This window comes from Solanum lycopersicum, chromosome 3 (genome assembly GCF_036512215.1).
Source record: "Solanum lycopersicum chromosome 3, SLM_r2.1".
In the NCBI taxonomy this organism is placed as follows: domain Eukaryota; kingdom Viridiplantae; phylum Streptophyta; class Magnoliopsida; order Solanales; family Solanaceae; genus Solanum; species Solanum lycopersicum.
The window spans coordinates 48,624,641-48,695,124 of NC_090802.1; the positions used below are offsets into that span (position 1 = coordinate 48,624,641).

The following is a 70,484-nucleotide window of genomic DNA, read 5'->3' on the forward strand; positions in this document are numbered from 1 at the left end:
GCATTTTGCATTGGCTTGAACTTGATATGAATATCCGATGCGAATAAGTTTTTTCCTATTCAATTTTCTACACGAAACTTCAATTACTAATTTTACGGATATTATTACCAATATTTAATATTTTCTTTGTCTCAAATTATCTATTCCTATTATTACAGTGATCATTAGAATGACGAGATATTATAAAGCAATTAAATACGTCTTTTAGTTAGTTTCAGATGGAGGAATTATTAGCTATACAGATTAGTTGTTTGTTAACAGTTAACACTCGTTGAATTTAATATGTGTTTGAGAGCCCTCTAATATCATATTTTTTGTTACTTTTTTAAAAATAAACGTAATTGATATAATTTTGTATCGTTTTTCGAAATTGTACATAAGTGTAATTGTTATAGTTCTTTGGGATAACTCAATTGATTTGGATGCTGGTTATTCACATGATTCAATATTGGTCCCTATTTAATACCTTCTGAGTCGAGCTTGTTGCATAGATTTTGTCTAGTTTGAATTACTTCTTCCGTGTGGTTTGAAGGCTACACAATGATGGGTTTATCTAGTGCTCACCCAAGGCAGAGATATGGTGTGTTGTTGATATGTATTAAACTTTTTTTTATTTTTGATAATTTCAATGTCGATATTTAAAATATTATATTACCATATCAAATTGTATGATTTGATAACAATAACTATAACTTGTTCAACTTTGTTAAATACTACTTCTTATTCAAAAAAAAAGATTTATTTTCTTTGTTAATAATATTATTTTAACTTTTACATGACGTGTTTTAGATAATAAAGTTAAATGATATTTTTTAAAATATCATGTTAAATTAAACTCTTTCTTTTTTTTTTTCAAAGGAAATTATCACCCAATGAGTTTAAAACGCACACAAATTTAATACAGAAATAAGTCTAAGCAAGTCGAACTTCTTGTAGTAAAATGTATGGAGAAAAATAATCGACAAAATATATAGTAGTACTTTATAGTCCCCAATATATTCATTGAGTGTACGTAAATAGATATCCAAGAATGTTCTTTTTCTCCGTTTTTCTTGGCCCACAAGTACATGTCTATTTTTGAAAAATAGATCTAGCAAAAAGTAACTTTTTTCTTGTTGAACAAAATTTTCTTCCATCAGTAGGAGGCTTCCTACCCCTCCATTTTATCAATATAATATAAAAGTGAAATTTCTTAACCCTCCTTCTCTTTATCTAATGTTTTTTGGTTATTTTTATTTGATCACCTTCTTCTTATTCTTATTATTATTATTAAAAATAGATGAATTATTTTACTTGTTCAGTTTCAAAAATTACAAATTAATCTATATTATATAGCTATTTCACCTTATTGTTAAGTACGGAGTACTACTTATTTTTCAATAACTTTTCTCAAAATTTTGAATTTATTATAATATTATAAATCTTAATAGATTTTGATATGTTCAGATACATGTATCTAAGAATATATGAACTCAAAATTAGGTTAATCTATTTTAAATACACTCTATTCAAATAAATTTACATGTATCTAGCATACATAGACACTATTCTAGTAAGATTCACAAGTAGATTTTCACATTAAAATTTTTCTCCCATCTTGTCTGTCACTCATATGTAAGATGCACATAAATTTCATTAGATTTTTTGCTAGTGTTATTGAAATAACATCATTCTTTGTCATATTTAATTTGAAAATTTTCTCATTTTCTTAATGTTATAAATTTACAAGTTTAAAAAGAAAAAAGAATAAAAAGGACTAGTCCGTCTCAGTCCTTGACCCTTCTAAGGTCAGGTTAGGTTGAACATTTTTAAGCCCTTCCAAATGTGCCCGCCTTAACTCTTCAAATTTCTTTGCTCGCAAGATCTAGCCTCGTTGAAATTGTCCCGACCCTTCTTAACATATCTAATTTTCTTAATAAATAAATCAATTCAAAGTGAACAAGTAATATATCAAAAGTCAAATATAAATGTAAATTACGAGACACCGGTTCACCACCGAACTACTCGACCCGAGGAAGGACTCGTGTCACAATTGTGCTCTCCTTCTTCCTGCATTTAAGGGCACAAGACAAGCTGTGTAAATTCAGAACACACCAATTTTCCCCAAATCTAATTCACTTTTGCAGTTGTGCTACAAAATTGAAAATGGAGAAACAAGTTTTGGATTATGTGTTGGTACCAGTAGGCCTCCTCTTAATGCTTGCTTATCACTTATGGCTTCTTCATCGCATCCTTAAACACCCTTCCCATACCGTCATCGGCATCAATTCAATCAATCGTCAATTCTGGATTCGCGCTATGATGGAGGTAATTCTGTCACCTACTACGGATTATCAATTTAACGACAAATTTCATTATTAGTAATTAATTATTTGTTGCATGCGATCGATGAATGTAAACAGGACCCGTCTAAAAATGGAGTTCTAGCGGTACAGACTTTAAGGAACAATATAATGGCTTCAACGCTTTTAGCGTCTACAGCGATTATGCTCAGTTCGCTCATCGGCGTTTTAATGAGCAGTGGAAGCAGGGGCGGCGGATCTATAAGTAGTCATATTTATGGAAACAGGACGGAGTTTTGCTTGTCAATTAAGTTTTTTTCGATATTGGTATGTTTTATGGTGGCGTTTTTGTTTAATGTGCAATCGATCAGATATTACAGTCATGCTAGCATACTCATCAACGTGCCTTACAAGAAATTGGACTCTTCAAATTCGAGGCATTGTGTTACGGCGGAGTATGTAGGGAGGATAGTGAACAGAGGCAGCTATTTCTGGTCACTTGGATTGCGTGCTTTTTACTTTTCATTTCCACTATTTTTGTGGATCTTTGGTCCTATACCCATGTTCCTCTCCTCTGTTTTTCTGGTTTTTATGCTCTACTTTTTGGATGTTAGTTCTGATTTTGGGTGGGTTACACCAACTGATGAGGAGACTGCTTAGCGAGTGAGAGTGAGAGCAGTTTTGGTTCAATCTAAGTTGAATTAAACTGCTTGATTTTTCTAAAATGATCTCAAATTTATATTAATATATTTTTATATTTCAGTAACATGCGTTCTTAAAATAAGAAAAAATGGGGAGAATCGAATCTTAAAATTCTACTGTGCTTTTTATGTCTGTAAATACCGCGGGTGAGTTTTTTCCCACATTCAGTATAGATTTATGAGAATGTGTCCGAAAACATTTCGTTGAAAATTAGTAAATGACATAAAAGATCAAATACCTTGACTCAAACTTATTTAATACCTATATAAAAGTGACGAATATTATGAGAGTATTAATTTATCCATGGCTGGTAAATCTGGTTATTGTTATAAGAATCTTAATATTTTTTCATTATTACCTCCAACATTAAATACTTTTTCTCTTTAACTCATTTTTCAAAGACTTGGTACAAAATATTGTTTAATAGGGAATAGTTTGGCTACAAATCAAACAGCAACGAGTAGGAGTTGTTGCAATAGTTAGTTATTTTGAATATGAATTGTGTTCGGCAATTACAATAATGTATAAAAACTTTTGTAAAAGGTGATGCTGTTGGGGTTTTGATTTATATATATATATATATATATATGGTTGAACTAATATTCTAATTTTTACATTTTGCCGACATTATAATAATATCCAAAATTTAGCTACCCAAAAAAATAAAAAATATCCAAAACAATAATCTCTTAAAATCATTGCCTCAGTATATTAAAGATGCAAGAAATCAGAATATACTCCCGAAGTTGAAGTCAATTTCGTAAGTACTCCTTAATTTTAGTTATTTACCTTTTTTTTTTTACTTATTCAAAATTTGTACATGTGTTCTGTTTATTTTTTTTCCATATATTTTGATGAAATAATCGATTTTTTGTTCTTGATAGATCTAAAATTGGTCACACAATGAATGAATCATCTTCATCTTTGAGGATTACCAGAGGTATTCCTTTGCATGTCAATGTTGTTGACATTTTACCATCGTTTTCAATGGGGTTAACTCAAGATTTTGGGTTTGATGTAGGGTCATTGGGAAAATCAAATCAAGTTATACAAGAACAAACAATGGAAGAGCTTAGATCAAAGGAAAAAAACGACCCTACGGCAGTTCAACAAGCTATTAACAATGCCAAAGCTAGAGGCATTAAAATAGTACAAGGAAGAAGAAAGAGGAAAGCTGTAAACATTGAATCAGAGGAAAATGCTTCTGAAGTTGTCAGATCTGAAGAACATAATATTTATGAGGTACTGTATTAAAACACAAAGTTAGATATAATTTTTTGGTTAATTAGATGTCAATATACAAAAAATATTACTTAAGTATTGTATATAGTATAATTGCATGTTTAGTAATTGTATATAGTATATTACATATTTATGTTATTTTTGTTTTTTGTATATATATACAAAAAAGTAATTGGACTTAGTTATACAGATGAATTTTTTTATATATATGATTAGAATTTGTATATTCTATTAGTTATATACAAATTATCGAAGTTAGTATATATTAAGTTTATATACATATACAAAAATTGATATGTACATGTCTGTTTTAATAGCTGGTAGCTGGTAGTATATGAAAGACTCATTATTTTTTTTATATACATATGTACACAAAGTAATTAGATTTAGTTATATAGATGGGAAAATATCATATGCGATTATAATTTGTATATTGTAGTAGTTATATACAAATTATTGAAGTTAGTATATATTAACTTTATATATTATTGGAGTATATAAAAAGTCATTTAGAAACTTGTATATAATGTCACGTTTAACTATATATTCATGTACATATATAATATACAAAAAAGGTAAGTCCATATATATATACAGATTTTTTTTTTGAATTTGAACGTTTAGCTTAAAAAAAGGGACGTTTCACTAAAATTGTGGCATTATCTAAATTTATTGTTAGCATATTTAACGCTTCAGTTACAAACCACTTTTTAAAATATAATTGTATAAATAAAAAAAATATTATATATAAAATTAAAGATATCTAAAATAACTAAACTATACCCATATAAAGTAATTAGGTAACTATACCCATATAATGTTATTTAATCTAATAAGTTTGCCTGAAATTTTCCCTTTCTTTTTTTCACCTCAACGTTCTCTTGTGCCTTTATATAGGCTTAATACATGGATAACTATTTAAATAAATTTTTTAATTGTCTTCTTTAATTAAGGACTTGAACATATACATGATAAAACATTTTTATTAGATACTTTCAAATCAAATTTTGGACATTTTTTGTGCATGCTCTAAAGTAGTCATTCAGAATGCCATATGAGAACGTACCATTTCTTTTCAAAATTCTAATAACAAAATACTTTTATCATGTGCTCATAAAGTCATATATTTAATTAAAATAAATTACTCTTTCTCCGTTTCCATTTATATTTCACCATTTTAGATTTTATGTCTCTTAAGAAATTATATAAATTTTTCATAATATCCTTATTTAGTATTCTTTTGAAGTCAAATCTCGATAAATGAACATAAATTAATTTATTTAGTTCGGAAAAGGGCCTAAAAATACCCTTAAAGTATTAGAAATGGTACAAAATTATCCTTCATCTACCTAGTGGCTCCAAAATATACTTCCCACCCACCTATTGGGTCCAAAATACCCTTGTCATCCACCTTTTGGTTCAAAATTGACCACTTATTTGACGGTTTTATATTTAAACTATTCAAATATTTTTTAAAATACGTGGCGCTCAACTATTTCTTATAATTAAACTTATAAGTATAATTTATAAATTAATCCACTACCCACCCATTACTAATTAAATTCCTCTAAATTAATAAAATAGTCACATTATTAATGCAAGCTACTGCCAATTGAATGTTTTTAAAAGTTATAGAAGTAAATTATCATACATTCAAGTGGCTAAATAAAAATCACCAATAAACTTAAAAGTCTGACTATGTTCATCTTAATTATTCTTACGTCTCAATTATTTGATGTTACTTCACAGGTAACTTTTTTTCAAAATAATATATTAAAGGTTTTAAAACAAATCATAAATATTTATAAAATTATATTTAAAAAAAGTTCATGAATTAATTCGGGATGTATTACTTCTTTACCTTTAATCATAAATTTCTAATTCAATTTTGAAAGAAAGTGTCCTCCTAAATAAGCGGCTCAACCTAAATTTAATTGGGCTTCGATTCAGACTCGAATAATTTTGGATGTCATTTTCAGGAATTTATAATTTCATCGTGTTTTAGTAGTGTTTATGACGATTTTGATATTTATAATTGAATTATTAATTGGGTGAGGTTTAGTTAGTAATGAGTGGGTAGTGTGTTGATTTATAAATTGTATTAATAAATTAAAATTATAACCAATAGTTTAACGCCAAGTATTTTTAAAAATATTTAAAGAGTTTAATTTTAAAACAATTAAAAAAGTGGTCAATTTTGATCTCAAAAGTGGATGACAAGAGTATTTTGGAGCCAATAGGTGGATGAAAAGGGCATTTTGGAGCCAATAGGTGGATGAAGGGTAATTTTGTATCATTTTCAACACTTCAAGGGTATTTTAGGCCCTTTTCCGTATTTAGTTTTCTTATGTTGGTCAAAATCATATTGTCAAAGGCTACTACATAAGATGAAGAATAATGTCATTTTATGGATTAATTTTGTAAAATAACGGATATTTCCTCCGCCCACTTTTATTTGTCATGTTGCACTTTTCGAAAGTTGATTTGACTAATTTTCAAGGTTAAATTAGATTTTATTAATTTGATAATTTAAATAAAAAAACATAGATATTCAAAAATTGTACGAAAAGTAATATAAATTGCAACTTTTTGAACATCAATATGATGAGAAAATACATCATAAAATGTTAGTCCAAGTTTTATAGTTTGACTCTAAAAAAATTTATACAATACAAGTGAAAGAGGTTGTATTAAGTGCCATTTATTTTTAATAAGGACGACATTTAAATAAAATCGAAAGGAGTGTAACTCAAGTATCTAAATAAAATTTAGTGACAAATTAATTATTCCCTCTATTCAACAATAGTTATCGAATATTGACTTGACACATCACTTAAGAAACAACAAATAATAGGATAATGTTTCTATATAATTCTTTGAATATATTAAATATATAAAATTTTGAAAAATGTATTAGATATTGAAAGCAAGGAAAAATAGATACAAAAATATAAAATTATCTGTCGAATTTTCTAAACTAAACAAGTATTGCTTGACGATGTATCAAGCTATTAATATACATATACGATTAGCTGACGATGTCTTTAATTTTTACTGGGATTACGAGGCACCACCGAATTCCCCTTCTCCCTGCCTTGAAAGCCGGAGTGGGGAGCAATAGAATTATAAACCCAATACACATTTGGAGTTTTTGACCATTAACTTCAACTCGTCACTCTTTTTCCAAAAAAAATGGAGAAAGAAATTCTGGATTACGTGTTGGTACCATTAGGCCTACTTATCATGGCTGCTTATCACTTATGGCTTCTTCAACGCATTCTTAAACATCCTACTCACACAGTCATTGGCATCAATTCCATCAATCGACGCTTGTGGGTTCTTGCTATGATGGAGGTAACTAATTAATTTGTTTTCAATTCGTCCACTAGGATCATTGGACTAGTTTTCATATTAACTAAATAAGTAATGAATTGAATGAAACAGGAGTCGCCCCAGAATGGAGTTCTAGCAGTACAAACGCTAAGGAACAACATAATGGCGTCAACACTTTTGGCATCTACAGCTATTATGCTTAGTTCTCTCATTGCCGTCTTAATGACGGGCGGAAGCAGTGGTCGTTCAGTTAGTTTTCATGTTTATGGGGATAAGAGCGAGTTTTGCTTGTCAATTAAGTTTTTTTCAATATTGGTATGTTTTATGGTGGCGTTCTTGTTTAATGTCCAATCGATCAGATATTATAGTCATGCTAGCATACTCATCAACGTGCCTTACAAGAAATTGGACTCTTCAAATTCGAAGCATTGTGTTACGGTGGAGTATGTAGGGAGGACAGTGAATAGAGGCAGCTATTTCTGGTCACTTGGATTACGTGCTTTTTATTTTTCGTTTCCACTATTTTTGTGGATCTTTGGACCTATTCCTATGTTCCTCTGCTGCATTTTCCTGGTTGTAATGCTTTATTTCCTGGATGCAAGTTCTGATTTTGGATGGGTTGCACCAGCTGATGAAAACAGCCAGCAGACTGCTTGACGACGAGGTAGTTTAGGTACTGTAGGCTTAGGTATCTTCGTGTCAAATCATAGTACAGTATTTAGTATGATCCTATTAATGGGTGTGGGATGGGGTGGTACTATTAGCTTGATGAAGTAAAAAGAGTGAGAGCAGTTTAGATTCAATCCAAGTTGCATTGAACTGCTTTCGTGCCTTGTAACGACATCTTCAATAATGTTTTGATCTTTTAAGAACCAAGAAGAATAAGACTGAATTTCTCAACACTTGCCGATTTCTAATAAGGAAGCAGCCTTGGTCCATCTCTTCTGTATTCCAGTCAACAACGCAGCCTCCGCATGTTTAAGTTTATTGATGTAATGTCACAATCTTGGAAATAATATGTGCTCCACATCTCATATTATGGAAGATGCAGGACAGGGGCATAAATTATGGTCCATATTCTTAAAATTTGGTGTCTGGCGGATCGCAATCCTAAATCCTAATAATGACAGTCGTATATCAGGCATTTACATGAAGCTTAAAAAAAACGTAAGGTATTGCATGTGAGGACTTCACACTGTTAGGCTGCAGTCGAATATTAAAGGTGGAACTAGGGAAGAGCGATTAATTAATTAGCTAGATCTGAATTTCATTTAGAAGTATAAAATCTGTACGTTTTTGTACACAACGAAGCTATTTAATAAGTACACTCCAATCAAGGCATCAACCTAGTTCAAATAAACTGATGTCATCCAGAATCTAGTAGTTGACTTTAATCAAATCCAGCAAGCTCAAATAAATACAAGTGTACCTGAACGAGGGCAATCAAAAGTTTCCCATAATTTTAGTATAGCCCGCAGGACAAAGAGGTCTCATGTTTGGACTGATACACTCCCTTGCATATGACCCCATGCACTTCACTGAAAATTATAGCTAGCTGGTCAACATTGTGCATATTTTCTGATGGAACCTTCTCTTCGAGGCATCCTTTTAAAAAAACCCATAACATCGTGAAAGCGGTGTAGCTTAAAACTGAGTACAATTCCTTATGGGCAAGCTAGATGTCAGTTGTGAGAGTACCTAGTCAAATAGCATGAGATGCATCCCGGGTAACTGGATATATGCTCAGGCTATACGATATATCCCGAGCTCATTGCACTAATTTATTATAAAACGTGATAGTAAGGAAATATACCAACGACCATTCTTACTTCATGTTTAGCAAGTTTAACTGTCCCGTCATACCAATTGCAGGTGGCGAGAGGCGGTTTCAAATGCGTCCCAGATTCCCAAGGGCACCTTCTCACTGCAGGACGGAGATAATGAAAAACCTACCTGGCGCAGGCACCTTTCAGGTCAATACATCTGTTAATTTAAGCTTAAGCTTCATGTTACCAGCTTGTACCAAAAGCTCTTCTCTAGAAGGATCGACTTTCAGGACTAAAGCTTGCTTGTTAAGCGAAGGAACGTGGACTGAGTCACCAACATTGGGAAGTTTCCTCCTCTTGGCTGTATATAGGCAAAACAGATCATTGCAACCAATAGTGGATATTTTGATTCATGTAAAACAAGAAAATATAATAGATGGTAGCAAACCATTGTCCGTTGACAAGCAATAATGATCATCACATAAAAGAAAGAAGAAAGAAATTATGTTACCTGAAAGAGGCAACCTGGATGTACTGGAGTAGTACACAGCAGGAGTTGCTTCTGAAATTTTACTTTTTTCCTCTTTAGCTTCAGTTTTCATAGTTGATGTGGGTCCATTACTTCCCAATATTTTCTGGGATGGTTGACTAGAAATTGCACGATATTGTCGTGCTCTCCTTTGAATGGAAGATCGTGCTACTGCAGCTGCTTCAAATATTTCCTGTTCCTTTCTGAATCTTTGATTAATGCTGTGTTCTTTCACATTTTTTCTGGCAATAAGCAACTTATGATGGAGGCCTTTAGTGAGCCTAAATCAAAAGGCACAGAACAAATGCACACGACGTGAGATTTTTGATAGTTAGTTTACTGCAAGAAAAAAAAGCAAAAGGCTGCCTAGGGAAAAAGAATCCCTAATGAAATGTGAAATCTTCTGGTAATTTCTTTTATGAACAGCATTTCTGGTAATAGTATTCATTAGAACTGCTTTCACAAAATTTTTTCAGCCACCATCAGCATATATAACATAGATCAAAAGTCAAGCTCAACTTGAAATCTTTTCTATCAAACAGCCACCAGTCTGAACATTCCAATTACTACTGCTCCCTCTCACTACCATAACTTTCATGTTTTGCTCTCTGCTTCTGCAGACCAGCCAGACTTGTCACTACTTCTCTGCTTTTGCAGCTGAGAGTTACTTTAGTTACCATATTTCAACAACCATCTGCTACCCCATATCTTTCCTTTTCTTTTCTTTTCTTTTTCTCTATCCATACACACACTCTCACTCTAGGTTCTTAGGTTCAGATAGAGGCCAACTAGTATTAGGCTATCTCAGTAACTAGGATGAGGCATCTGATAGCCATAGAGCGCCGTTATTTATTTCCATTTTTAACTTGTTGCTTCTTGATTTGGTTTGATCAGATCCCTTTGCTAAACAACTATCAACAACGAGAAGATTGAGATCTATAATGCAACAAAATCAATTTTGAAACAGTTTCAACGACCAAAACTACTGCATAAGGGAAAATAGATCTATTTTGGTGATTACTGAGGGTATATGGAATCAGCAAAGGTAACACAGGATCCTCACTTAAGAAGACGCTGTGACTCACGAACTTGCTCATGATAGTTCTGCTTAAATCTCTCCATGTCAAGTATGACCTGCATTAAAATGTTGGCAAAAAGTCTTAGAAAAGCAACTGCTAATTAATAAAAATTAAAATGCTTAAGAAAATCAGATTCGTGCAATGTTCAGATGCACAAATTTGTTGTCATAATGACTTATTATTGTGTTTGAAGTAAATACTTTTCTTGCGCATTATTCTAACAAGAGCATATGATGAGAAAGGAACTTCTGTTTTCGAGAACCAATTGAAATTACTCATGAAACTACAATCAACAGAAGCTAATTACAGGTCAGCAAACTTCTTGGTGTATATGTTTCTATGAAGTGGCAATAAATCCAGGGATTTGGTAAGCAATCTATTCAATAAAAATAGGAATTATATCCATCTTGTCTAGAAAAATCATTTACCCACTTCAACTTTACGGGCGACCTATCACAGCGCTATTCTTGTTCAAAGTATTACGTATTAACCACCCCCTGAGAATCGACGTGGCAAAAAATTGTTTTTCTTTCCTATATGCACGCGAAAGGAAAAAGAACATTAAAAACAGACTAAAAATGTACTTGTGTTTCTTTTCAATTGGATATTATACAAATTTATTATTTTTTTAAAAATCATGACTTATTCTTTACTGTCTTATTTTTTTCCATCTCCTTGTACCAGCTTTCTTTAAAAATAAAACTCGAAATGACCACCATTTCAAAATTACAGCCACTACCTTGCCTCTTCATTCTCTTCACTACGTCACACGTTTCACTTCCACCTTCAGTCATATATATCTCCTTTTTAAACTCTGGCCAGCAGCAAATCTTTTTTGCTGGGTGGCATTTTTTCCGACAAGATGGGTTCTGTATCCTTTTTGGATCAGAAGTATCAGGTTTTATGGTGCCAAGAAAAATGACAGCTGTTTTGGGTCCCAATATCAGGACATTGAGTACGTTTCGGAACCCCAAGCAGGAGCTTTTTCCAGTCCCTGGTTCTAGTATTACAGTCAGTTATGCTGGTATTTGTGACTCTGGTTCCGTCAAGGCTTTACTCTGACGATACGAAATAACTACTCAATAAGCAAGATAAGGAAATGATCGACTGGGGTTTGATCTTTACGCTAATCTGCTTTTGAAATCATATGATAATCCAAATAACTAAATGTTGTTTTCAATTTGAGTGGTGAATAATTTGGCAGTGGCGAAAGGTTTGGCAGTAAAAGAGAAGATCACTTACTTTGGACTCATTTTGTAATAAGCTGCTCAAAAAAGAAGGAAACAAAAGAAGGAAAAGCAGTGAAAAAATAAAATGAAGCAGCAACTGACATGTGGTTCACGTGCAAAACATGACCCAACACATGACTTGTTCTTTATATTCAAGGAGGTATTAGAATCACTTTAGACAATAGTAAGGGGTAAGAGGCTTCCCGTAAAGTTAAGGTGTGTAAATGACTTTTTAGGACAAAGCAAATTATGTATTTCTCAATAAAAATTAAAGGATGCACAGTAGCAATATAGGGTTAACTATAAACATGCCATGCAAACCTTTCATCAATTACAAGTATCTACATCCTGAATACCGAAGTTAATGGTATGATATGGAAGTACCTCATTGATTTCTGCACTAGCAGCTCCATAAAGTTCACGAGCCTTATGCACAATGGCATCAGGCATCCCGAGCCTTTCGGCTATATTGATTGCATTAGACCGTCCTGCAGTTGTAGAAGTCTGTAAATCAGAGATGCTACCGAAAAAATCAATGATACGATCACCTCATGATAATTAGACATCAAAGAATCAAAAACTATCTAAAGTAAGTTTGAATTGTGCCATCTTTAGAGAATATCCTCTGAAATTTGTCAATGGATTATAATATACAATTATCCTTGATTTCTCGTCATTGGACCCCAGCCCCTTTTGCCCGGTCAAGTAAGAAGGTCACCGAATAATGAGTACATCCGCTTGACCCAATCCCGGTTCAAATATCTATTAAATTGAATTATGCAGATGAGGAAACTGCATAAGAAGAAATCTCGAACACATATGGTAGAGGCCAAAATACAAGAAACAATTAAAAAATTAACACTGAAACAAGAAAGCTCTCGACTCCGCAACTACTAAGTAGGTCCAGTTTTTAAAAACGGAATGAGAATTTGCGTATCTGATAATGCAAGGTAAACTTGAACCAGAATAAACAACTTATTATAGACAGACTGCACTTAGAACAGAATTGTGCAATCCCAAAACTCATGGTAATTTACTAAATCATAGTGTACACCATGGTTTTACACTTTTACTTGGTACTATCTCAATGATGAGCTAAAAAAGGTTATCTGAGGAATATCTGGTAATGATTGAAAGTGTAAAGGTCTTGAGAAGTATGATAAATAGGAAAACTGCATTTCAAAAATATTTTGTGACATTGAGATTGTGCCCTGAAATATTTGATCTGGGAGTAAAGAGGTTATTTTTTTCTTTTTAAGACAAAGTAAGAAGTATCATTTCTTCTCTTCTTCTTGCCACAAGAAGGAACATGACATCCTATGATCAGTCATATAAGAAATTCCAAGCTAATCAAGAAACTACCACATGGATACAAGGACAACCTGGTATTCCCCAAAGAATCCTAAAAGTTGGTTTCAACTTCATTTCATCGAACTCCATACATGCATTTTCAAATGCATGATTGCTGTAAAGTACATTGTAGCACCATGATGTTAGAGAAGGTAAGCCTTTTGTCTCATATAAAAGTTCCATCTTAGCATTGAGCACCTGTATTTAAGGGTTTTAAGTTCTCCATGATGTGTTGTAGCTATAGTCAACAAAGTCCCAGATTCTGCAAAAGATTCCAGTAATGACATCCCAAGTGCAGCTCCTTCTAGAGGATTTGTCCCTGCCCCTACCTACAAGATGAAGAATACACACTATGGTTTTTATGAAGGAAACTGTCCATTCATGTCATGCATAATTTCACTTGTTCATAGCATGTGTCTCTGGAAGAACAAATGAACAACTGCTGAATTACATACTTCATCTAATAGCACGAGTGACATGTCTGTTGAGTGAGACCGGATTTTCTGCAGATTTGGACAAGAAATCTTATTAAATTTCTGCATTTGGATCTTAAAGAAACACCTTAAGCCATATACATTAACTGTAGCTGGAGAATAACTGTCAATGATATCATTAGAGAAACATACAAGAGTTCAACTAATTGATAAATGCACTGCATTGGATTTGTCTTTGATCAAGAACGGTAACAATAAGTTCAAGCTTATGCTACATTTTACATAAAACAGTCAACCTCAAAATTCACAAGGTTGGTTAGGATATCAACCTTGGGAAAAGGAAGATCTTAGGAAAAGAAAAGCCAATAGAGCATTTGAAAAATGAGTTGAGCATTTCCTGTAAATATTTTCAAAATCGTCAAGCATCATGGACAACAAATAACCTAATTTTGGGCAGAGATCTAGCAATTCATAAAACAATTCAAGTACTGATGAGCCAAATTCCGCTAAATCAGTCCATCAAGATGGTTGATAGCCTGTACAACAGGTCTAATGTGCAGGATGCTAAAGAATTCCTAGGAAGCAGATACAAACATTATCTTCTTTATGGCGTCAAAGTATAATCTGTTTTCTCCGGTAGCTCTATCCAGGGAAGTTCACTATTTAGCAGAAGTTATTACCAAATATTTTCACCTTTTGTCCCAGTTCATCCAATCTAGATAACTTTCATGGACTAACATGCCCATACGTCATCAAACACTTCTCAGTATTTTGAATTCTGATACTAACAGTTTGATCATTTATAACTTTCTGAAGTGTTCTTTATCTTAAAAAAGAGAAGTCCTTGAACAACCATATTGGAAATGATGACAAGTTTAATCAACTTGAAATTCAAAATACAGATGTGTAAGGTAAATTCAAAACAGATGGAGTACAGTTATATCTGTTGTAACTTTGTACCCTCCTCTTTGTTTCTTCCTATTCATTTCTTTAACATCCGTTTTCTAAAAGGAGGACTAATACACCTTCCTCGATTAAGCTTATACCATTTAGAATATGAATCTACCTTCCAGACATACTATCTTGACTAGGTCTTCACTTTCTTTATTGTCAATTCTGACTCTTAAATCAGCATATTCATCATGTCAAAAATTTTTGCTCTCAAAATACTAAGCATCTCTGCCAGAATCAATGTAATATAGCAGGCATATTATTCATATATGGAATAATTTAGCACATATTGATCCTATAAAGTTTTGCTTTGATCCAATCACACCATCCTATGACTAGCAATATTAACTGTCCCTCTCTCATATCCGTAATTTGGCCCGGAAGGCCTATTATGCTACTTCTTGGTACAACGTAATCTTCAATACCTAAAATGTCTTTTGTCCCATTTTCTTCACTTGATAACAACTTAGCCTCTCAATTTTCTTTCATATAGCACCTAATAGACCATATGAAATGTAGCACACACGCAAAAGTTTAATTTCTCCATTCATGTTCAAAAGTGAATTTGACATATGTTAACATAATGCAGAAGCCTCCTCAGTTATCCACACTTGGGACTGTCTATAACTAACAATTACATGAGGTTCAAACAAACAAAATAAATCCTTGCTCTTTCCCCCTAGATTTGACAAAAAGTACCATGATAAGATATAGCAGGTTGATGTAATGTAACATGTGTACATAAGCTAATGTTGACACTTCCTTTGCATTATTAGTATTATGTGCTTTACTCCTGGAGAGCTGCAATATAGATCCTACAGTAGAGGAACCATATACCAGGATGATGGTCGATTTTTAAAATAAGCAAGAGCCTTTATACTATAATCTAGATAATTTCTTGATTATAAATAGCTTCAAATGTTCATCATCAAGCAAAAGTGTAAGAAGTGAAAAGTCGACTTGGCCACAGCATGTCAGGCTAGTAAAAAGGCCCAGAAATTTCAGAGGGAACTTCATTTGACTTACACTAATTTGTTTCAGATGGCCCGAGAAGGTAGACAGTGATTGGGATAAGGACTGTTCATCACCAATATCAGCAAATACAAAATCAAACCAAGGGATTTTCACTGATTCTGATGCTAACACATAAAGACCTGCAAATCTAGTCTAACATTAAAAGTTATACACTTCAATATAAGATAACACAAATATAAGTGCTTTTGTGCACAACCAAGAGTTTGTGCTCTTAGAAAGCGTACTACCTACTAATATGCTTGTTGGGGAAAACACAGAGATTAACAAAATGTACGAAAGGGTGGCAGTGGAAGAATACCAAGACTAAATTTCCTCGATCTATTTGAACCAAGAGGAGACCTCAAACACAATTTTAAATAGGTCTGAGCAGCACCTAGTTACCAACAAAATATAAATACGGCCGAGGCTTAGGTGAAGATCATGGAAAACCAAGGCTCGGAACCCAATAGCATATGTGATTTTCTTCCTATCTGCGTAAGCCTTTTGTTAGCATGGTAACCAAAACTTGTACTAGTGGAAGGATGCATGTACCTAGTGGAAAGGCTGAGGCGTGTTAGTTGGCCTTGACACCATCTTCACGAAAAAAATTTCAAAAAACTTGTGAAGTTGCAGGTCGTAATGGAGGATGAGTTTGTGTTTGTATAAGTAGCATATGATTTATGAAGGAACAAGAAACATGACCAGGAAAAACCGATTTAATAATTTGGCGGGAATCCTAATTCAACAATAGATGATATCAAGGCATAGAAATGAAAATGGATGTGAATGTCAGGAAAGTAAATTTCAGCACGTTTCAACTTATTGATAGGTTCTCAATTGCCTCTTTGCATAGGATAGTGGTAACTGATGACTTTTGATGTTTTAATATATAATGTCTAGTAGATATATTGAGGTACAAGGAAAGTTTTCATTTGTGAGTTGACTTGATGAACAAAGTATAATGTATAAATATATAGTACTTGTGCTGACCGGATTTTGCCATCAAAGCAGCCAAACCCACAGTCTTCAAGCAAATGGTTTTACCCCCAGTATTAGGACCAGTTATAACCAAAACTCGAGTGTTGTGCGCAACATATAGGTCAACAGGAACAGGTGGTTCCTCTTTCAACTTAGCAACCTGAAGTCAACAGGTTAAAAGTACTTCATTCATTTACAATGGAAATTTTGCATAAACCATCAAATGCCAGCGATCAAATTCAAAAAATTACCTTTGCTTCCAAGGACTGTAAAGTCAAATCAGTTTCTTTTCTCAGAGTAAAGTTTCCTCCCTGCTGCTTCCTCCTCCTAATTTCCTATACACAAAAGACCAACTGAATTTTTAAGAGAACTCAAAGTGATTCAATTAGGTGCATATCACCCCAAAGTTATCATGATGATGAGAATCCACAAAATTGTTATGAGAATATAACCAATGGAGCCAGCATCTGATAGAATAGAGAAGAAAGGCTATTCAAACATAGCATGGAATCTAGAAGCTGTTATGATCAGATGCATTGTCACAGTATCTCTAGAGTTACGATTCTACTGAGGCCTATAAAAACTTATTCCCAGATGTTAACAGCAGCAGTAACTGTTTCACCAAAAGAGAGCAGTAACGTGTTTCTAACAACTTATTGTCCCAACAAAACTTTCTTAAAGTTCTCTATCAAAACAATATTTAAGGAATAAAACGAAGAGGAATCAGAAATGTTTCCACTTGCCACTTCTATTCTCACAAGAACCTCACCCTCAGATAGTATCGACTTCACAGGTTGCAATTATTGGTCAAGGAAGGTATTAAGGTGGCTCTATAAGATAATAATTGGAATAGATACTGAGCAAGCTTACTAAAAAGCCATATCCCACCCTTAAAGAATCCACAACCACACCTGACCCATACATAGTAGTAATTTAGCTTCCATGCATATGAGCTGACCAGGTATATGAAACCCACAAAACCTTTTGTGAAGATTACAAAATAAAAAAGAGGAAACACTTACAACAGGATCTTACCCACTCATACAAGTAACTAATTTTATCCAAAAAGAGCTCCAACAGAACAAAAACAATTATGATAAATTACTGAATCTTTTCATAGAAAGCTTTATATATTTCATGGAACTCGGCTATAGTCTCGGCACTCTCATAGATTCCAACTCAAACGACAGGAGATTCATAGTTATGGATAATCTTTTTTCTTTGATAAAATAAAAACCATCCTGAAGAGAGATTGCTTGGTGCAAGTACCCACCAGATTATGTTGCAATCTGTCCATATCTCAAAGACAGGCTATAAGAGGGAACTTTTGAAATGCTAGGAGAATCTAACAGCTTTCCGTGTTCCATTTGCATAATTATATGGAGAGTGACTTACCGCATTGGCATTCTTGACATCTTTTATGGCCTTCTGTAGAGCCTGCTGATGCTTTTGAAGTAATAAAGGATGATAAGCTTTTGGCAGATACATTGTCCATTTCTTCCGTGTAGGATGCAATGCCACTGAGGTTCTTGCGTCCAGTGAAGCATCAGTAGCTACAAAGCTATCCTGTTCTTGTTGCAAAAATAAATCAGGACAAGCACCTCCAAATGCAAGACCATATCGTGCTCTAGCGTTGATCTGTAGATATGGGAATGACAATGAAAAATGAATAACATCAGTAACAAAATAAATTAAACACTTAATATACGTGACATCAAATAAATCCCACTAAATGGTCAACTTGTGAACAATGTTCTACTTGACATAATAGACCAAAGAGCATTAAACTGTAGTAGGCCTCAGATTGTAAGGCCAAACAAATTTTGAAATTGTTAAGGCTCTGAGTTGGAGAAACAATAAACACGTGAACAAAGCGGAACATAAATGTTTTATTGATAAAGAGAGTGAAACGATAAATATTTGCAGAAACTTTTAATTATTCAGATGTTAGCAGTCAATTATGACATTCGCAACAGTCACAATTGGCATGGCACAGCTGCTCCAATAATTAGTACTCCAATCAATAAGGTATAACAGGATCATTCTGGAGTGCCCCAACGCTAGCCACTAAACAACTTATAGTATTCCATACTTGTTCACCCAACTAGATCTCATTCTCGCTAAACAAACACACTTAAGCTGAAGTTGTTAGTAGTGTAGGATCCAGAGCCTTATAAACCCATTTCAAAATCTATTCCCGCCAATGTGAAGCTCATTTTGGTTATCATCTATTGTAAAAATGAACACATGGATCCTGTCTTTTAAATAACATACAAATATTAGAAGAAACAAAATTAGAAAAGAAATAATCAGAGGTACAAGAAAGTTATAATTTAAAATAATAGAACCTACCACATCCAGCCTAACCATCATGCTGAAAATGCTTTCAATATAATCAATTTCTTCTTGCATCTGCGTAGAAATAAAAAACAACTGGTTAGTTTCCGTTTATGACAACACAAGGGGGGGAGGGGGCATAAGTTAAACAAACCTTCTGTGTTATCTTCAGGAGCACATCAACCTCAGCCTTTGACACAGATGCCTTAGCTTGCTGGAGTGCATCATTCAACGGAACTGCTGAGAGAGGTTCGAGAACACTTCCAGTACCTGAAGCACTGAAATTGACTATCACTGCTCAGAGATGATGAATAATACTATAAAGCATTAATGACCTGAATAATGTCAAGCTTATTCATGGTGATCTAGCAGCATTTTTTTTCACCAAACTTGTATAACATTAGGCTTAACTAAGGGGAACAATAGCTTATTTACAGTCCCACATTAGTTGGGAAATGCGCTAGTAGTCTCCTTAAATAGACTTGGGAATTCTCCCTCATGAGCTAGCTTCTGGGGTTCAGTTAAGCCCAAGGGCCACGTCTTACGGAAATCCTACAACAATTTTGGATATAATCACCACACTTTTTTAAGCTGTTTGTTTTTACATCAATGAGGTTCTGAAGCCCTGTTATGGTTCATAGGACCTCTTGTAAAGAAAGTCAGGGCTAAGTCAACTTTCTCCCCTTTTACTAGTAGTTGTGTCAGCTCTATGTTGCTTAATCTTTTTTTTACATCAATAGCATTAACTTTTGAAAAAGAGTAAGCCCACAACTATTGGGAGTGGAAGAAATGGATCATGACAAAGTAGTATCACATCCCCTACTGGAAATATCACGCTATTTTTGGTGCACTTGTGGAGAATGTAAGACAATCAAATTTGTGAACTTTTTTTAACAGCATCATATTTTATATAGCTGATTGAATGCCATTCCAAGAGTTCCCTAATTGTTTGTCTTCAACTTGTAAAAGGGATTTATTCAGTTTTTGTGCGACAAAATCTTACAAGTTATCAAACAGTAGTTCAGAAGATTAGAACTATTCACTAATGCCATACCAGAGGGTTTTGAGAAGTCTTGTTTATAAGCACCTGTATTAATTTTTCAAAAAATCAACCTCAAAAGTAGAATTACTGAACCAATATCTGAGGAATTCCAATTCCAGGAAAGAAATGAACAATTCCAACTCAATTTCAGCAGCAGAGCATTACTCAAAACAGTATTCTTGTCATTTCCTAATTTATGATGTCACAAACTTCTGCTTAGCAAGTTCATTACCTATACAGAGCTTTCGAGATGGAGACAGCAAATGACATAAAACAAAATGTACAAACATTATACAAAGTTATTTACATAAGCCCCAATAAGTTAAAGACTTTAAGATATTAACAAACCTGGATAACAGTAGCCCCTCAAAGCTCGTTCGCTGATTAAATCCTGATATAATGCACCATCTGCCATCAATTTCACTCACTTCCTGAGTAAGAATATCAGGTTCACAAGGTGCTATGGTAAAGCCAGAAAGGTAGAGAATTGTTTTATTTCATTACCACATTCAGGGCTTAAGATTCTTAATAATATTATTAATATGTGGAAAACCTGTTGGTTATCAAAGTGACTTAAGGTTGTACAGATGGAAACTAAAGATTAGGACTAAGGACAGATTACCACAGCAGATGCTTCTTCCATGCCGTTCCTGATTATGTTTTCCATCAACTGGTATAACTGAAGATACAAGAGAATGCAATGCGTTAATGTCCAAGCAGGGAGTGTGGTGCAGGACACATCAAAAGCATAGTCATTCTCACACCCAGCCAGCAATGTGGGAATTCCCCTAACAGAAATATAACAAAGAGGCAAATGGTTCCTGACATTTGTAAGAAGTGCTGCTTTAATTAAAGATATCCAAATAGATAATTCCTGCAGTCCTTGTATCATTTTCTAAAAGTTCTCGTGCCAAAGAACAATCAAACTTTATTAATGTGCCTACTGCATGCGCAGAGACAATAGATTAAAACCTAGGAAGTATTAAGCTAGTGTTCAGTCACAAATTTCCAAATATTCTTGGCAAGTTATTTTTGAGTGAAGTTCTGGTGAAGTTTTACCATGCGTTTGGTCACAAATTTTCCCAAGAATATTTGACAATTTCAAAAAAATATGATTTATACCCATAAGTTTGTATTATAATTTTATAATGAACATGTTCCATTAAAAATAACCTTATAACATAATTGATAACTATGAACAACAACAAAATAACAATATGGGCGAGAGCAATACATTAATTGCATAATCAAACTCGTCACTGATTCAATTGGAATTATAACTCATTAAAAACAAGTTGTTCTTTTTTCTCAATCTTGTCCCTCAACTTATAAGTCAAACTTTTCCGGAGGAGGTAGATAAATATTATTTGGACTTAACAAATGATGGGTGTTCCGTACAAAATATAAAAGTTTGGGGTAATTTTAAAATTTATAAAAAAATTCCAAATGCTAGTTTTTTCTAGTAGTTGGGAACTTGGGATGTTTGCCAAATATATTTGCCAAGTTGTATGAATTTGATAACAATTCAAACTGAAATCTAGATTTTAAAAGGTATAAGCCTTGGTAACAACCTACAGGCTGTTGATAAAATGGATTTATGACCTTCAGTGTCCATTGTCTGTCAAATATTAAGGCAGTCAGCTCAGACATAACTACATGATCTGCTGACTTTCTTTCATAACAGTTAAAGAATTAACAACATAACAGTGTCCGGCCCATCATTTCAAGAGGATGCACACAACATGATAATAAAGTAAAAAACTAGCCTTTGATTTTATCAAACTTATGAACAGACAAATAACAGATGAAGGAAAGAGCATAAATATACACCAGCAAATAAAAAATTACAAATTATTATATTGAAGATATTTTCTAGGGAAAGAAGTTTCTGAAAAGTAATAACCGCCAAATTTGCTGAAGTACAGTCAATTAGGAAGAAGAATGAAGTCTACCTTTCTTTCAAGAAGGCGAACTTGATCACGAGATTGTTTCAAAGCAGAGCTCTAAAACCATAAAGTAATATTAATAAGACTCATAAAGTCGAATATAACCACAGCAAATAGTAGAGTCAATGCATGTGTACAGAAGATGCAGAAGAAAATGTCAAGGAAGTGACTTGTGTTACGACCTATGAGAAGCTTGAAAAAAAAAGTTAGAACTGCAGAAATATCAAAGCTGTTCATAAAAAATGAGGACAGAATATAACCACAGCAAATAGTAGAGTTAATGCACGTGTATAGAAGATGCAGAAGAAAATGTCAAGGAAGTGACATGTGTCATGACCTCTGAGAAGCTTGAAAGAAAAGTTAGAACTGCAGAAATATCAAAGCTGTTCATAAAAAATGAGGACAGACCGCAGAATCCTTGACAGAACCATCTTCATCAACTAGTTGTTGTATGAACCTCACTAGTGATTTGCTTATGGTTAGTTCCATAATCTGCAGTAAAAATAGAAAATGATTGGAGACAAACGCACCATATATGATTGCTGAAAAGTTCATTGTCGCCAGAATTTTATTACCATTTCTGTGAGAGGCATAAAACGCTGATACCATTCTGCGTCTTGCTTGACTGCAGCTTTGACATTTGCCTGCAGCATTTCCACAAACTGCAGTAGTGCTACAACATTCAATGCTTCAGTCCCACTGACAGGAAAACCATGGCGTGCAACCCGTATGGCCGTTTTAACCTTCAACAATAGAGGAACAGACAACATCATTCTGCACCACTCGCAATTTAAGCAGGAACTTGAACAACAATGAGTTTACCCAAATTGTTCAATTTCCAAAGAACCAAACTAAAGTTTCAAACAAAACCAGTACACCACAGGATAAACAAACGAAGTTGAGGACCTACCAGCTCAATATCAATGCCATTAAAATCCACCATGGCACCGTACTTATTCATCTCCACAGCCGCATTGGTTTCCTCTAAGAGTCCAAGACTCTCTTCAAATGTTTGATTCAGATAACCTAGTTGTTCCTGCACCAAACAATTCCTTTGATAATCCTGTATTTTTAAGTATATACACATAAATACACAAGCCTATACATATACTATACACATGCATATGCAAACACACATTCACATACACTGAGCTAAAGTAATTAGTTCATTCTTCAATCAAACAGAAGGAAAAGTGAAAAAAGGTAAGTACACGAAGAGTTAACCTTGAGAGCTTCTTTGCCTAAGGAAGTACCGGCGAAGGCAGCGACCGAATCGCATAATTTGTCCCATTCGAGGACCCTGAGACTGTCTAGAATCACCGATGGTTGATCGGAGCTCGATTCCAGTGGTTTGTTTAGGAAGGCATGGACCTTGATTCGAATGGACTGCCTGAAACCGCCGGGAACTTTTGGGAAAGCAAATGCTACGGTGGCGAATGACGATGATGAATTGGGAAGCAGTGAGACTGAGAGGAGCATCATGCATTTGAAAATGGATAATTGGAACAGATGATTTGCAGAGAGAGTGACAAAAGCACCAGTGGCGGGGAGAGAGATTGCGGGAAACGGGATAGACTTCAGTAAGATTGAGACACGCCAATTGGGCCTTGGTAGATCATTGTTTCAGCCCACGGCCCATCGCATTATTAGCCCATCAAATCCACATGATTCCAAATGGGCAACTTTCACATATAGCAAAAAATATATATATATTTGTATGCTATAGTAAACTTTGCATAATTGCGCTCCATAGCAAACATAAAACTGTATAATTTGCTATACATATACAATTGTATAATTCGCTGACCTAAATTGTATAATTCACTGGCCTATTTCGCTGCAATTGTATAATTTGTTTTGCATACAGTTGAATCGAATTAAAATGTATGTATATTGCATAATTATAAGTTTATAGCAAGAAAATATATGTTTTTCTCGCTTTATACAAAAATAGAAACACAATATATACACCTCTGTTGTATAAAGCTAGAGAAAATTGTATTTCACTGCAATTGTATAATTCGCAATTGTATAATTCGTTGGCCTTTTTCTCTGCAATATTTGAAGTAAAATGTTTGTAAATTGTATAATTAAGTGTATAACACGAAGATATACATTTTTGCATGTGTATATACAATTTTCTCTTGCTTTATACAAAACAGATACAGAATTATACACTTTTGTGTATAAAGCGAGAGAGGCGAGCGAGAATGGAGAGTGGAGAGCGAGATTTTTGGGAGAGAGACGTTGGGAAATTTTAGCTAATGTTTGCTATGGAGCACAATTAAATCAAACCCTAGCTATTCCATTTAATTTAGGTTATTAATTTGCTATTATATACAATTTTCCCATTTCAAAGTTATGATTTGAAATCATATCCAAACAAGTCGTTGATATAATAAGCTAACATTTTAAATATTTTCTTATTTAAGAAGTATTCATTTTATTTTTATTTGCATTTTATTGCTCTGCTTTGAATTTTCATTTATTTATTTAGTTGGATGATCTTTTACTTTAGGGTTGAATCTCCATTATAATATGGGCTTTTCAATACTTTCTTACAAAGCATATATTGTAGACATTGAAATTTTATAAGACTCTACAAGATGCGTTCAATTCGAGTTGGGACTCTACAAATTGTGTTCAACTCAGATAAGGATTCTTGGAGGCTACTCAACCTTAAACCCTAGTTTATGTCTATATAAAGGGTACTAAATTCCCGAAATATTCACAAAGAGATCAAGATCTCGAATACTCCACAAATTGATGGATTATTCATATAGAGAGGTCAAATCTAAATCATTCGAGTTCGAGAAATACGCCACTAACGGCCCTCGAATCATGGATAAATCATCTTAGAGAGTAGAATCAAGGGAGGAACAAAACAGATTTGTACTCACAATTTTGATAAATAAAATCATGTTTCTTCATATTTATTTGTATGATTTATTTTCCATCTGTTTAAAATTTGTTGCAAAACATATATATATATATATAGGAGATAGTATGCTCATTGGTACAGGGAATCACATAATTTATTTGCGTAGGATTTTCATAGTAGTATATGAGTCAAAATGTTTGCTTTTTCTAATATAGAAGGGCTGAATTATTATTTTTTATTAACATAATGACACTTAGCCCGCATGGCATGTCAAATTAAATTTAAAATCTTTTATCAAACTTGAAAATGACACTTAGCCCGCATGGCATGTCAAATTAAATTAAAAATCTTTTATCAAAACTTGAAATTTGTGATTGGTAGTAAAATTTTGGTTCCCTGGTTATTACACAATTTAACTTTCGTAAAGTTATTTTTTTACGAAATTTTGTTATACCGTTTATAATCATTTTTAATAATAAAAATTTATCGTTCTAATTAAACACAATATATTGTGTGTGGGTTTCTTTACTTTCCATCTAGCGGCCGGCCGGCCGGCCGGCTTGCCTGCGGGCTGTCAGTTGGCTTTTTCAGTTTCGGCCTAATACGGCCACTAGCAAAATGTTCAAAACCTGCTCTCGAAGATTTCTCTCGTGGATCACAATAATATATATATCCCCTTGTCGATATAATGACGTGATGACTTTTCTCTTGTATACTAAATTCAATTTGCCAATTGTGGCAATTAAAAATGATAACAACGTTTACCAGACCTATAGGGAAATTGCATAGTTCTGAATGTGACGTGAAATCATAGTATAAAATTAGATTAAGCTATATTTTAATATGTCATTGAGATTTTTTAAGTTGTATTTTTTTCTTCCTAATTTCTCTGATTCTTATACAATCTTATTAGTTAAATGATATCATAGTTGATTAATAAAATGTTGGAATATTCTAAGGTGTCGCTTGATAAATTGCGTAGCTCGCATATTCTTTTCATAAATAAATATTTGCGATTACAAGCTTTCAGATACATATTTAATATTTTATTAAAAATTTATTAGTCAACCGTGATAGATACTAGTTATTTTTTAATACTATAATTTTTTTATATGGTATAAACAATCTCTTTTCATGTCAAACATAAGTCATTTTTTTTGCTTAATTTAAAATGATAAGTTAATTTTTTTTACAAAATATAAACTTATGAATCAAATTTTATATTTCTAATTTTTTGAAATCATGATTTAAAACTTCAAATCATATTTTTCTTAGAAGAATTTGGGATATGAAATAATGATTTCACATTATAATATGGAATATATCCGAATACAAGCTTAACGTCCTGATTAGCCATACCTTCAATTCCCTCAATTTCCTCCTGTCTAATTTATTTTATTTATTTCAAATGTTTGAACGTCGAAACTCAAAATAGCTCAATTTATCACTAGTTATTTAAAATTTTATTTTATTGATAAAATTCGATTCTCTCTTATTATATCCCCATGTAGTAACAAACTATTTTTATAAACAAACATTTGGTAGCCAAGTTTATGACTATAATGAGTTTAATCATTACAGTAATTCCTTTCTTCATTTTAGTAGTGTAATAATTTTGACAACTAAAAAGGAAAAAAGGAATAACGTGAACGACTTTGAAGCTTGATAAATTTACCTACAAGTCAATACAACAATTAATATTAGTGTATGTATCTATTGACTTTTTTTTGTCTTATCTGAAACCTTTTACAAAATATCAAAGGTAATTGAATATTAGTAAAATCTCATCTAATCTTAATATCTAATCACCAACTAATCTAAACTCTATAAGTAATAAATTAAGGTTCTATTTTAAACTGAACAAAGGAGACTTTACCGGTCAAAATTTACAAAATATGAGTTCAATAAAAATTAAGAAGTATCATATAAAATGTGTAAAAGGAGGAAAAAAAGCATGGTATTTTGTTAGTCGGGAAAATATCCAAGTACCCTCTTAACCTATGCCCGAAATTCCAGAGACACACTTATACTATACTAAGGTCCTATTACCCCCCTGAACTTATTTTATATATAATTTTCTATCCCTTTTTAGCCTACGTGGCACTAGTTCGAAAAAAAAAGTCAACCATCGTTGGACGCACAAGATAGTGCCACGTAAGCTAAAAAGGGGTAAAAAATTATTAATAAAATAAGTTTAGGAGGGTAATAGGACCTTAGTATAGTATAAGTGTGTCTCTGAGATTTCGGGCATAGATTGAGGGGGTACTTGGGCATTATCCCTTGTTAGTTCAATAAATAGTCTAATTGAGTTGATTAGAAAATTTGATAGCATTAAGCGATTATCTATACAACAGATTTAATTCAATCTACACAAAGATTTCAAAATTGAAGATCACAAATAGAAAAATGAAAAAGAAATGGGATTTTATCCTTTAGTATCCAAACAAGGGAAAATAGCCAAGTAGGATTAACTCTCAAAAAGTATTTAAAGCATTAAATAAAAATTATACATAACAAATTTACCAAAATAGCACAAAAGACGGCTCAAATAGAACTGAAAATAAAGAAAAGGATTAGGACTTAATTAGTACTAATTCCTAATTAGCCAAAAGAGGGAAAATAGTTAAGCTGGTCCTAATTCTCAGGTCCTAATCTATGAACAACAGAAGATAATACGAAATTAATGTGAAAGCTAGTTATTCATTGCGAGGAGTCTAGGGGCAGTTGACTTGGTAAACTCCGATTTGCTATTATTATAGATTATTAATCAATATGACTTATAATATTTTTATTCACAATAAAAATTAGTTAAATTAACTCGATATCATAGTATTTGCTATATTTTTTAATTATTAGGAACATTTGGAATTCCTTTGAATCTTAATAAGGCAGCGAACATAATAATGGGCTAATTATCCACTTGGTTTTATATAGTATTAAAATTCAATATTCTGTCTTCAAAGGAATTTCATCACTTTTTTATTAGGTCAATAAAAAATTATAAATCTGATATGCAGATTGGCAGGCCTGCCTTAACGAAACAAATCTTTAAAATTATTTTCTTGCCTATTACTTTACGCTGATACCAATCGATAATAAAACAAAAAGTCAATAATGAATCTTTGAACTTTTGGGTTGGGACCATTGTGAAACATCGGAATCAAATTAGCCGTGACAATTGGAGACCATTTGTTTTATCTACACTTAATTATAAGGGTTAACGTTAAACTATATAGCCAGCAAAGCACTCATTTTTATCCAATTGTCATCGAAATCAATCTTACCGAGGCCCAGTTGATAATTTTAAATGAGAAATACACTTTCAGTTTCAGTTAGTATATATTATTATGAATAGTATAAAAAGAATGTTAATTAAACTTGTCATCCAACAAAAACAGCAAGTTTTTCAATTCATCCAATCCTTGCTTCCAAAGTTCCCAATTTAATCCAAATTCCCAAATTTGAGGATCTATTTTTCTCATCTTTCATCTGTTTCAATCTGAGACTCTCACAGGCCAAAGCGTTATGGGAGATGAAAATGGTTTACCTAATTCATCTCCGAACCATTCAATTTTCAGGTACAATTCGCCACTGGTTCAGGTTTGTTTGATTGGATTAGTATGTTTTTGTTGTCCAGGGATGTTCAATGCGCTCTCTGGAATGGGTGGTGGTGGTCAAGTCGACCACACGGCGTCTAACAACGCCAACACCGCACTCTACACAGCTTTCACTATTTTTGGGATATTGGGTGGTGGAATTTACAACATTTTAGGTCCAAAAAAGACTCTGTTTATTGGGTGTTCAACTTATATATTGTATGCGGGTTCTTTCCTTTACTACAATCACCACAAGCATCAAGTGTTTGTGGTAGTGGCCGGCGGTCTCCTCGGTGTTGGCGCCGGCCTACTCTGGGCTGCCCAGGGAGCTATTATGACATCTTACCCGCCACATGACAGGAAGGGTACTTATATCTCTATATTTTGGAGTATTTTCAACATGGGTGGTGTTATTGGTGGTCTTATACCGTTTGTATCCAACTATAATAGAACTACCGCGGCCTCTGTTAATGATGGTACATATATTGGATTTATGTTCTTCATGGCTATCGGAACGGTTCTTTCATTAGCGATTTTGCATCCTAGTAAGGTCATTAGAAACGATGGTTCTTCGTGTACTAATATCAAGTACTCGAGTGTGTCTGTGGAATTAATTCAAATTCTCAAACTGTTCGGCAACTGGAAGATGTTGTTGATGGTACCAGCCTCGTGGGCTAGTAACTTCTTTTATACTTACCAGTTCAATAATGTGAATGGGGTTTTGTTCAATTTGAGGACAAGGGGTTTGAACAATGTGTTCTATTGGGGTGCACAGATGATTGGTTCGGTGTTCATCGGGTCCATAATGGACTACAGTTTTAAGAGCAGAAAGGCTAGGGGATTGGTTGGTATTATTGTTGTTGGCCTGCTTTCAACAGCAATTTGGGGCGGAGGGTTCGCCAAACAGCTTACATATTCCCACGATGATGTACCTCATCGCATAGTGTTACTGGATTTCAAGGATGGTTCTAAATTTGCAGGTCCATTCTTGTTGTATTTTAGTTATGGATTACTCGATGCCATGTTTCAGAGCATGGTCTATTGGGTTATAGGAGCCTTGGCAGATGATTCTGAGGTTCTCAGCAGGTAAATTTTCGATTTCAATTTATGCTTATGAGATACAGAATTGATTATCAGTATTGGTTAAAATTGGATTTGTTTATCTGTATTCACAGATATACTGGCTTCTATAAAGGAATACAAAGTGCAGGTGCAGCCGTTGCTTGGCAAGTGGATTCACATACTGTCCCATTCATGAACCAGCTTATCGCGAATTGGGCATTAACAACCATTAGTTTTCCATTACTGGTAGCTCTTGTAGTGTTAGCTGTGAAGGATGACAACAAAGATGAAGAGGGAGCAACTAAGGAAGCCTCCATTACTTCAAACCGCGACATTAGTACTACAGTAGACTACCCCAATAAGGAATAAGGAATAGTTTACAGAATTTATAATTTAGTCATTACTACCATAGTAGAGTTTAAAGAACTGTTCTGTAAATTGTGGACTATCAACCACAGTGAAATTTCTTTGCTAATGTTTATTTAATCGTCTTCATTCTCCAGTAAATTAGTTATTATTTTTTAATATTCTTACATACTCTAGAAATGAGGAAAATGATAAGATTGCTTTCTATCTAGTATCTCCAAATTGTATAGGCTTTAAACTGTTTGTTCAATTTCCTTTCCTGGAATCTAGTAATACATTGGCGCCTATCTTACAAGATCGACTTACAAACATTATAGTATATGCAGAAACCGATACACATTGGTAAATTCAATATTCTGTTGGCTTATACCAGTTTGTACAAATTTCTTGTGCACTGATGAGGAACACATCGCAACTGTTATATTATTGGATTGACATGAATCGAGAAAATGATCAATTGAAATTTCTTGAACAAACTGCACTCCTTCGTATCCTTTTCCGCCTTTGAGACCTTTCTCTTCGTCCTTGGATCTGCCCTAGGAGCAGGTAGGACCAATTTAGTCCTGTTTTAATGCTCTAATTCAGCACTTTTCATTTTTTATTATAGGATAAAGGCTTTTTCCATTTACCTACAACTTCAGACATGACTAACTCCCACAGTGGGATTCACATTTGTTAGGTTATTAGCATTTTAATATTAATATTTAACATATTAAATTGTTTTATTTTGGAGTTATAAGAATGAGCGTTGGTAGACATTTATGTCTTAAACTACTAATTTAATCATGCTATTCATTTTTGACATGGTAACCATGTAATGCCATTACTTTTGGCTTTGTTGGCTGAATTCATTGTGAGATAAAAACATTCCAATAAACATTGGAATAGATAACTTCTACATCATCCATTAGCATTGGTTATCCATCACTTTATTTCATTCTTAATTCCTTCATTACTCTTTGTACCTATGTAACATATGTAACTCCTATTGTAACCTATAAACTCTAAAGACCATTATCTTCACTATTTACTACATTCATTGTTTTCCTATTCATTACTAGGAAGACTTCTTGTAGTATAAATAGTGGTGGTCTTCATTTGGTTTGGGCTACACAACACACAAGAGAAAAACATAGAGCGAAAGAGTTAGTCAAAAAAAGATTTCTTATTAGTTGAAGGGATGTGTTCTTTTTTGTGGAGCTTTGGATTCAACTCTTGTCCAAAGTTGTTGAGTTATACTTTGTGAAAGCTGTTGTATCCTGGAAGGGACAAGTCAAAGAGGATTACTGCTGGACCGGTGAAAACATTTGCTGCAGTGAGCTTGAATCTCCTTAAAGAGAGCAAGATATCCGCATCTCAGCCTGAAGAGATTTTGTTTCTTCATTTCATTTTCGGTTGTAATCTTGTAATTCTTTGTTATCTTGTAAGTTTTTCACTAACAGCACTGTATACAAGGCCCTGGAGCGAATTTACAGCTGTATGGCTGATCGATCATATTTTTAGTGGCTAGCGCTCTAAAGATTGAGGAGAATAATTAGGTGGTACAAATCGAAGAACATGCCTACAAAAATTAAAATACATATAATAATCTGATTTTAGTTTCCATATTGTTGGGTGTAATATATAGTTTGATGAAGGGTGTACACTTTGGCAACGTGTGATATAGCCTTGGGATTTCTTTTCTGATTGAATATACAAAGTATCACCTCACAAAGGACATATTCAAGGAAAATAGGACAACGTGCAGTTAAATTATCATTTTGTCAGAAAGAGAAAGTTTAAGGGGGTGTCTGTGATTACTGAACTTATAAATCCATTGCAGTAAATTGGACTGATAAAAATAAAAAGTAAAGAACAAACATCTTTGGAGAATATCTTATTTATTTCTTAGTATTTTTTTTTGTTTCTTTTACTATACATGAGCCACAACAATTTTTTTTAAAAAAAACTAGCAAAACATTTGAATATATGACATAACAAAAATTAGATGCAAAAGAAAATTAAGTATTGTGATATATTGTTGTTGTTTATTAGGCAACAGCTTTGGGGGTCTCTTCAACCTCTTCTTCTGGCTTTTCCTTCACAGCCTCAACTTTGACTTCCTCAGCCTTCTCCTCCTCCTTTGCCGGCTTCACCTCCTCGGTGACCGCGGCAGCGGTTACTTTCTCAATCTTGGGAGCCTGTGGTGATGGCTCTTCCTTTTTAGTCTCCTCCCCATCCTTCTTCTCCTGAGATAAACCAAAAGTTTCGTAAGGGAACTCAAACATATTACATTCATAATAAAAGTGTATGTCTCAATCCTAAATAAGTTGTAGTAATATATGAATTTGAACCCTAATTGAGCAAGCTTTCAATTATGGACATTAGTTCTTGTGTTTAAAGAAGTAACATAGAGTTTAGCTCTTGAAAACCAACAATTTTCTCGTGGGATAAGGCATAACTATCCCTAAACTATGATCGAAATCTCAGAGACATGCATTAACTAATTTAACATCCTATTACCCTTCTAAACTCATTTTCTGTGTGATTTTATACATCTTTTGACTCATGTGACATATTCTGTGACTCCACTTAAGTGAGGTGCGTGAAAGATGTTTGAAGACAACGTAAACTAAAAAGGTGTACAAATTTTTTTTTAAAAATAATTTCAAAGATAATAGAACTTTAATTTAATTAATATGCTCTAAAATTTCAATTATAAGCCAGGAGAACTGTTGCATTCTACCAATTTCTCGTGTCAAAATATAATTAGTACACTTTTTTTCTCTAGGACTAGAGTTTAGTGGGTCCATTAATTTCTTTACCCATTATGCTCTTTTCGATTCAAATTTCATTCAATACAATTAAGAAGAGCAAAATAACACATCCTCATTAATGTTCGATTTTATTATATTGTTTTGTGAAAGTGATATGATAGTGTAAAAATTTATACATACCTCCGGAGCAGGGGTCTCCTGCTCGGTCTTTTCGGGGGTGGCAACCTCCTCAGCAGGAATAGGGGTGAACTCTTTATCCAAATCCTTAGGTCTGCTCGCACAGGCTCCCATGACTACTGTCTGAGATTTAGCGAGCTAAAAGGAGATGGACAAGAATATTTGATTGAGAAAATTATTAATACGAATCAAAGAGAGGCTTGTTTTTTTATTTATTTTTTTAAATTTTGTTATTGAAGTTAAAGAAATGAAGAGGCTTTTATAGAAAAAATTGGAAGGATATCCTAATTTAATGGTGTATCGTAGAAACATGCGCACCCTGTTTGTGGACAATTTTTTTGTAAAATAAAAATGAAAGTGGGAGGCCTCGATTTTGTATAGTTCGTTACAAATGTATGCGTTGAATATTAATTCATTGTAACATGACGGAGAAAGCTGAGATGGCAATAATTAAGTGGCAAATATCGATCTAAGTTATAACAACTTTTCTTGTTTCATCTTAATAATATATGATAAATACAATGTCCTTTATCTTTTTTTTTTCGACAAAAAAAATAATAGCCACTTCATTTTCTGTTTGGACATGGACGGTGCCCATATCTTATTGGATATTACTCTCTGTTTTTAAAATAGAAATCCCTCAACTAATTAATTCAGCAAGATTAAGTATGCATACATCATAATAATATCTTCAATAAAACTTAATAAGTGGAGTCTAAAAAAGATATAATGTATTAGTTATACTTAAGAGATTATTTTCAACAGATCCTCAATTTAAGTTATAACAAAAACAGTGCTAATAATTGAAATATCAAAACAAAACTATCATAATGCTAGTACAAAGAGAATGACAAATACTAAACATGTATGTATACACTAAGAAGGAAAAATGAACTTTTTAAAAATACGGCATTTTATAAGATTTTGAATTTTATCTTCCTATTATACATTCATATACTCCGACCCACTCCATATTACTTATATATATATATATATGACTGTCAAATATTTCTCATTAAAAGTAAAAATTATAATATTTTCAAATTTAGTAACTCATATTTTATTTTGGAACGAATTAAATAAATTTTTGACACAAATTAAAATGTAAAAAGTAATTAATGATATCATATTAAACAATTCTCAATTGCGGTCATTAAATGAAATCATCCAATCGTGCTGTTGACACAACAAATATTGACGTTTGATGAGAAAAATGCAACACCTCCAAACGCACTCTCCATTTGCCTAGGCTCTTTTGTTCATAAATGTGAAATTAAATTTATATCTAAAGAAGAATGTGATGTAAATATGGAAATGCCTTCTAGACATTGTGGATACCAAGTTCAATATTGGACCGACAAGAGCTATTAGATCGAGAGTAAGTAATTAGGGTCTTATTATTGTGAAATTCAAATTGTGTGGTGAGTGTTAAGAATGATTCCATCAAAATAGATAGTGGCATGTGATTTAAGGATATATGTGTGTATTGTGGATAAAGAAAAAGTTTGATTCCTCTCATCTCTATTCTCATTTTAAATTTCTGTCTTTCGTTTCTAATTTTATTCTTAATTATGAAAAAATTGATAAAAGATAATTTTTTAAATAATATAGATTTCTCTAAAATAAAGTCTTAGTGTAGAAAACATAGAGAACTATCTTAAAGAAATATCTAGATATTCTAGAGTAATTGCTAGATGATAAATTCGTTAGAATTTTCTTGTATATGTAAGTAAAAAATATGTAGATATTCTAGAGAGTCAGATATTTATAGTAAGTCATAGAATCGTCTAGATCTTATAATATTTGAAACCATCCCCACATAAAATAAATAAAGATTGTCTTAGTCATTTGTAAGCAATTGAAGAGTGTTCTTTCATAACAAAGATTCCCTTTCTAAGTTCTTGCCTTTCTTTTCTAACTTCCTCTTCTTTAATTGAAATTAAGTTTTCACATCTCTCTTTGTTCTCCTATTAATCAACTTCATATATTGTCCTCCATAAAAATTTCTTTTATGTAGAGTTTAGATTCAAAATATTTCTTAATACATTTTGTGATTTGTTTTATTGCTATATAGTATTGAAATGTACTTTAACGAGACAATTTGTTTTAATTCATATTCTATCATTATTTTCATGTCATTCTTACATATTCAAAAGGTTTACTTATTTTTAAAATAGTTATGCTGCAGTTATTTTTAAAACAAAAGGCTATAATTTTGAATCCGTAATCTATATGTGATATAAATATCTTAAAAAAATTGAAAATCACATGAAAATGTTCATTCAGTGGAGCAGTGGCTTAGCCACATATTGGTCGTTGAAAAAAAAAATACCTTATGTATAAATATAATGATATATGAAACGTTTTTAATATAATAAATTGATATTTCCGAACATCCTTAAATAAAAAAAAAAAGAAATAAAGAAAAAAGGAAATAAAAAATAAAAAATCTATTTTTAAAAAACTTTTTATGCACCCATTTTGAAGTGAAAAATTTCAAAAATGTTAAAATTATAGAATTCGACCTTACTTGAGATGTCTAAATTATAAATCATGCCAACTTTCAAATTTTTGCCATAAAAAAATCATATATGGCATAAAATATCCAGCCTGGTCAACCCTGTCTATGGCTACAAATATTTGTCTCATTAAATAAAAGAAAGCTAAAGTAGCAAATCTGCCGTTGGAAAATAAACCAAAATAAAAAAAGAAAAACAAATTAGAAGAAGATTAGTAACTTTAGGTGGGTAACGTGGGTTAGGTCTACTTTTTTTTTGACAAAGGAAACTTTCTTTGGCTATTTTTTAGGTCCGCACATGATAAAATTTTTACTTCTATATAATGATTCGCAAATAACATAAAAGAGGTAACTCACATCTAAACAAGTCTGATGCGACGAGCTCGACCTAAAAGGCAAATCACTTTTTAAGGATTTTCGTTTGCTTAATTAACATTCAAGGGGTCCTTTGGTTTAGTATATAAGAATAATGCAAAATATAGTATAATAATGCTTGTATTAGTTATGATGAGATTTTTTTTTTATGTAATGTTTGATTTGGTGTACTAAAAATATAGTGTATAACATAATTTTTGTAGAAAAAATATTTGTTTACAAAAATTTCCTCCAAAAATATAACAAAAAGGATGAAATAGAAGTTTTTAAGTCTTTAATAATGTTAATGCATGCATTACAATCCATTGCATTACCAATGTATAGAAATAGATGGTATTAGTAACATACTTTTCAATACACTTACCAATGCAAGCATTAAGGCTAAGAAAATGTACCTAACAAGATATTAATAATATATCAAACTGGTACAAACATTATTTTCTCCATCACACTCTACTAAACGATTCCATTCTCAAAATAAACCCAATACTTTGTTTGACTCTTTCTATTTATTTACTAGGTTTTGCTTATATAAAATGTGATCAATAATTTGATGTGTCATCATCCTGGGATTAATTGTAAACCTGGAATATTTTATCATTATATTAATATAATTTTACAAATTAAATAAATCAAATAACCTCAATTTTCTTGTTGGTAGGTCAACAGTACAGGTGAGATACAAACCAGTAAGTGTGTGTACAATTTCAACCGCTAGAGACTTCGAATTTGACGGAATCATAATAATAAAGGAAAATTTACCTTTCTTTTTCTATTCAAAAGATTGAAAAAAAAAGAGATACTTTACCTTTGATCATCGGAAATCCCCAAAATTTCAATTCTCGGGTTTTCGATTTCTTCAACTAGGTTTTCTGTTAAAAGAGAAAGGCGAGCTTTTCTTCTATATTCTAAGAAAGGCTCGCCGGAAAAAAAATTTAAACAAATATAGTATCCATGGAATTTCTTAGAATTTCTGCTTTTCAACCTATCTTCGTGTTCCTGCTCATCTCTGTCATCTACTTCCCGGTCACCGTCCGTTCAGATGAAATCATCCCGCTTCTGTTGCCTTCCGAACAAGTGAATCAAGACATTTGCCCTACGACGCCGTCTCCGTCGGAATCCTGCCCTATTAATTGCTTCCGACCCGACCCGGTCTGCGGTGTTAACGGTGTGACGTACTGGTGTGGTTGCCCCGACGCACATTGTGCTGGTGTGCGTGTTGTGAAATCAGGGATCTGTGAGGTGGGAAACGGAGGTTCTGCTCCGGTTACGGGTCAAGCGCTATTGTTGATTCACATTGTTTGGCTTGTGTTACTTGGTTTCGTCGGGCTGTTTGGGCTGCTATGATCGATCAGGTTTCGTTGATTGCTTGATTTAGGGTTAGACTTGATAGGATGATTTTTTTTGTATAACATACCTGTAACTTCTGTATGTATGAGGGGAATATACGGCTAGATGATTTCAACTGTGTCCTTGTTTTTCTTTTGTTCGATTAATACAATTTTAGGAGATTTAGATTTTTCTCATCCTTGTTTCTTTTATCTTTGAAATTTTCGTCGATAATTCTTTTACAGAGCCTGAAATGAATGTGTGATGTATATAAGAGTTGATATTGGAATGAAATTGGTCCCAACAGAGAAACAAAGATTCATATAACTTAGCCTGACTGGTATAGGGAAAGGAAGAGGATTCTCAGTGGGTGAGAAATTTGATTAGGAGGTAGATGAGCTAATGTTTGAGGCTAAGATTGTCGTCTACATGTCTTCGAGCTTTACATCTCCTTTTAAGTTCTTACGGCTGATAGGTGTGTTTGGACTTGAGTCTTTGAGGGAAGTATGGGATATTGGCTTGCTAGTACCCTTTATGCACTGGAATTTTCTATTGTTTTGGATCTGTTTGATGTGTGTGAACAAATTGTAGTCTGGTGTTTGGCTAGGGAAATGTTCAAACCAAATACTTTTGTGAGATCGCTGGGAACTGATGAATGCCTGTTTGGCACAAAGTGTTGAACCGAAATTGGAGGTATTTTTGCTTTTTCGTTTGCCATTACTTTCTCACGTCTGTTGTTCATGATTTACTCTGCCTTTATGCCATTTTCGTTCTGTCTCTAATTGGGGAGACTTACTGATACTTGAAGCGATAGTTGGCAACAAAGAACAAAGTGAACATTTTCATGAGCGCAATACTTCCTCACCCCCTAGGCTACTCCTCCCCTTGGTTTATCCCCTTCCTCAACCTCCAACCACCCCCCTTACCATAACAGCGTTTAGAATAACCCTTTATTTATCTCCAGCTTTCCCTTTGTCCTTATAGCAACTCTTTTGATGATCCCTTATGTCAGCCTTCCTTCTGGCCTTGTACCATCTCCTTCCTCTCCAATTGATCATGATGATTTGGCTAGATTTTTTGACATTCATCCTGGCGCATACTGGTCTTAGGAATGAGTCCAAAACTCTACTTCCACTCCAATTGTGATCTCATTTCACTTTCTTCAAGTTTTTAACAACTACATGGTGTCAAGATCATTATGAGGCATCTGAATAGGAGGATTATAGTCAAGCAAATTCATTATGCTTGTGTTTTTGGTTCTGGGGAGAGGGTGAGCTAAGGGACTTGAGAGGAGTTGGGTATCGGGTTATATGATTATCGGTATTTCCTCTGGCTATTTTTCTTTTTCTTTTGGAAAGAGCAGTGCATCTTACTTTGTGGTTGCTAATATTTCCTAGTTAATCTCAGTTCTAATAAGTAGGTAATGTGCTTGATAAGCCATTCAACTTTTCGTAGGAATTACACCCATTTTGCCCATTGGCAAACCTTCAAAATTCAGAAGTCCTAAGTGTTACCCATGAGGCAGACCTTATCAAACTTGATGTTTAGGGCAAGGGGGATCAAAACACAAGGCCATTCTGTAAATCAATCTCGTGGGATTAATAACATGATCTTTTTTTACTATACAGATTAGTTAGAAGGTCAATTTTCCCTGTAACTCTAGTAGTAGGGAGGGAGTAGGTTACCATCAAATATAATCTTTCTTGAAACTACTTTGCTTTTTGATGGATACCAACTCGCAAGTCATTTGAAAAGCAGAGTTCTTTAACTGAGCATTCAAAGATGATCGTCTCATGGTATTATATTTATTCAAAAAAGAATGAGTTCATTTCCTGGAGCACAAAACAGGTTATTGAACAATGAAACTTTTCTGTCATTAGTTTGAGTCTCCAGAAAAACGTATGTAAAAAAAGCATATAAAAGTGGCGACTGAAAAGTACATGTTTCCCACACGCTTTAAAGTTCTCCAAACAATAAACCTCTGGAAATGCATCATCCTTCAAAATTTGAAGGAGAGTCGATCAGTATAATGACCCCTAACTACCACTTTTTCCATTTCAATTTTTTACTACCACTTTTCTACTTTCCAAGAAGCCTCATCCAGAACTCAGCAGCCGTTGTCAGAAAAAAGAGTTGTCACCAAAATGATGCATGCAAGTCAGAGCTCTACGCCAAAAGAATAGGCACTCTTTATCATTGCCAAATTATCTACTCAGGAATTCGATGCATGCAAGGCTACTTACTCACAAAGCTAAGAAAATTCAGTCATCCTTTTTTTGGCTTTGCAGCGAGAAAATGGGATCACTCAGATGATGATCATCAGCAGAATTTGCAGTAAGAGAGCTGTCATCGCCGCTTACTGCAGATGAATCACTCTGCCTGGTGTTTTTGGTCAACTTGGATTGAGAGGTCACAGGAAGCTGAGTGCCAAGGTTCTTGCTCACTACGTTTTTATAAACGGCAAGAGCTTGAGACATCATGCTAGCAGGATCAGAAGCATTTGTAGGAAGCAACAACGTTGTGCCCTTCAAAATTGATACAAGCAAACGGAAAAAATAACAAAGTTAGCAAACATCATAAACATGACAGCTGACACAAATATAATGTAACAATTGTGCTTCACCTCCTTTGCAATATTACTGAAGGCTTGGATATACTGCTCTGCAATCCTCAAACTTGCTGCCTACAAACAAAATATTGGAAGTTGTAAGTGTGACAGAATGGCAAGGGTACAATAAAATGAGATATTGACAATCCAATGGAGAAAACTTTGCCATAAGCTGGCGCACTATAAGTGTGGGAAGCAGCCTGCTATTCCACTTCCATACGTACCAGAAGAAGAAGGGGCAGGGAGGAAGAAGAAAGTAAAGACAAAAATCAGAGCCAGATCAGGACCAGCACTACTGGTGTTTCAAGAATCTCACCTCTGCACCGCCATGCTCTTTAAGGGTTTCTGACACCATTGCAATTCCTTTTGCTGTAGCTTGTGCCCTGGCGAGGATTGCTTCTGCTTCACCTGATTCATTCAACAGGGAGAGAAAATGAATGAGGAGAACCAGTGAAGCTGAGATTGACCCCAAAAAGTTTTATGTAACTTGAAACACCTTGAGACAATACATTTTCTATCAGGCACCTCGGCACCACATGAAGGCACCAAAATGCAGTAGTGGACCATGATGAACATTATTTGTCGCCTTTAAGACAAGAGAGAACACACATGCACATACGTAATCAATCCACTAGACCTTATCCAACAGTCGCAACTCGCAATGGTAGGTGAAAAGTATGTTCTCAACAAAACTTCTAGATTTTCTTTTGAGAATATCACTGGCTAAACAGCTCAACTCTTCTTTGTTTTGACCATGATAAAGGGAAGCTTAATCTCACCAAAGTGCATGGAATAAGAGACATTATAGTAAACAAACCTTGCGCTCTATTGACTTGGTCCATTTTTGCAGCTTCTGAGGCAAGGATCACTGAACTCTTCCTTCCGTCTGCAATATTAATATTTGCCTGCCTTTCTCCTGTTATAGCGTCAAAAAAAATATCATCATTGAAAAGGAAAAAGAAAAACCTGCATGACAAATTGAAATACTAGAAATTCTAGAAAGGAAGTAGAGTGATTTTACGTTGGCATGGTAATCATTTAGTTACTAAGTTATCAGCCTAAGGAGACTATGTATATAGTAAGAACAGATCGAGTCTTTATGTTGATGGAGAAGCTTTTCGATAGATCTACTTGCAAATGTACAATAAGCTGGTCTGTCCCTGATATCAGAATAAGGTATTCCCAGAGGATTTTTATTAAGGGGTATCAAAATATAAAGTAAAAAAGTAAATGCTGCTATCAAGGATGAAAGACACAACCTCAAACTACTTTTGCAATCCCTTAACCACTACATTATACCTTCAACACTTGTATATGTGTATATACATATATATATATATATATATATATATATATATATATATATTCATTAAATATAATTTTGACCTAAATACACAATGTAATTTTTTGACGAAGGGGGTGTCGCTTGACACCCCTTGCCCTAGGGTAGCTCCGCCCCTGGGTATGCCTCTTCAACCGCAAAGGCAAGACCTACCAATCAGAATTCTAACACAAATACTGCATTGCAAACTAGAGGATCAATTACCTTCTGACTCCAAAACTTGCGCCCTTTTTTTACGTTCTGCTTCAGCCTGCATCTCCATAGCAGCTCTAACACCGCGAGGAGGAGATATATCCCCTGAAAAGAGAAGGATAGCATACATACTCAGCAATATATAGTCAGACATTTTCTGCAATGATGGAAAAATCGACAGACTAACCCACATACTTATTTCATATCGAAGACATTTCAAGCCCCAATCTTTTGCAGCCTCGTTAATAGCCATCTACAATAAAAGCGCACATCAGAGGAATCAAACTCAAGCATCGAAGGTGCAGAACAAAAAAAACCATTTGGGATGCTTCCTAAATCAACACTCAGAAGTATTGCACGTCACTTCAGGTAAAATTTGACAGTATAGAGATCAGATGAAAAAATCGTTAACTCACACCTAAATAAGCTTATGTACAAATACAGATCAATCACTAACGTCAATATGGCCATATAAGAATGCAGAAATTACTTGATGGTTACTCTAGAAACACCACCTAAATAAACCATATGCAATAGGTACAGAACTTGATGATGATAATGGTCATTCAACAAGCGACTCTGGATTCATGTGCAGATTGATAGTGAAGTGAAGTTGAAGAAAGCAGTATCTTGACGGTGAGGACAAAACATTTTAAAAACACACAGAGATACTTAACTTATATTTTTCACGCACACAATTAATTTCACCAGAACAATCATAGAACCTTGGACCAGCAGTAATTTCTCTTTTAACTTTGAGTTCCATTCCAGAGGTTCTATCTGATTTCATGATAAACACCAAAATGGTACAGCAAAATAACTTCTCAAATGTGGCTTTTATGGCTAAAAACAATTGAAACTGCTTCTTCAAAGTTCAAACCAATGTTTTGTTTTTATCCTCTACTTTTCACGAAATATCATTTCTTATTCTCTGAGATTTATTAAGCATATAAATTCATCATTATTTTGATAAAATTTCCATCTAAAAGTGTCACGAGACTCTTGCTTTTAAAGTTGCAGTTACTCTCACCCTTCACAAATGCGCCAGATGAAAATGCACTCAATATAGTCAATTCAGCAGAAAAGTAGACTCAAGAAGCTCATATATCATACAATTCACAGAAAAGAATCGTATAGATGGATATTGGCACTCTCATCATGGATGGAGTCTTAACTGTTACCAATTTATCTTTTATGAGTGTTTGGTTATATTGGAGTTTCTTATTAACGCCGTTCTTAGACACCTCATGTGGTAGGATTCCCCTTAGATCGACCCTTCCCCTTAGATCGACCCTTAACAGCCAAGTTGACCAATTTATTTAAGTAGTAATTCACTTACATTTTAGCTATTACTCCCTCTAGTCCATATTTAGTGAAATTTGTGAGCAGTAGAAAAAAGAATACGACATAATTGAACACCACTTTCCACTTAGTCCCTTTAAGGTATACTCAAACTATTCTTGAAAATAGAAATAATTCAAAGTACATACAATACATAAATATGAACAATTAACTCTCTTGAACTTATCACCTAGAAAATGTAAATGAAGGGAAAATGGAAATATACAACTACTCTACTGAACATTGAACAATAAGCTTATTTTGAACATTGAGAAAAGGCTCAAAAGTGCAATTATTATAGACTAGAGGGAGTAAAAAAAAAATAACCAAGCTCACACAAAGAAGGGCAAAAACAGAAAAACAACAGATTACACACACAATAAAGATAAAGACAGAAAAACTACAAGGAAGACCATAATCGAGTAAATAAACATTACAATCTTCTATAACATGTCTTCACCTCCCCAAAAATGACTCTTTCTCAATAGAACTTGGGAAAATCTTACTGTCAAAAAATGGCAATTGTCAATTCTTCAAAAAGTCAATTTTATATCCATTTTGACCTGATTTTCACTCTAATAAACCAATTCCTCAGTTCTATGTCAATAATAAAGCATAATCAAAATATGGTACATAAACTATGACAAAGGACTTTGATACTTAAAAAGGCAGTTAAAGGGGAATTACAAAGAGAATCGTAATTCGGGACAGCAGGAAATACCAACAGGACATAATTAATATACAAACTCTATGTCAACATGACTGAGATACATGAACAGTGAAGATTCATATTCTGTTGACTGTTGTATATTTTAAAAGGCGCATATGTTTTACATCACATTTTTTTAAAAGTAACAATGTCTTATTAAAGTAAAACCGCAGCAGCCAGGTGCTGAATTACATATAACCACAATTTTCTCCTTTAACACTGACGCGTAATGAGAAGTCTAAGAGAGAGACTAAAAAGATAGAAACATCAAGAAGATCATTAGGACTACCAATTACTTGCAGTTTGGAATCCTAAAGTAGAAAAAGTAGAGAAAGGTTGAGACAATGGCACTTTTTCCATTAATGAGTAAAGAAGTCCTGATAAAGGCATTTTCAAGTGCACCAAGCCCCCAAACATGCGTGCATTGGCAAGAGTGACAGAGAAGCTGAAGACACAACAATGAAATTTCTAGAGGAAGAGATGTAACGGGATAAAAAAGTTTCATCTAATGAATTGAAATGTTGTCACATCTAGTTATGGAGTTCTTGGATTGAAAACTCAAGAACATTCAGCAACACAGACTTAAGAAAGTGGCTCAGAGGTTCAGTAATGAGAACACTAGGTACGGAAGACGGTGAATGCAGAAAAGTATGATAAGGAGGAATACATAACTGGAAACACCACTTTACCTTATGAGTGCAAACTATAGTGGAATATCATTACAGGATGGGAAGTGTTTAGCCGTAACATCACATTTATGGACCAAGAGAAGCTTGTTAAAGCACTGCCAGTGCGTGGATGAATTCGTAAGTGAACTCGTAAGTCAAATACTCGAGTAATTTTCCACATATCAAGCCAGAAAAGATAGCATTGACCAGACATACAGAGAAAAAGATGGTGGATCATTATAAAGCCTATGATTCAAATGAACATACAAGATCAAAAGATAGAAGACCCTCGGCTCAAATGTATCAAAACCAGATAAAAGAAGAAAAAGATAGCAGAAGTTCAAATTTGATAAATTATTTTATAGAGCGATTATCACCTGAGCAAAGGTGAACACATGGAAGTCTATAGGTAGGGGAAGTGATTTTTACCTAGGAAGTTCTTCTAACACAAGTTACTGAAAATAGAGGATAGGGCTGCTAATATCTCTCTGTTTGGATACAAAGAGCACCGAGAAAGGCTTGCTTGTTCACGTAGCTGGCAGTAAAGGCGGTGATACTAACCACTAGTTATTGTGAGAGAAAGTGAACCATCAACCATTTATTAGTGCGTTTAAAGTTGCAAAACCTCCTATAGGTGGACAATTAACATAACATGTACTAGTTGAACCAAAAGTCCATGCCTTTACAATGTGTTCTTTTGGTATTTTAAAATTTCAGAGCGGAATCTATCCTTCCCACAAAATTCAGCATTTCTTGAGTAGAAGAGTTGTTTAACATATGAAACATGGTTCTATCAGGTGGATCTATCAAACTTGTGTAAAACTTGTAATATTCAAGATAAGTTAATCATCAATTCTCTAAATAACTAGTTCAAATCTTACAAGTGGAAACTATATACAACCTGCATCTCAAGCACGAACTACATCCAATAAATTGCATAGGCAATTCACTTACTTCCAGTTTCAGATACTCACAATCGTAAGTAAAGGAACTGATCAAACAACCCTCAAGTTATCCTATTTGACCAAAAAACATATAGATACTCGACACATGCTATTAATGGGGATGAGGAGAAACAGTGAGGAAGGGGCTAGACATTATTTAGAACATAAACTAGTAAAAGGCTCACCACTATCTTTTCATTCAAAGTGTCCCTTTCCTCAAAGGTCTTGTCCAGTGTGATCTTACCAAGCTCACTGCGCATAGTTGTTTGTGCTAGCTGAATTACCGCATAGAGTGGATTCTCAACCCCATACGAGGCTAATTTAGGGTCCACAATCTACAGTAAAACAACAAACATAAAACATATTGACATTTTCAAGAGTGTACAATCAATAATGTCTCAATCCAAAATTAGTTAGAGCTTTCTAACCTTGACATAAAGAACACCGTCAATCAAAATGCTGACATTGTCTTTGGTGATGGCGGATTGATCAGGTATAGGAATAGCCTCTTCTTTGAGCGAGTGAACATAAGCAATTTTATCGACAAAAGGAATCAACACATGAATTCCAGGAGTCAAGGTCTTAGCATACTTCCCAAATCGCTCAACAACATATGCCTTTTTCTCAGGCACAATTCGTACTCCCCAATTAACAGGCGGCGGAATTTCATATCTTCATAAATAAACACACAACGTTTTCACAGAAAACAATATAACACTTAAAATTATAGCAATACGAAAAAGAGGATTAACTTATTTTACCTCACACTAGGGTCACGAGCATTGCGAAAATGACGGACCGGTGTGAAGAACGGGGAGAGCTGACGTGGATGGATTTGACCGGATAGAAGAGAGGACTGCTTTAGAATCGGCGAAGAGAGAGTGGAAACGGCTCTGCAGGTAACAACAGGCGTCGACTGCAGCAAGTGATTCAGCAGCCGGAGCTTGCTGAGGGAGTTCGATCTCGCCGTGTTCATTGAGGTATATGAATTGGATGCCGGAATCGGACGGTGGAGAGAGAAAAAGACAGTCGATCGGTCCGACGGAGGGGAGTTCTCACGTTTATAAAGCCCTAGTAAAACCCATTACCCAAGTCACACAATTTGTCATTTCTCGCCTATTGTACCGTATGGGGTAGTTGGTTAGGTTGGATATGGAAACTTCATTATGGATTTTTGGTTTTCAAATTAAAAAATTGTAATATTTTGAATTTGGATCATTTTCTTAAATGCGATTTCAGATTAATGGATTTCATTATATTTTTTTTAAAAAAAATTGACTCGATAAGTTGAGTTTTTCTTCCTGTAATAATTGTCCAAAGATCTAATTTCTCATTTAAACCATAATTATCCAAATAAAATGTTAATATACTAAAGAATAAGATTATTAAAAAGAAATTATTTACTTGAAAAAAATAAAAGCATGTTTAAAAAAACATATTTTTTTAAAATATATATTGATGTTTGCCATATTTTATAATTTTTTTAAAAATAAATTATACTACTTATGTATAATTTATATTTAACTCTACTACATTTGATCTTTTTTTGTCACAATTCCTTACAAAACTGTGAAAAATATAGTCACATTGAACTCATCTTAATTTGCACAGTTCATAAGCGTAATGTAGTATATTGTGTTAGGGAAAAATTACGTGATAATAAAATTACAAAATTATAATTGAAAATAAAATCTTTTTAAGTTAATGCGCGAATATTTCACTCTCTTCAAAAAATATTCAAGTCTACTATAGTATACAGCAAATGTTTTTTACCGATTCAGCAATAGTCTTTCTTGATTTGTCTCCTTCAGAATACAACAACCTGATTACAAAGTGTAACTCAACAGACTCTGGACAAAGTTGAGTCTAAAGTTCTACAATAATAACAATACCCCCTTTCAATTAATAAACTCTCTTTTTGACTAACTTTTATGTACATTATATTTTCTTATCTGCTTCAAATCAAAATGAAAATCACCATTATATAGTTAAAAAGTCTTCCTAACGACGAATTAGAAGATAATAAAAATAGTAAATATAGAAAATAAATAACTTATATATTATAAGATATAATGAAAAAATAAAAAATTGAGATAACGGAGATTGAATAAAAAGAATAAGCTGTCATGGTTGACCAGCTTCTGCCACCAACAGTAAACTCCAATGAACCAACGTTTTGTAACCATCAAATAAAGGATAATAATGCCCAAGGACAATGATTATCACAAGTAAGTAATTAGGCACAAATGCCTAACGTTGGAGCAACGAAATAAAGGTTGCTTCAATAACAAAAGATAATTGTTAATGTATCAAGTTGAAGGTGCAAATTATTGTGCATTTTTTTTTAATCATAAAATATTATTAACAATTTAAAATCCGATACACCTATAGAGCGTCTAAAATTCCTAGCCACCTTCTAAGAAAAATTTTATGTCTTTTAAGCCTTCATCTAGATAAAAAACTAGTTACATGAAAAAATGTTGAATTAATATGATAATATTAAAATGTTTACACTAACGTTTTGATTGATTTATCAATATAAGATATATATGGATTTATGTACAATATATAAGAATAAATATGAGATATGATCCGACAAATCATGTTCAATCTTAATTTAACGGAAAAGGGTTAAGAATACTTTTAAATTATTTAAAATAGCTCAAACATATTCTGGAACTATATTTCGGTTCAAATATACCCTTCTCATAAACAGGATCTGTTAAGCGCCACTTGGATGCCATGTGGATACTATATGACATGTCACATAAGCCAACAGAGTTCCATTCATGCCACGTAGAAAATAAACTTATCCTTAATTTCCCCAATTTTTTCTATTTCCCTCAGAATTTAAAAAAGATTTCACTGAAGAACATAGAACCCTTTCCCTTAGAATTTATGTATTTTGTGAAATCGTTCTAAGGAAATGGAGAAATGAGGAAAAGAGGTTCTATGTTCTTCAGCGAAATCGTTTCTAAATTCTACGGTAAATGAAGAAAATTGGGGGAAATTAGAAATAAGTTTATTAGTCTACGTGACATGAGTGGAACTCTATTGACTTATGTGGCATGTCATGTGACATCCACATGGCATCTTAGTAGCATTTAATTAATTATGTCAATGAGAAGGATATTTTTGACGCTATAGTTTGACGATAAAAATATATTTGAACCAAAATATACTTGAAGGATATATTTAAACTATTTCTGATAGTTCAAAAATATTTTTGACCCTTTTCCACTTAATTTAATAAAGTGAAAAGAAATTTCACCAATATAATGACTCGGTGATAATCGAACAACTACACCTGAACATTAGGATTAATATTTGATCTTACAAAAATCACGATTAAAAGAATTCTTTAATTAGTTAGAGACATTTTTGTTGGCGAGTATTTTCTTTCATTGATAATATCAGGTTAATAATAATTTATAGAACCAGAGACAACAAAGGGATATGTAATAGTATGTTACATACTTTGACTCTAATTGTATGCAAACTATTATTGCCAATGACCAATTATTTGCTCTTTTTGCGAACATTTTTTGGATATTCGAATGGAAATTGCAGCGAGAAATTAAGCCAGTGTTGAATTTGGGTTTAAATTTTAAAAAATTATTTCAAATATCTATTTGATTATCATATTGTGAAAAAAGAAATGTCTTTTGAGGGAAATCTCACCTCCACTAATAAAATTATAGAAAGAAAATAATTTCAAATAAAATGCATATTCAAACACAATTGTATGTTAAAAACAACATAAATTCAAAAAGTTTAAAATTTCAAATTTAGAATCTATAATCAGATAAGAACTAAGTATACATGGGAGCTAAGCGGAATTTTTTTATTTTTTTAAAAGTAAAATCTTTAGGCTCAAGTGTTGCCACATCACGTCCTTATTTTGCCTTGTTCTAGTTTGCCACTTCATGTTAGTCATTGCAATTTGCACACATTACTTTGGTGTCTATCGAAGTCTCCGTCATTGCGGTCTAATTCGTAAGTTTTAAAGATGGGGTCCTTAATTAAAGATCCATCTCTTCTTCACATCATTTTATTGATATTTTTTTCCAGCTTGACCAGTATCATAATGTGAGGGGAGTCACAAAACAACACAAGTAGGATACAACACCTACAAGGATCGACTTCAAGACAATCAACCAAATATATTTCATCAATTTACCAAAAGAAATTCACCACTATATTAACCAAGCTCAAATCAGCAACACATCAATTGAATCACAAGCAAATATGAATTATAAATACGCAAGTGACACACAAGATTTATACGTGGAAAACCCCTTCGGTATGAAGGATAAAAACCACGGGACTTGAAAGAGTCCACCCTTCTTCTTCTCTTATTATGCAAATTGAGGGTAAAAACACCCAAATCAGTCTACAAGGATGTCACAGCCCACCAACAACAACATACATAAGAGCCAACACAAAAGAGAAGAGAAATTGAGAAATATCACCAAAAAAATGCAGGTTACGCCAGCTGCGATAACAGACGATCAAGAACTCCGATTGACGATCTGAACGGTCAAGATGTAGTGCTATGTGTTGTGAACCAGCTGTGAAAATTTCAGAACGATCCAACGGTCGGATCTCTTGCAAGCTAAAATTTTGTCTCGCTGTCCAGAAAAATCAGCAACCCTTTTCTCTCTCAAACCCTCTCTCTATTTCTTTTTTCTCTTCCAAAAAAAAAAACCCAGCCCCAACATCAGCTGCCCAAGACTTCTAGAAGAAGTCAACAAAGTCCAAAATATATGGGCCACCCATCAATGGGCTGGACCCTTAACAATCTCCCCCTCCAGCCCAGTTCGGGGAGACCAAACATAAAAGGTCATCAAGAAGACATACCTGCAAGCTTGGAACAAAATTCAAGCTTGCTTCGAGGGACCACCTTTGTCAACATATCAGCACCATTCTTGTTGGTGTGAATCTTCTTCAACTTCATTAGTTGCTCTTCAATGACAACACGCAACCAATGATATCTCACATCAATATGCTTTGTGCGAGCATGGTACATGCTGTTTTTGCTCAAGTCCATAGCACTTTGACTATCACAAAACACAACATACTCGCTTTGCTTCAAACCTAACTCTTGAAGGAAACGCTTTAACCAAAGCATTTCTTTGCTTGCTTCCACTGCTGCTATATATTCTGCCTCGGTTGTAGACAACGCTACACACTTCTGTAGCTTGGATTGCCATGAAATGGCTCCCCCTGCAAATTTGAACAAGTAACCCGAGGTAGACTTCCGGTTATCAAGATCTCCAGCCATGTCAGCATCCGTAAATCCCTCAAGAATAGGCTCACCGCCTCCAAAACACAAACTCAGATTTGATGTGCCTCGCAAATATCTTAAGATCCACTTTACAGCTTCCCAATGAACCTTGCTCGGATTTGCCAAGTATCTGCTAACCAATCCAACAGCATGTGCTATATCCGGTCTTGTACACACCATGGCATACATCAATGAACCAACAGCAGAGGAGTAAGGAATATGAGACATACTTTCCTTTTCTTTCTCGGTTGTAGGACAACAACGCTTGCTCAACTTGAAATGGGCTGCAAGTGGTGTATTAACTTGCTTGGCATTCTTCATATTGAACCTTTCAAGCACCCGTTCAATATACTTTTCTTGTGACAACCAAAGCTTACCAGCTTTTCTATCACGAGCAATTTCCATACCAAGAATTTGCTTCGCAGGACCCAAATCTTTCATATCAAAGGACTTTGACAAATCCTCTTTTAACCTGCAAATCATCTCAACATCTTGTCCCACAATCAACATATCATCAACATACAAGCAAAGGATAATGAAGTTACCTTCAGAGAATTTTCTAAAATACACACAAGGATCTGCAGTAGTCCGCTTGTACTCATTACTACTCATGAAGGAATCAAACTTGTGATACCATTGCCTTGGTGCTTGCTTGAGTCCATAGAGACTCTTTTTCAACTTGCAAACAAAATTCTCTTTTCCCTTAACTTCAAATCCTTCCGGCTGCTCCATGTAAATCTCCTCATGCAAATCACCATGTAAGAAAGCAGTTTTAACATCAAGTTGTTCAAGTTCAAGATTCAAACAGGCAGCTAGTCCCAAAATCATACGAATGGAAGTCATCTTCACCACCGGTGCAAAAATCTCATCGAAGTCGATGCCCTTTTTCTGATGGCATCCCTTCACCACTAATCTTGCCTTCCGCTTCACTAGCTTGTTGTCAACTTTCTTGTTCTTAAACAACCACCTGTTCTTCAAGACTTTCTTCCCTTTTGGAGGCTTCACCAAGTCATAGGTTTCATTCTTCTTCAAAGAATCCATCTCCTCTTGCATAGCCTTGAGCCAATGGTCTTTGTCTGAGTGTGACAAGACCTCTTGAAGGCTTTCAGGCTCCCCCTCATCAGTGATTAGGATGTATTCTGAACTTGGTAAAGTCTTGAAGGTTGACGAACTCTGGTCGATTTTCTAAGTGTTGGCTCTTCTACCTGTGGGCTGGATTTCTCCCCCTGATTGGAAGACTCTCCATGTTGAACATCTACAGCTTCATCATCAGGTTGTGGTACAACAACATCAAGTTGTACCTCTTCAATATGGTCATGTTCATGAGCAATTTCATGACCATACTCTGGAGCATCACCTGTTAATTGATCATCTGAAGCAGAAACATGAGGCATGGGCATATCAATGACATCATGAGAGAAATTAGAATAATAAGTCTTATCAGCACCCAAGAGATGAAAACCCATCTCGTGCTCATAAAAGACAACATCTCTACTTCTCACAACTTTTTGCTTTGCTGGATCATAAAGTCTGTAACCAAACTCTTCATCACCATATCCAACAAACACACAAGGAGAAGTCTTGAAATCAAGCTTCAATCTATGTTCCTTCGGCACATGCATAAAAGCCTTGCATCCAAACACCCTCAAGTGAGAATAAGAGGGGTCTTTCCTAAACCAAACTCTCTCGGGAATATCAAACTCCAAAGGAACTGATGGTGCTCTATTTATCAAATACACAGCAGTTCCAACTGTTTCACCCCAAAATGACTTAGGAAGATTGGACATTCTAAGCATGCATCTCACTTTCTCAATAATGGTTCTGTTCATCCTCTCGGCAACGCCATTGTGTTGTGGGGTACTCGGTTCTGTTCTCTCATGTCGAATGCCATATCTTGAGCAATATGCTTTAAACTCATTTGAAGTGTATTCACCTCCATTATCAGTTCGAAGACGCTTCAGTTTGCAATCTGTCTCCCTTTCAACCATTGCATGAAACTTCTTGAAGATACCGAACACCTCACTTTTGTGCTTCATCATATAAACCCAAGTTCTCCGAGTAGCATCATCAATAAAAGTAACAAAGTATTTGTTACCACCAAGTGATTCCACCTCTATGGGACCACACACATCAGAGTAAACCAACTCTAACTTCACTTTCTTTCTTGTAGATGTCCTCGGAAAAGAAACTCTGTGTTGCTTTCCTGCTAAACAATGATCACAAGGGTCAAGTGAAATAGTAACATCAGCAGGAATAAGAGACTTACCGGCCAACAGCTTTATACCCTTCTCACTAACATGCCCCAATCTTCGGTGCCATAAGTTAGGAGATGTTTTCTCCTCAATAGCATTCAACTCACCACTACACACTTTCAAATGTGTCTTATACAAGGTGCAACAAAGCTTGCCACGAGCAACAGTCAAGGAACCCTTAGACAATTTCCATTTACCCTCACCAAAAGTGTGCTTGTAACCCTCTTCATCAAGTACGTTAGCAGACAATAAATTGAGGCGTAAATCTGGAATGTGGCGAACATCTCTCAACGTCAAATAGCACCCTACATTGGTTTGGACTCGAATATCTCCAATGCCAACAATACTTGCTGAGCTCTGGTTCCCCATCTTCACACTACCAAAATCTCCAGCTCGGTAGTCAATAAAGTACTCCTTATTAGGAACACAATGATTGGAAGCTCCTGTATCAATAAGCCATTCAGTGTCAGAACTATCAACATGACAACATTCTCCAGTAGCACATATCAAAGAAACACGATCATCAGAACTAGAAGTTGTAGCAGCTGTATTCTTGTCATCACCCTCTTTATGATGGTCATTTTTCTTATTTTGCTGGTCTCTTTTCAACTTGTAGCAAAACTTTTGAATGTGGCCAGGCTTGCTACAATAGTGGCATATCGTAGGTTCTCTCCCATCCTTGGACTTTGACCTATACTTTGACTTGCCACGCCCTTTGGGACCTCTACTCTTGCTTCTTCCTCTATTCTCTACCACAAGTGCCTGCGAAATATCAACACCCATCTCCTTTCTTCTAAGCTCTTCATTGAACATGCTCTCTTTGATGACATCCAATGAAAGCGTACCATCTGGAGCTGAGTTGCTGATGGACACAACCAAAGTTTCCCAACTGTCTGGCAAAGAACTCAAGAGGAATAAAGCCTGCAACTCATCATCAAGGACAATTTTCATAACAGTCAACTTGTTAATAATATCTTGAAAGTCGCTAAGATGCTCAGAAACAGACTTCCCTGGCTTCAACTTGAGATTAACAAGCCTCTTAATCAACGAGGCCTTGTTATGAGCGGTCTTCCTCTCATAAAGACCCTCCAATTTTCTCCATAGCTCAAGCGGCTCAGTCTCCTGGGATACATGATTGAATATGCTAATATCAATCCACTGTCTGATTGTCCCCAAGGTCTTTCTCTTCAGCTTTTTCCATTCTTTTTCTGTCATCTTCTCTGGCTTAGTGGGCTGGTCATCTTTCTTTGTTTTATCCACATCAATTGGATCAAACAAATCCTTGCAATATAGCAAATCTTCCATCATCGGACGCCAAATGGAATAATTGGTTGATGTCAGTTTAACCATAGAGTTATTTCCATGCTCCATGTCTATGGTTTAACACTCAGCTCTGATACCAATTGTGAGGGGAGTCACAAAACAACACAAGTAGGATACAACACCTACAAGGATCGACTTCAAGACAATCAACCAAATATACTTCACCAATTTACCAAAAGAAATTCACCACTATATTAACCAAGCTCAAATCAGCAACACATCAATTGAATCACAAGCAAATATGAATTATAAATACGCAAGTGACACACAAGATTTATACGTGGAAAACCCCTTTGGTATGAAGGATAAAAACCACGGGACTTGAAGGAGTTCACCCTTCTTCTTCTCTTATTATGCAAATTGAGGGTAAAAGCACCCAAATCAGTCTACAAGGATGTCACAGCCCACCAACAACAACATACATAAGAGCCAACACAAAAGAGAAGAGAAATTGAGAAATATCACCAAAAAAATGCAGGTTACGCCAGCTGCGATAAAAGACGATCAAGAACTCCGATTGACGATCTGAACGGTCAAGATGTAGTGCTATGTGTTGTGAACCAGCTGTGAAAATTTCAGAACGATCCAACGGTCGGATCTCTTGCAAGCTGAAATTTTGTCTCGCTGTCCAGAAAAACCAGCAACCCTTTTCTCTCTCAAACCCTCTCTCTATTTCTTTTTTCTCTTCCAAAAAAAAAAACTCAGCCCCAACATCAGCTGCCCAAGACTTCTAGAAGAAGTCAACAAAGCCCAAAATATATGGGCCACCCATCAATGGGCTGGACCCTTAACACATAACTTGTTTAACATATCGAGTATATTATTAATATTGTGAAATAGGCGTATTACCAATTACCTTTGAATTAATTCCTACATTGTAAATACTTTTTACATTTTCAATATATAAATTAACTCTAATTTCATATTTCATACATAATGTTAGTAATTTTTATATAAACTATGCAATGTAACAATTGTATAAGGTCCGTGCTTTGCATTAGCCTTTGTCGAATATCAGTTCAAAATAAATTACTAAACGATTCAAAATAAATTACATAATAAATAATTTTACCATTAATCGTCAACTTAGAACAGATTAGAATTTTGTGTAAATAGCTTATGGTACATAGTAACATTAAACAATAAACAATAATAGCTTGCTGTTATACTTCTAACAACTTCAAAAATAAACTATTCATGGTGGATTAGGAATATATATATATATATATATATATATATATATATATATATATATATATATATATATATATATATCATTGAGTTTGTAAAGAGCTAAAAATATGAATTTTTACATCAAATATAATATTTTTAACGATAGTATCATTAATCACTCATCTCAAACTAGAATCTATTGTACTAAAAAATAAATAAACTCTAATTAGAATGTATAACAGTCAATAGAAATATAGAGATCCCAAATACAGCACTTAACTTATGTAATTAAAGACTACCCCCATGTGCACCGGCTCCTAATTAGCATACATGAAAGACTACTCACCTAAGCCATGTTTATCGCCAGGCATGGATCATAGCGAGTTCTTTGAATCTATTTTTATTTAATGTAGAATATTAAAAAAAAAATAACAACAAAATCAGAAAATATGAATCATAATTTTAAAAATATAATAATTCAGTAAGAAAATTTTAAAAGTTTGAAGTCATAAAATTTGAATCTTGTATTCGCTTGTTCAATAGCGTTGCCATATATAGTTTAGGGCTGTCAATCTGGCACCATTTATCGAAAAATTATATTATATAGAAAATTGTTCAAAACATACAGGTAAAAAAATTCTTATTGTAAATATATATTAAATCTTGTATATTCATAACGAAATTTCTGATTTCGCCACTGCGCGATAAATGATTCTGAGAAGCGAAACTAAGAAGAAAAAAAACTCCCCCTACTTGCTCGCTCCACGCTTGTCTCAGCAGAGCCAAGTCCTGAGAGGACCAAAAACACAGCTAGGACGACACTGTCTCATCCATATAATTAAATCAAATATGCGCCTAATTAACATCCGTATCCCAATTCAACAGACTCACTCATCTTTTCAATTATCAACAATTAGAAGAAATTAGTTCTTATTTATAAAAAGTGTCGGTGGATGTATTAGTATAATTAGGTTTTGTTTTTGTTCATTCACTCTGTATGTATATCACAAATATCCTACTAATTCCACTTCTGTGTTGTTTTTACTAAACCACAATCATAATGAAATAAATTAAGATTACATACAATTTATATATATATATATATATATATATAGAAAAATTGAATTGCAGTACATATAATCTACAATAATTTCAAATCTTTTATAGGAGTTGTTCTGATATTAAACTCCGACCACAGACGAGGCAATAGTTGTCTATGTCATGAAAATAACGTCACATAGCATATACATGTGCTTCCCTGTCATTATTTCTTAGCATAACAGATAAGAATGATTGCCGCTTACGTGGAACGTGAACAACCAATTGGCTGCTTTGATCAACAAGACACGTGGCTTCATTTGAATGTTGTACAAGCGTACCCGCTGCATAAGCCTGTGGTGCTGCTGTACGGGAACAAACAAACGGGTCGACCCGATGGCAACTCTGGTATCGGTTTCTCCATGTTTAGGAACTCCACCACTTCTTCCATAGTAGGCCTTCCTTTGTTCTCGTTCAACGTACAGAGCAACCCGATATCCAATGCCCGAATCGCCTGCTCCAGGTTCACGACCGCGCCCATTCTACGATCCACTAGAGTTTCCTTCTGTTGTACCTCATGCATTGCCCATGCAAGATCCAATAAGTCCCGTTCTCCCGGGTTGGACTTCCTGCTCCGACCCGCAATGATCTCAAGCACGACTACTCCGAACTCGAACACATCAGCTGTCTGACTCACCATGGCCTCAAACCGGGTTGACCCGGCTGAAGTAAGCACAAACCCGAAATCACCAACTACTGCTCTGAAGCTCACGTCAAGAAACACACTGCTACTTTTAACGTTTTTGTGAGCGAGTTGCTTTGAATGAAGGTAGACAAGAGAATCTGCTAAATCTTTAAGGACCTTAAAACGCCTCGTCCAAGGCAAGACGCCAACGCCAAACAGCCACTTATCGAGGCTTCCATTTGGGATGAAATCGTACACAACTATTGTTTCTTGGTTGTCATAGCACCAACCTCTAATCGGGACCAAATTCGGGTGACGAATTCTGGTGATAGCCTTGATTTCCTTGTGAAATTGACGCTTTTCAAACCCGTGTGTGTTGAAAAATTGAGTTAAAAATCGTTTTACAACAACGTTGCACCCGTTTAGTATCGTGGCCTTATACGTAATGCTCTTCTCATCACTGCCTAATATTTGTAACTCGCTGAAATTCCTTGTTGCGATGGAGATCTCAGCTATTGTGAAGCGGCGTGCCTTGTTTGGTGGCCGTGGTCTCTGCTTTTTCTCAGGCAGAGGGAATGCTTCGTCAGAATTGCTATCTCGCTTGTAGCTACTGAAATAGAGGTTAATAAGAACGATTACCAGAAGAATGACAACAGCAAGGAAAATAAAGAAACTATTAGGCGTTTTCCGATGATCATTTTCAGATTGTGTGCTATTTTGAAGCATGATTTTGTTCTGGCATGTCTCTGTTGAAGGAATTCGAAGCGAAGCTTGACTAATTGAGGTGAAATTCCATGACAAAATGTTGTGGATTTGTGTATGGTTTCCAGTAGCAGCTGAAAATCCAACAAACATATACTCATTCAAGTAAGGTGAAAGATCAAGTAAACCAGAGTAAACTGGTTTAGAAGGATATCCTCTGCCATCAGGTGCAAGACGAATTTCAACAAATCGCTTTCGCCCATCGTAAGATATCCAAACTCTGTGAACTGATCCGTCATTCAATTGAACTCCAGCGTCAGAAGCATTAATCGCTGCAGTTGAAACTATGCTACCCAAATTAATGCCCAAGTGATTATCATTTGGGTCACCAAATTCAGGGTTCTTCCGTGTATCAAACTCAATAGCTACTGTTTTATAATCCTCATCGCACAAATCGTTCAGCATCCCAAGCCACGGACCAGCACGGCCAACAGTTAATTCATCCGGGACGATTATAAAAGTAAGACCACTACCACCTACATATTTCCCCTGATCTGACGCCTCATTGCCTGAATAGGACTTCACTTCAAATTGAAACGAGAAAGTCGTTTCAAAAGAAGCCGGTGTTTGAGTCTGAGGATCAAACAAACGGATAGGTGAAGAATATATAGCTCGTCCTACTAGATGCTTTAGATCATCACCTTCTCGCTCAGGATCAGGAATTTGAACGGATTTTTTTTCATCCGAGACGATAACACTACCAACAAGTGTAAGATCTTGCTTCAATCTCGGATTAATAGAACTGAAATCTCGAAAAGAGATATGCTTCGTCACATTAATTGAAGGTCCGTCCATGGACGAACCTAAATAACTATTAACTAATATGGCAAAGGAAAAGAAAAACCAGAAAAAACAATCCATGATGTGCTAAGTTTTTTTGGGATTTGAATTATATCATCAATTCTCAAGGTTGTACATAAGGATGTGGTCTACAGATAACTTCATTTCACTTTCTTCCAAATAAAAGAGAACTCACTTACATAATGCAATTCTTTTGTCCTATTTCAATTTCAGTAAACAAAATATAGTAATTCAGATGGAATGTAAATTATAATGCTTTAATGATTGAGGGGACTAGAGACACATATTATGCTAAATTGGCTATATTATTGATAATAAATATGACACAGACTTTACCCAACCATCCACGTCTTAAAATAAGTTTCTATTATCAACCTCCACAATTTCACATGAAGATTAATATCCACACGGAATATTTAACTCAAATTATTAGCACCACTAATAATTGTTAATTGCATAATTGATGTATTTAGGTACCAATAATTGATAAAATCATGAACCATATCTGGAGTAAAACAAAATTATAAAGTGATGACTGATGAGTTGGCCAAAATTTGTTAGCCCAAGTCCTAAGATATGGACATGGAAGCAGATTGAAACACGAAAAAATCGTACCCAATTTTTTGAAGATATAATGTATATAACCAAACTAATGGTCGAATCGATTATGGAAAAAAAAAACACAGTTTTGATGAATCTATTTACGAAATATATCAAATGGGAAAACGGACAATGAAGTTTTTGGAGAAATAATTATAACATGTCTCAGACACTAGGAGTCAATTGGACGGGTTGAATTTAAATTTGGACGCATCAAAATGGGTCAAAACCATAAACGAATCAAATTCCAAATAAATTTAAATTTGTTTGGGCCAAAATGAGTTGGGTCGAAACGGATTAGGTAACGGGTCATAACTCAACCCTTCTAATTTTTATTAAATTTTTTTAATAGTTTTATTTGTTACTTTATAAGCTTTTAGTACCTAATAAAATTATTGTTTTTTCATTATTATAACTATATTAATATATAAAATTAAAAAAAATGACAAAACTTCTCAAAAATCAATGGAATTTGAGTTAGATATGAATCCAATTTTTAATGGACTGAATAAGTTGAATTGAAATAGATGAAACTAGTAAATGGGCAAGTCAATAGCCAATCCAAACAAAAATGCGCTGGATCGGATTGGATGTGATTTTATCTCCCCTACTCACGCCCTGCCTTTTAAAACATGGATCATTTCTATCTTTTATTAGATTTATATTCTTAAAAAAATGATATGAGTAGGTTTTAATTTTACTCATTGACAATGTAAAATTAGAGAATATTAGTACTTTGTTTGATTTATGTTACATTTTAAAATTAGAAAGCACCTCAAATTTATTCTCATAACTTAGTGAGTGGAATGAATATTTATTTTTCAAATCAATATATGCGACACATTTGATACGTGTATGACACCGTTTTTCTATTCATTTATCCTCAGTCTTCTTCCTTCTTTTTCTTATATTTTTCTAAATCGAGTTTGAAGATGACATATGTATAGTTGTGACCATTTTTAGTATAAACTTTATGCACTTTTCAAAAATCGATATAACTTTTTCTGGACATAATCTGTTAGAGGGTATTAGTTTTAGGGCCCGTTTGGATGGACTTAATAAAAGCAGCTTTAAAAAAATATTTTTGAAAGTGCTGAAACTTATTTTTAAAATAAATAGTTATGCGTTTGGATAAAAGTGCTGAAGTTAAAAAAAAAGTTGTTGATCTGTTTGGCAAATAAGTGCTGATAAACAGCTTTTTAAATCAAAATGTCTGAAATACCCTTAAAAGTTGTTCACATAGTAAAAGTTAATTAATTTATATTTTACAGCCATAAATAATTATATTTTGCTATTATTCTCATATTTCTTTCTCATCACAAATTATTTCTAAGAGGAATATAAACTTATTATAGATTTTAAAGATATATAATTTGAATAGATCAAAGAACGATTTAAGATTTTATTTTAGTTTCATCCATAGGTAATAATAATTGTCTTTCATTCACATATTTCTTTATTATCACAAATTATTTATAAGAGGAATATAAATTTTTATTTAAGTTATATGTGTAACTTATTTTACATTTTAATAATATATAATTTGAATAGATCACTTGAAAGATTCAAGATTTATTTTATTTTCATTCATTAGTAATAGTAATTGTCTATCATCCACGCGTGAAAAGGGAAAAATGGAAGAAAGAGATATTAGGGTTATGTGGGTAATTTGGAGATTGTATAAAAATATGAAGGGCAAAAAGATAAAAATGTGATCAACTTAAAACAGCTTATAAGCTAAAAAAAAAAAAAAGCACCCCTACCCCAACTTTTAACTTTTGGCTTAAAATAATTTTTTTAAAACTCAAAATAAGTTATTTTGAGTATTGCCAAACAACTAAATAAGTCAAAAATCAGCTTTTAAGTTAGTTTGACCAGCTTTTAAGCTGAGCTAAACATGCTCTTGCTCTAACTTAAAACAGGAAGTAAATAAATATTCGAAAATTTGAAGTGTATAACTAAATATATCACTACAAATTTGAGGTACAATTATATGTTTTCTCTAAAAATTAACTATAATTTATAATAAATTGTATATAATAAATATTTATCAATATCTTTAACAAGAGGATGCGTATAATGTTTCAATTGGTTAAACTATAGTAGACATAATTCATACAACTTTGTAATTTGTATGCTATCTGTGAATAATAATTAAAATATAAAACAGACAACCACACACAAGCAAAAAAAAAAGGGTTCTTATGTAAATGTATTTGATGAATAAATAAAACCAATAGAATGCCTGTAGGTATTATATAATATAGGAAAAATATTACACGATTAAATAAATTTATATTATTTAATTACTCATTATAGCTATAGTTTAATATAATTATCACTCGCGAGTAACATTATACATTAATTACTTGGGCTGACTTCGAGTTTGTATCATTAGTCACGTTTGTATGTGTATAATTCGAGAGGATATACAAATACATATGTATAATATACAATTACTTAACCTATATACATATACAATTCACCTCTCTCCCACTCTTTGCCCTCTCTCCTCCCTCTCCCAGTCTCGCTTGCCATTTATATAAATGCATATGTATAATATACAATTATCTCCATATACAATTCACCTCTCTCCCACTCTCTGCCCTCTCTCGCTCACCTCTCTCCTCCCTCTCTCCATCTCGCTCGCCTCTCTCCTCCCTCTCTCCATCTCGCTCGCCTCTTCCTCCCTCTCCCAGTCTTGCTCGTCTCTTTCGTCCCTCTCCCAATCTCTCTTGTCATACATACAAATACATATGTATAATACACAATTATCTAAACAATATACATATAAAATTCATCTTTCTCTTATTCTTTTGCCCCTCTCTCCCAGTCTCGCTTGCCTCTCTCCTCCATATAACATGTAGCTACGAATTGTAATTATCAAACTATAGCTATGGAGAGTAATTAATTATTTTTAAGTGGCTATATGTGAAAATTTCTCAATATATATCGATATTACACAAATGGTATATAATAGTGTGTATGTGTGTATATATATATGTATAACAATAGGAGTATTATGAGATATAACTACTTATCATTTGGTCTGAGATATAAAAATAAATAGTGATGGCATAAGAAAATAGTGATGGGATAAAAAATTTGTATCTTGTTTGTTGCCTTATTTGATATAATTTAACTCACCATTTATACCACAATGATGAAATTAGTCATCTCATATAGAGTAACACCTCTATAAATTAATATAGGTGGGACCATGAAATTGTTTTATTTTACGGAGATATTATTTAATCGATAAATTAATATTTATCAAATTAAAGAATGGTTTGAGATTTAGTGAAGGTTAATTATGATTATATCACAATCATTGTATCTTACTAATTTATATATCATATTTATTGATTTCACATAAAAAAAAATTATACTCAAAGTACAACGAATACATCAAAATCATTGTATGTTACTAATTAAACCTTGTGATGTTATGATAATAAGAGCTTTCAAGATGCATCATCGAACAAATTTTAACGTAGGATAATAGAAGGTTATGAAGTGGAACAAACTGATCCAGCAAAGATCAATGTTTGGATGTTATCAATTTTGCAATCCTTGTTTGTACAACAAATGTTCAGCAAGAGACAATAACAAAGTATTTTTGACACTATAAAATTCATTCGGAGAATGCAATCTGAGAGAATTTGAATGAACCTACTTATGATGATGTCATTCATAAACTCAATGTCATGATTAATGATCTCGGTTACCACAATAAAATGGATTTCAATAACCTATTGAATTATCTGGATAAAAGTGATATATATATATACCATCGAAAAAAATAATGTTGGTGTTGAAGTTGAAGATGATATATATATATATATATATATCACTAAGATTTCTTGTTAAGAAATTACTCATTTGTAATACTATATGAGTATATATATATACTATTGTGATATAATTTTTGCTCTAGAGTAACTTGCCCATTTAATTGGAGAGTAAATATATTGACTATGATAACTTACGCGTTTTAACAAAATATGAATATAATCGTCCATGAGTCATTTAACTAAAAAAAAAAAGAGACGCAACAAAGATACCATTAGATATGTACTCTCTATGTTTACTTTTATTTATCAAAGTTAATTTAACTAATTTTTAAAATTAAATTAAATTATATTAATTCAATATTTGAACAAAAATTTAGATATTCAAAAACTATAGGAGAGGTACTATATATATTGCATTTTTTCATATCAATATGTTGAAAAATATATTGTAAAATATTAGTCAAAGTTTTATTATTTAACTTTAAAAATAGAAGTCATGACAATTAGAAGTAAACATAAAAATTATATACGTCGAATATGTTATATTAAATTAAATTAAAATTTATTATGACTACATGATTTAATAAAGTAAATTTATATGTTAATTAGTTAATATGATTAATAGAAACTTCATATTCAAACACATAACATGTATATGTATTAACGATATAAAGTTTTTATGCATTTGTCCCAAGTCTACAATTTGTAAAAAATATTTCATAAAACTAATGTATATATCTTCAATATAAGATGTAATGGCAAGAACGAGAAATAAATTTGGCCCATCAATATAATTTGTGGATAGTTCAATAATTAGTGATTTTTATCAATTATACTTTAATACTATTTCGAGCTAGAAGCAAATTCAAGAATTGTTGGTAATGTTGAAACGTTAATACTTAAATAAGTAGTTTACGAAAGGCTAGTGCACATTTTGGGTCGATGTATCAATTTCTTTTGAATTAATCTTGTTGATTTGTTTGATCTTTTGTAGTAAATAGACAAAGAGTTTGCTATAAGTTTCATTTTGTTATTCAATTTTTCTGCCAGCTAGTGATACAAGAATTAATTATATATTAATTTTAATAATTCAATTAGTTAGATTAATAATTTTTTATCTTGTTGGCTTAAGATTTGATCTCACCTTGTCATATTCATTCATCCCCCTTTCCAATAATTATTTTTTTAAAAAAAAATAATTAAAAAGTTTTTTTTAAGAAAATAACATAAATGTTGAATATTGCTCGAGATTACCTTATTATAATTAAATATAATCTTTCACAATAAATATGTATTTATGTATTATTTATGCACTTAATTATACAAATTCTAAATTACTAAATATTATATGTCCTTACTCCTTATAGTAATTTGATACTCATATTACTTTTTGAAAAATATTAATGAAACGCAGATTATTTTCTTCGATAAAGGTACTTAAGTAATTGAGTAAATACAAGGCAATATGTATCCCAATAAATTTTCAAGCAAATTCCATGTTTTTCATGGAATTTGCAATGTGTGGGATTGGAACTTTGTGTTAATCAAATAGCAGTCGAAGGGTTACCTTTTATTTTTAATTTTATGCATCAAGTATTTCTAATGGTAGAATATTAGTATACCTCCTTAACTGTTCCAATATATATATATATATCCTTAAATAAAATGATATTGGTGTATAATCCTATGCTTGGAATATTCCCTCTAATAATACTTGTCCATTATTGATTTTACACACTTCTTTAAGAAACTATAAATAAAAAAGTTGTTGACTGAGATTAGGTTTAGACTTTGTTTACTGGGCTTCGGCCCACTGTGATTATGTAACTATATATATCTCGTTGTGCTAATGAAAAATCCAAGCAGTTGTATTTATCTCTTTCACTAAATTTTACATGGTATCAGTCTCGTACTACAATCAGTTCATCACTGTCTGGAACCAATTGTATGGTTCGATTGATCCAACTTGCGGGTGTATATGTCATGTGGCTGCCAAAATGCTTCTTCGATTTGAGGAGGAGAAGACGCAGGCGTTTCTCCTCGGGCTTGATGATGCTCAGTTCGGGGCGACTCGTTCTCAAATCTTCGGCACCCGCCCACTTCACGTTCTCAACGAAGCCTACTATCTTGTCTCTCAGGAGGAGAGCACAAGTCGATTGTGCGTAACCGTGATGATCGAACCGATGGGTTGGCATTCGCGGTTGAAACTCAACCCACACCACCCCCGAAATACAAGTGCACCCATTGCGGGAAAACTGGTCACTCTGCTGAACGGTGTTTTCTTTTGGTCGGTATTCCCAATGGAGGAAGAGGGGGTCGTGGGGGCGGACGCGGGGGTCGAGGAGGTCGTGACCCACCTGGCCGTGAGCAATCCGCAGGTCGCGGTGGCGACACGGCTGCACACGCCGATGGTCCAATGCCCGTACCAGCAGCGGCGTTCGGCAACAGCCAAAGCGGGGTCCTTCCCGGGCTGTCGACCGAGCAGATGACCCGACTGTTGACTATGCTCGACACTCCTGCACAATCAGGCAATAACACGGGTACGGTTCATGCTTTGTCACCCGATTGGTTAATTGATAGTGGTGTTTCACACCACATGACGGGTAATTTTCCATCTCTTTATGATATTATGTCTGTCCCTAAGTGTGCTATTGGCCTCCTGGATGGCACTCGTGTTATGGCCAATTACTGTGGTAGTGTACAGATTTCTGCCAATTTAATTTTGAGAAATGTGTTGTTCGTCCCTACCTTGAAATGCAACTTGATCTCTGTTGGATGCCTGATTAAGTTTAACAATTGTCGTGTGATTTTTGATGATTGTTGTTGTGTGTTACAGGACCGTATTTTGACAACGGAGATTGGTCGGGGTACGGCTCGTAACGGGGTGTACGTGTTCCAATCTCAAGCTTTCGTGTCAGCCTCTAGAGTCGACCTGGTCGAGTTGTTGCACAAGCGGCTTGGTCATCCGTCTCCTGCAATTTTATGTTCCCCTCCTTTTAATAAATCCCTCTCAGATATTAAACAATTAGAGTCGTGTGAGATTTGTTTTTATTCTAAGCAAACTCGCTCAAGTTTTTCTTCTAGTTCTAATTAAGCTGTTTCCATTTTTGATTTAATTCATTGTGATTTGTAGGGTCCTTACTCCACCTGTCTGTGTTCTGGGTCACATTATTTTTTGACCATTATGGATGATCACTCTCGAGCTGTATGGGTGTACCTAATAAGTGATAAAAGTGAGGTCACATCTTGTTTAAAATAGTTTTTTACCTTGATCCAAACTCAGTACCATAAAACTATAAAAATTGTTCGATCTGACAATGGTACTGAATTTCATAATACCCCCCTTTGTCAGTTTTACCACGGCGTGGGCGCCCTTGTCGAAACATCATGTGTCGGAACCCCCCAACAAAATGGGTTGGTCGAGCGCAAACACCGTCGCATCTTAAACGTGGCGCGCTCTTTAATGTTCCAGGCGTCCCTCCCCGTCGAGTTTTGGTGGGAGTGTGTACGTACTGCAGTTTATCTCATCAATCGCACACCTAGCCGCCTTCTCAGTGGCAAGTTTCTGTTCGAAATACTAAATAAAGCCCCACCAGATATTTCCCAGTTACGTGTCTTCGGGAGTCTGTGTTTTGTCCGAAACATCCAGCGTCCACCAAAAAAATTTGCACCCCGTAGTCTCAAATGTATGTTCCTCGGTTATCCTTCCGGGACAAAAGGTTGGCGGGTGTACGATTTGGAGACTCATCGTTTCTTTCATACGCGTGACATTGTGTTTGACGAGACGATTTTTCCTTTTGCGACTACTCCTACCCACCCCGCCGTCCACATCATACACACCGCCGGTCCAACACGCCGACTTTCCCGTTGTTGTCTCCACCCCGTCACCCAACCCGGCTGCTGTCCCCACTACCCAGCCGAACACCATTGCGGTGAAGAAGCCCGAACCCACCTCCGCCACAGAGCCCACGGCCACTGTCTCTCCCGTCGACCCGGGCGTGGTTCCGCCACCTGCCTGGGCTTCGGGTTGTGTTCGTCATCCGCCTGGCTACCTTTCTAAGTATGTGTGCCAGTCTGCTACTTCTGTACCTCCCATTACTAGTCCTTCGACTGCTCTTCGTTCAGGTACATGGTTCCCTATCACTAACTACGTTCATTATGAAAAATTACATGACAGGTATCGTGATTTCTTGGCTGCCATCTCTGCTACAGACGTCCCCCAGTCCTTTCGGGATGCTGTTAAATTTTTCAATTGGAGGGAGGCTATGCAAACAGAAATTCAGGCTTTGGAAAATAATCAGACTTGGGTGTTGACTGATCTTCTCGTCAATAGGCGCGCTCTGGGGTGTCAATGGGTGTACAAGACTAAATTTCACGTTGATGGGTCTAAAGAACGGGACAAGGCACGATTAGTTGTTTTGGGAAATCATCAGAAATTCGGAACAGATTATACGGATACTTTCGCTCCAGTTGCCCGAATGGGAACTGTACGAATCTTATTGTCCGTTGCCGTAGCCAAGAATTGGGAAATTCACCAACTTGATGTGAATAACTCCTTTTTACACGGGGACCTTACTGAGGAGGTCTACATGCGGCTTCCACCCTGTTATTCTAACGCAAGCCCCGACAAAGTATGTCGACTGAGAAAATCTCTCTATGGTCTACGACAATCACCCAGGAACTGGTTCGAGAATCTGACAATTGCATTGAGGCGTTATGGTTTCAAACATGCTCATAAGGATCATACGCTCTTCATTTTTCGACGTGGCGCCGACTTCTTGGCTATCTTAATTTATGTCGACGACATCTTAGTCACAGGTAACAACCCCAGTTTATGTGTTTCCTTCAAAAAATATTTACACAATTGTTTTCAGCTTAAGGATTTGGGACTTAAAATATTTTCTGGGAATCGAATGTGCCCGCTCTTCGACTGGTTTAGTATTGTGCCAACGCAAATATGCACTGGAAATTTTACAGGAAGCCGGACTCACCGACTGTAAGCCGGCCGTGACCCCTCTGCCTCCTGGTCACGGCTTGGCCACGTCGACCAGTGTGCCGATTCACGATCCCGGCAAATATCGTCGATTGGTTGGCCGTCTTATTTATATGACGATTACGCGCCCGGACTTGGCCTATTCAGTTCATCTCTTGTCTCAGTTTATGCACGAGCCCAAAGTTGACCATCTCAACGCTGCTATGCGCGTGCTCCGTTACCTCAAGGGCCATCCGGGTCAGGGCATTCTTCTCCGGGCTGATAGTAATTTGCAGATTTTGGCCTATTGTGATTCTGATTGGGCTACTTGTCCTCTCTCCAGAAAGTCTGTCAGCGGCTATTTTATTATGTTGGGGGGCTCTCCCATTTCTTGGAAGACCGGAAACAGACTACAGTCTCTCGTTCTTCCGCAGAAGCTAAGTACCGGGCCATGGCTGACACTTGTTACGAAATTCGGTGGATTCAGCATATCCTCGGATGTATCGGAGTCGCGGCTACTTCACTTCCGAGGTTATATTGTGATAACCAATTTGCTCTTTATATTGCAGCTAATCCAGTGTTTCACGAGCTGATGAAACATGTCGACATTGATTGCCATATTGTACGCGAATGCGTACGCCGTCACGAGCTCTCGACCCACTACGTTCCCACGCGCCTCCAGCGCGCTGATTTGTTTACTAAACCTCTATCTCATCCTAGTTTTTCGTTTCTTTTATCCAAGTTGGGCATTCACGATGTTCATGCTCCAACTTGAGGAGGAGTGTTGATTGAGATTAGGTTTAGACTTTGTTTACTGGGCTTCCGCCCACTGTGATTATGTAACTATATATATCTCGTTGTGCTAATGGAAAACCCAAGCAGTTGTATTTATCTCTTTCACTAAATTTTACAAAAGTAATTTTATTATTTCATCCTTTCAATATAATATTCCTTCAATTTTTGAAATTCTTTTATATATAGAACTATAGAATAAATAAGAAATTTATTTATTTGAAATATATTTTTTTGAAGAAAATATTTTTAAATAAAATATTATTAGGGGTGTGCGGTAAATGAGAGGTTCGAAGCCAAACCCTCTAGTTAAGAGTTGGACAGTCTCACCACTAAATCACAATTTATTTTGATAAGCTATAAGCTATCATAATACCTCACCTGATAGAATGTTAGTAGTATTATTTCAAATCTTTAAAAATTAAAGAATAAATTACATATTTAATGTAAACGACGAATAAGTTTGTTAGGAACTTTAATGCACATAGACAAATCAGTATATAATCTATCATTTATTAGGGAATAAATTCAGGCTATTATATATGGGGTGTTTATAAGTAGATGTGAAACAATTTATACCAAATGCATTTCTATAACACAAATAATTATAACTCAATAGCCAAATTTTGTTGCGTTAAGCCAAATCACTTGAATGGAATTGCACTAAAGGTATTCTTCTTTTCTTTTTCTGCTTTTATTTTATATTTTTTTGCAGTAAATGTTTTTATCAGTACTAGTATATAACTTCTTAAATCAATAATGCAATTTCCTTCCCTGAATCAACAGAAGGATTAAAAAATTTATGCTAGATGAATTACAGTTATAAAATGCAAATTTTTCTTTTTTTGGAATTGATGAATTCTAAGATTAAATTTGTTTTTACTTTTCAATTATATCAATTGTTTTATTATTAGTAGTAGTACCAATTTTAGTATTTGGATATATATTGGTGGTATCTATCTTAATCGGGATCTTTTTGTGTAAAGAAGTGGACAAGTTTTTAATTAAAATATTTTTTATTGAGATATCTTTGTATGTAATGAATATTGCCTTTTCATAAATGATTAAAATCCATATGAAGATTTCAATCATCTAAAAAAAATGTTATGCTTGGATGTGTTGAAGACTAATTTAAAAACAAATAAATCACTTTATATATATATATATATATATATATATATATATATATATATATATATATATATATATATATAAAGCAACAAGATACTATATCCAATACAATTTTACATGATAAAAAATCATATCTATAGTATTTTTAAATAATAGTCATAAAAATGATGTAAGTGGTTTTACCTATTTTCACAATTTAAGGGTGTCTCTTTAGTTATTCAAACGACATTAGTTTCACTTGAATTTTTTTAATCTTTATTGATTTTTACTTTTTACCCCCCCCCCCCCCCCCCACCTTAATATGGTGATAAGCTTCACTTCCTTAGATTAATAATATTATTAGCTTAATAGTTTTATTGAATTAACCGTGAATAATTCAAATTTGTGGATACAACTTTAATTAGTGTGTTGAGTAAATATTTATTTCACATCTAATATTTAGCAGCAATAAAAGTAGATACATTTATTTGCACTAATTTTACGAAAATCAGAAAGCACATGAAAGAGAAATCTTTAGTGATCAACAACTCCTCTAAAAATAGAAACAAAACCAAGTTCCGCTTATGAAGTTTACGTTTCCTATTTTTAATCTTATCATATACGTTTTTGATATAAATGGATGGACAAAGTGTTATTTCTAGTCGTTTTGATCAAGATTTCAAAATTTATTTTTTTTAAAAAAATATTTTTTTTAACGAGCGCTTTTTACAAATCAGTTAAAAATATGTACATTTAAAATAAAGATGTTTGACTTAAAGAAGTTTTGTCGAAAATAGCCAATTAAATAAAAGACTTG

The 70,484-nt window shown here is 34.1% G+C and overlaps 8 protein-coding genes across 9 annotated transcripts; 4 read left to right on the forward strand and 4 right to left on the reverse strand.

The window, feature by feature from the left end:
* Positions 1-1,888: 1,888 nt before the first annotated feature.
* Positions 1,889-3,048, forward strand: LOC101255968 (uncharacterized). The gene is made up of 2 exons (XM_004234995.5): positions 1,889-2,307; positions 2,403-3,048. Exons 1-2 carry the CDS (start codon positions 2,146-2,148, stop codon positions 2,940-2,942), a joined length of 702 nt encoding a protein of 233 aa, XP_004235043.1. The 5' UTR covers positions 1,889-2,145; the 3' UTR covers positions 2,943-3,048.
* A 4,218-nt stretch (positions 3,049-7,266) lies between these two features.
* Positions 7,267-8,461, forward strand: LOC101259819 (uncharacterized). Its single transcript, XM_069294991.1, has 2 exons — positions 7,267-7,580; positions 7,671-8,461. The coding sequence occupies exons 1-2, from the start codon at positions 7,419-7,421 to the stop codon at positions 8,214-8,216; spliced, it is 708 nt and encodes a 235-aa protein (XP_069151092.1). The 5' UTR covers positions 7,267-7,418; the 3' UTR covers positions 8,217-8,461.
* Positions 8,462-8,801: 340 nt separating this feature from the next.
* On the reverse strand, positions 8,802-23,804 carry LOC101255670 (uncharacterized). Of its 2 annotated transcripts, none has more exons than XR_011220012.1 (20): positions 23,439-23,804; positions 23,125-23,250; positions 22,790-22,957; positions 22,623-22,706; positions 22,221-22,271; positions 20,891-20,947; positions 20,617-20,699; positions 19,381-19,504; positions 19,242-19,301; positions 18,285-18,527; positions 17,141-17,224; positions 16,902-17,049; positions 15,924-16,051; positions 13,968-14,015; positions 13,711-13,841; positions 13,545-13,627; positions 12,547-12,650; positions 10,876-10,988; positions 9,837-10,135; positions 8,802-9,686 (listed from the first exon to the last, which is right to left on the reverse strand). XR_011220012.1 is itself a non-coding variant. In XM_010319765.4 (20 exons), exons 1-20 carry the CDS (start codon positions 23,694-23,696, stop codon positions 9,529-9,531), a joined length of 2,508 nt encoding a protein of 835 aa, XP_010318067.1. In that variant the 5' UTR covers positions 23,697-23,804; the 3' UTR covers positions 8,802-9,528. The 2 variants fall into 2 exon arrangements, 1 of the variants encoding a protein (XP_010318067.1); XM_010319765.4 differs by having other exon boundaries at positions 10,918-10,988.
* A 4,532-nt stretch (positions 23,805-28,336) lies between these two features.
* Positions 28,337-30,260, forward strand: LOC101255373 (UNC93-like protein 1). Its single transcript, XM_004234993.4, has 2 exons — positions 28,337-29,777; positions 29,867-30,260. Exons 1-2 carry the CDS (start codon positions 28,621-28,623, stop codon positions 30,120-30,122), a joined length of 1,413 nt encoding a protein of 470 aa, XP_004235041.1. The 5' UTR covers positions 28,337-28,620; the 3' UTR covers positions 30,123-30,260.
* A 1,722-nt stretch (positions 30,261-31,982) lies between these two features.
* LOC101255072 (major latex allergen Hev b 5-like) lies at positions 31,983-33,399 on the reverse strand. Its single transcript, XM_004234992.5, has 2 exons — positions 33,056-33,399; positions 31,983-32,347 (listed from the first exon to the last, which is right to left on the reverse strand). Exons 1-2 carry the CDS (start codon positions 33,164-33,166, stop codon positions 32,150-32,152), a joined length of 309 nt encoding a protein of 102 aa, XP_004235040.1. The 5' UTR covers positions 33,167-33,399; the 3' UTR covers positions 31,983-32,149.
* A 3,356-nt stretch (positions 33,400-36,755) lies between these two features.
* Positions 36,756-37,471, forward strand: LOC101254768 (uncharacterized). The gene has a single exon (XM_004234991.5). The coding sequence runs from the start codon at positions 36,900-36,902 to the stop codon at positions 37,290-37,292; it is 393 nt and encodes a 130-aa protein (XP_004235039.1). The 5' UTR covers positions 36,756-36,899; the 3' UTR covers positions 37,293-37,471.
* Positions 37,472-39,123: 1,652 nt separating this feature from the next.
* On the reverse strand, positions 39,124-46,266 carry LOC101254460 (uncharacterized). The gene is made up of 9 exons (XM_004234990.5): positions 45,840-46,266; positions 45,507-45,750; positions 45,264-45,413; positions 41,612-41,669; positions 41,429-41,521; positions 40,700-40,798; positions 40,199-40,290; positions 39,898-39,957; positions 39,124-39,799 (listed from the first exon to the last, which is right to left on the reverse strand). The coding sequence occupies exons 1-9, from the start codon at positions 46,052-46,054 to the stop codon at positions 39,536-39,538; spliced, it is 1,275 nt and encodes a 424-aa protein (XP_004235038.1). The 5' UTR covers positions 46,055-46,266; the 3' UTR covers positions 39,124-39,535.
* A 9,885-nt stretch (positions 46,267-56,151) lies between these two features.
* On the reverse strand, positions 56,152-58,939 carry LOC101254175 (L-type lectin-domain containing receptor kinase VIII.2). The gene has a single exon (XM_004234989.5). It carries the CDS (start codon positions 58,457-58,459, stop codon positions 56,468-56,470), a length of 1,992 nt encoding a protein of 663 aa, XP_004235037.1. The 5' UTR covers positions 58,460-58,939; the 3' UTR covers positions 56,152-56,467.
* Between the last annotated feature and the right edge of the window lie 11,545 nt (positions 58,940-70,484).

Coding starts and splice junctions, on each gene's coding strand:
- LOC101255968 (XM_004234995.5), top strand. CDS start 2,146: ATGGAGAAACAAGTTTTGGATTATGTGTTGGTACCAGTAGGCCTCCTC. Junction 2,308..2,402: donor GGATTCGCGCTATGATGGAG/GTAATTCTGTCA, acceptor GAATGTAAACAG/GACCCGTCTAAAAATGGAGT.
- LOC101259819 (XM_069294991.1), top strand. CDS start 7,419: ATGGAGAAAGAAATTCTGGATTACGTGTTGGTACCATTAGGCCTACTT. Junction 7,581..7,670: donor GGGTTCTTGCTATGATGGAG/GTAACTAATTAA, acceptor TGAATGAAACAG/GAGTCGCCCCAGAATGGAGT.
- LOC101255670 (XM_010319765.4), bottom strand. CDS start 23,696: ATGATGCTCCTCTCAGTCTCACTGCTTCCCAATTCATCATCGTCATTC. Junction 18,528..19,241: donor TGATGGTTAGGCTGGATGTG/GTAGGTTCTATT, acceptor CCATATCTACAG/ATCAACGCTAGAGCACGATA. Junction 16,052..16,901: donor TGCTTTGATGGCAAAATCCG/GTCAGCACAAGT, acceptor CTAGATTTGCAG/GTCTTTATGTGTTAGCATCA.
- LOC101255373 (XM_004234993.4), top strand. CDS start 28,621: ATGGGAGATGAAAATGGTTTACCTAATTCATCTCCGAACCATTCAATT. Junction 29,778..29,866: donor GATTCTGAGGTTCTCAGCAG/GTAAATTTTCGA, acceptor CTGTATTCACAG/ATATACTGGCTTCTATAAAG.
- LOC101255072 (XM_004234992.5), bottom strand. CDS start 33,166: ATGGGAGCCTGTGCGAGCAGACCTAAGGATTTGGATAAAGAGTTCACC. Junction 32,348..33,055: donor AGGAGACCCCTGCTCCGGAG/GTATGTATAAAT, acceptor GGTTTATCTCAG/GAGAAGAAGGATGGGGAGGA.
- LOC101254768 (XM_004234991.5), top strand. CDS start 36,900: ATGGAATTTCTTAGAATTTCTGCTTTTCAACCTATCTTCGTGTTCCTG.
- LOC101254460 (XM_004234990.5), bottom strand. CDS start 46,054: ATGAACACGGCGAGATCGAACTCCCTCAGCAAGCTCCGGCTGCTGAAT. Junction 45,751..45,839: donor GCTCGTGACCCTAGTGTGAG/GTAAAATAAGTT, acceptor TTATTTATGAAG/ATATGAAATTCCGCCGCCTG. Junction 41,522..41,611: donor ATGTCTTCGATATGAAATAA/GTATGTGGGTTA, acceptor TTCTCTTTTCAG/GGGATATATCTCCTCCTCGC.
- LOC101254175 (XM_004234989.5), bottom strand. CDS start 58,459: ATGGATTGTTTTTTCTGGTTTTTCTTTTCCTTTGCCATATTAGTTAAT.